This window comes from Desarmillaria tabescens, assembly GCF_030435595.1.
Source record: "Desarmillaria tabescens strain CCBAS 213 chromosome Unknown EV420scaffold_111, whole genome shotgun sequence".
Taxonomy (NCBI): domain Eukaryota; kingdom Fungi; phylum Basidiomycota; class Agaricomycetes; order Agaricales; family Physalacriaceae; genus Desarmillaria; species Desarmillaria tabescens.
The window spans coordinates 5,422-77,510 of record NW_026848410.1 but is presented as its reverse complement, the minus strand read 5'-3'; the positions used below and the strand labels follow the sequence as shown (position 1 = coordinate 77,510).

Here is a 72,089-nt window from a genome sequence, read left to right as displayed (position 1 = left end):
CCTTCTGGTTTAATCACATAGTGGATGTTGTTGGTCATTCAATCGATAGGGAGTGTAAACTTCACAGTAGAGCCAGGGTTGGAGAAATATATTTCGGAATCCTACGACACTGAAAGACGAAGAGTTCATGATCTAGGGCAAGAATGAAGATATCTTTCATTCATGGGAAGTGGGTTACATACCAAGGAACACAGTTGTTATGCATGTAGTTTGGTTCTTTTCCATTGAAGACAGTGAAGACTGTTGGGATTTGGCATTCCGGCATCATGCTGAGGATGCTTATTAAGGTAGAAGTCATAGGAAAAGCATGGAACATCCTAGTAAAAGTACATTTAGTATAAAAGTAGGTACTGTAGAGTAGATCCTCATGTGTTTGCAGAGCTCAGCCAAGCACAATACTATTGGCTTGCTACTGCACATGTGATACTGGGAATGAACTGATCTCCTGTTTTCCAACAAAGACACTAAGTATCAACATGAGTCATAGAAGAACAAACAGGAACAGTGATGTACTCAGTTAAGAAACATCCAGATGAGTTATTTTTGGCCAGGATTATTGATGTCCAACTTTGCCATCCTTCTGGTGGAGGGTTGTACCCTCCAACAATCACAGCCAATATTATTGTGAATGCCAATAATCTCAAAACTAGTCAGCTGTGGTCCAGATCATATGGAGAAAGAGAGCTGTCATGGAAACAGCATGTTAGCTAGGAGCAGAGAGAAGAAAGAAAATTTTATACCAGGAATGAGGAAGTACATCATCTAGTCTTGTGAGGCATATCCTGGCCCAACTTCACTGAATCGGAACAACTGCAGTGTCAGAACGCTACAACAGGAAATATAAACAATTCACCCTTAAAGCATCCTGCAGAATACAACCCATCTCCGGTCCATTGCTTACTGTCCCAAACCTGAATCTTTTGCGACCTCAACAACACTAATCTTCCATTGTCTTTTGATGCTCTGTCACTGATTTCAGAACAAAGACTTGTTTCAGATGTAGACTTTCTGTTGAAAGAATTCCAGAAAGGGGGCAATGGAGATGGGAGATGGATCACAATTAAGGTTACGACAAGGTGCTTGATTGAATGCATGTACCCTAGACACTAGGTATGCATAGACCCATTGCACGCTATGATTGTTTGGCACCCAGAGAAGCAAAGAAAGTGTGCTTCTTTTTCTCCATGCTACTGTGACATCTATATCCTCTTGATGACTGCAGGCCAGTTTATGGACTGGAAAAACCTCAGTATCCAGCCCTTGCAGAGAGTGAGGAGGCTAATCAACCATAATCAAGTTCATGCACTCACCCTTCAACTGGATTTCCTTGAACATGAATACAATGGCCTTCTGGGCTGGCTATGTCAGAAATGTCCAAAATACTGTACCATTTCAATCAATTCAAATATGATCCAAGAATTTTCAACCAAAAAAAAAGGGTTTAAAGCTTGCTTTATGCAAGTCTAATTGTGGTGAGGGCAGAATGGATATTGGCACTAGGATGCCAGATCAACTTATCCAGGGGACTGGGATCCTCACAGTGCCATTTGAAGGACTGAGATCCTCATGGAGATTTTAACCTGACATTTGCTCAAAGACCAGGTTCTCACAATTGTCTCTTGATCAGTTCCTGGTAAGACAGTGCAGCATGGAGAGGAGCCACATCACTCTCTCAGTCACCCTCTCACTGTCCTACCAGGTAAGCTTGCAGGGTCACTCTCTCAGTCACCTTCTCACAGTCCTGTTATCAGACTCGTTGTAGTTTTTTCAGTTACTATTGAATATTATCATATTCCATCCTCTCCTCCATATCATCATTCCTTGGCAATGTCTGACACCGGTGACACACCTCAGTTCAGTGATGAGATTGTTGCATCCCTCAAGTCCATAGTCCAAGATTTCCATGATGCCAAGAGAACCAAATCCCAGACCCTTACACTGCTCTATGGGATCGTTGGGGAAGTGGCAGTGAAATTAGACCTAGGTCCTAAAATGACTGAACCTCTTTCATGGCCCTATGTGCAACAAGTTCTTGCTCACATCATGCAGCATCATGGGCATATAGAATTTTGCAAGCACACTTGCAAGCATACATTTGTGCATGCAAGCATGACAAAGAACTTCTTGAGATTTCTTGTATGAAAATAACACCAGAATTTAGTCAATGCTGTTAGATGCAGAGAGATATAATACCTTTTGACAAAGACCAGAAAGTTGAATGTTATTTTGAGGTGATGCTCTCTCAAAGTTCAGAACCAAAACTCAAGAGCCGAAAAATCAAGCTATGAAGCGATTCTTTGACCCAATATATCCAGTAAATTAATAATCTATCTTAAAAGTGGTCGATAGAGGATTCTAATCCCAAGAAAATTTGCATAAGGCATGGATGGACTTGGAGGAAGGAAGTTGAAGAAGCTAAGTTAAATGTTGGTTGCTGGTCAGAGAGTGTTGGAAAATGGGATCTCAGTTTGTTCCCAGTATCACATGTGCAGTAGCAAGCCAATAGTATTGTGCTTGGCTGAGCTCTGCAAACACATGAGGATCTACTCTACAGTACCTACTTTTATACTAAATATACTTTTACTAGAATGTTCCATGCTTTTCCTAAGACTTCTACCTTAATAAGCAACTTTGGCATGATGCTGGATTGCCAAATCCCAACAGAGAGGGTCAAATTCAATAGCAGATATATCATAGGAATATCAAACAAGCACAGATGTGATGACTAGATGCCAATTGCTCAGAAATATCAGAAGTGACAAACAGTTAAGATGGTTCAACTCTAGTCGAACACAAATGTTACATGTTGTCACAACTCCATCACACTTACAAGCCAATTGTGAGCTGCCATTGCTCGCTTGCATTTCATTTCCAACTGCATGCTTTATTTTGCAGAATGCATGCGTGCATCTACTTAAGGCTTGTGTTCGACTTTGGGATGCATGCATGACATCTTTGTGAGATGCATAAGCAAGTTTCGTTCATTTGAGAACCTGTTCATCCCACCAAGTTCAAAAAAGGGTAAGATTTCTTAGTCATTTTGAAGTGAAATGTCACTGTGATGGAGGGATCTCTTTTTGTAGCTAACACCTATACATTTATAGCATTTTCATATTATTCAATGGCTTTCCTGAGGCATAGTAAGTGACATTGACCTGGTGGGACATATCCAGGAACTCAGAACAGTAAGTAGATGATCAAGATAAGACACAGTTTACTAGCATCTTTAAGACAGCACTAAGTATTCATAGGCCACACAAACAAATGTATCCATATGTGTGCAAATGCATGCAAGTTAAGTGCAAGCAAACACAATTGAACTTGAGTTGAATGCAAATGAACCACAGTTGAATGCAACTCACAAGTGTTGCTTGCAAAATTCTCCTGGTCCATTGCACAGACTAAGAAGGCAGCCAGAGGATGAAACTGACACAGAATGAGAGCAATTCTGGAGAGCAGACCAAGAAAAGGAAGAGGAAAGTGCAGCACAAGCGCAGGAAACACCACAAGGATACTACTACATCCTCCAAGTCTTCTTCTGGATCAGGTTCAGACTCAGACAAACTCCGCTCTTCCTATGGTTGGCACTTCCCTAGATTGATGGGGGTGAAACCTACACTTTGCCCGGAAGTCACCAAAATTCGTTGACTCATCCAAGTCTACAGGAAGAACATAAAGAAGTCAAAATGAGACCTCTGAATGTCACTAGACTGCCCTAGCCTGCCTGAAAAGCTGTGGACAGCTATTCTCCAGGATGATGCAGTAGACTTTGATGAAATTTTCTCAAGCATCAACTCAGCAACCATAGACAAGGAAGTAACTGTAGAAATCAGTGAAGGGGTTTCAATTGCTCTTGATTCCATGAAATCCAATAACAAGATCACTCAGCATGGTCATTGGGACATCACATGGGAGGCATACACTGAGGTGGTGCTCTTTGCTTTCCCATTGTGGATGCGTGAACTCAATGCATACCTGTGACATATCAACAAACTTTCCAGTGTCTGCTACTCTTCCCTCCATTATCAGGTCATCAACTATGACCATGCCGCATGTATCATCATTAGCTTGAGGTGGGATGTCCTGTTCTCAGACTTCCACAAGTTTGTGCATGAAAAGACAGCATACATCGACTCAGTTGGGGTTGCTGTTGTCCAGGATGCAGCAGATATATCCAAGAAGATTGTGATGAAGCCAAAACCAATGTTGCCAAATCAGAGTGCAGGCATCTCTGATGAGGTCTGCAGAAACTACAACTGGGGGGAGTGCCATTTCAGCAACAAATGTCATCATATCCATGCATGTGGGGCATGGTGAATTTGGTGTTTATCTGATGCTTTAGTGTGTTTGCTGTGTTTGCATTAAATGCATGTGCATGTGTGTTATTGTGCATGTGTTGGAAAAAATGCGTTGATGCATTTGTGTCATGGTTTATTCACCTTTATTCATTTTCTTATATATTCCTGCTTATGAACTATTATCCGTTTTACTGAAACAGTCCCACAGTATTATTTATAGCATACAAAATGTGTATTTAAGTAGCAGCCTACGCTGGCTTAACCCCCAGCTACAGCTAAGGTTTATACTACCCAGTCATAACTCCCTGCTACATAACTATCTAAGTCATCCACCCCTCATCTTACATGTGTCTGACTCGCACTATACTATCCACTTTGCGGTAGTTTGTGCTCAATCTCGATCATGGGACTGGTGGCTAACATTTAGCTGTAGCTCACTTATCAGCTCCCCATCATTGATGATCAACGGTGGCCAGCTGCATCCCATCATACTCAGCTTTTATCTAATATCGCATAACCCCTCGACTGACTTGAAGAGTTGTCGTGTTGTTCTTTGACGTCTTTCATCAAGACAGTTGGGCATATGCCGAGCACCGATTTTCTGGTGACCATCACTGTGGCCATTGCAATCTTTACCATTGTGGTAGTACTGATCATCGCCTGACAAGCATGCAGATGCTGCCTTAGGAACCAAGAACAAAGAGCAAGACTACCAGTTCATTACATCCCACACATCCCACATTTACCAGTACCATACCCAGTAATCCCCATACCACACATACCAGCCATACACGATGGACGACCTGTCACACCCTGAGAACCCACAGAGTCAGGATCGAGTTCCAACTCCTACCGAACAGCCTCAGTCGACATCACAGATACCAGGGGCATACTTGTTGGACCCGTTGACATACCCATACCAGGCCTCCTCGACCAGTCTCCAATCGGAACAGAGCCAGGAAGCAAAGAAGAAGGGTCTATGGGGCAAGGCGAAGGAAGCCCTCTCAACATCTGGGATGAAGAAGGCATCAGGCTCCAAAGCTTCCTCGAGAACGATGGGGGCCCAGAAGAAGGACCTGACCCCAATACCTGAGATGAGTGGGCACGGGAAGAAATCTGCAATGGAATCAGAGTTAGATTCGGAGGAGAGTGGCCGGAGGTCGAAGAAGGCTCAAGTGGGTCAGGAAGCGACGATGCTGGAGATGGAGATGGAGAGCTTGGTCTTGGGGCCTCTGCCACAACTACTGCCTGACCAGATTCGGTCGAGCCCTATGGACCAGGAGTGGCTGAGTCTCGGGAGAGAGCACAGCGAGGAATTCCAGTTGCCTGGCATCCTAGAACTGGGTGGATATTCACCCCACAGGAGGACCCTGTCAACCTGGATGAACCTGTCGCAGGGCCCTCTGGGACCAAGGACAAGGTTGAGAGCACTGTCAGTCTTGACACCGAAACCAGAGAGCGTATCTGGGAGGAGATCGAGTCCTACAACCCTGAGACTGCTAGAACAACTTCTGCTGCCAAGCCAATCCCCTGTGTCACAGTTTTCACCCTGTCAGTGGCACCAAGAGCATTCTGAGTCCCTTTCCCAGTCAATCAGTGACCATGGACTTGAACCCACCACGAGATTGTTGAGTCCGACTTCGATGCTAGAGATGCCAGGCTCCCTGCAGCGAGAGCGGCCAGACTGGAGCAAGCTGGAGCATGGGAGGCACGCATTGCCGAGGCCAAAGAGTGAGTCATATGGCACAACTTCGACTTCCCCCTCGAGCCCGATGCCACCAAGGAAGAAGCAAGAGAGCAAGCAGAGCTCACCGGAAGGAGACTTTGATATGCAATCCGGAGGGCCAGAACAGAGCAGGAACAAGCTGATGCCTTCAATGACTACCGCAATGACCTCTGGGATGAGGAGTCCGACCTCAGAAGGTGGAGGGTCAGAAATGCTGAGAATGCCATCTCACGTGGCCATACAGCCAGAGATAATGAAACAGGTCCGGGAGGTTCTCATTAGGGGGGTGGACACAGTACCTATCCTATTATGGTCCCTTACATGGACCGACTTGTATGAGATTATAGCAGGGGATATGTTGGAAGATCTGATGTGGATACTTACAGAAGCGGGAGAAGATTACTTTGGTGTGAGAGCAATAGGAGATGCTATTACCATGAGGAACAAAGTGGAAGTGGAAGCGTGGCATAAGGCCACCATTGTATGGAACCTTTGCCATGCCGGAGACCAGAGGAAGGGGTGCAAACCATACAGGAGACCAGTGGTAATGCTGCATCTATGGGAATCAGAAGGGCTTCAGGCAGGCGGAGGAGGGAGTGAAGCAGGGGGACCATCAAACCCTCCCACTAACCTGGGAAAAGGAAAAGAGACTAACTCGCCAGTTCTGCTGCCGCCAAGACCGCCTCCCGTACCGTATCATAATCGACCTGGGGGATATCCTTCCCTGCATCATAACCATCACCTCAGGTCATTACCATGACCACTGAATCTGCTGCTACTGCCCATACTGCTATCGCCACCAAACATGCCACCTGCATGGTCAGGACCAGTAGACAAGAACCCATGGGACAAGGTGAAACCGAAGTTAATCACCATTTCCGAATTCTTTTACAGAGACTCCAAGGATATCTGCCAGTTCTTCAACCATTGCAAATTGTACTTTGCAGTGTTTCCATGGCAGTACACCCTGAACTCAGAAGGGATCAATCCGTTCAGGATCACCTTTGTGCAATCGTACATGAGGGGCAAAGCTCAGGATTGGTGGGTGCACCAGGACTGTAAGTTCTGAGACAAGGAACGAGGTCACTGGAGACTACCCACATGGGAAGAATTTATGCAGGCAGTAAAGGACAAATTCAGAGAGGTAGTGGAGTTAGTGATTAAACAGCAGCAGTGGAAGAAGCTGCGACAAGCGGACTTCCCGTTGGTGGTAGAGTTCTTCCGCAAGTTTGAGGAGCTAGCCCATGAGTGTGAGGAGTTTGATGACGAGAAGCAGATGTTCGCAACGGTGGAAGATGTGATATGACCCACCATCAAGAACACCATAATGCACAGAGACAACGAGTGGCCAAAGACATACGCAGAATGGAAGTGGAGGATTGAACGTATCAACACAAACTATTGGTATGGACAAGCCCAGAAGGACACGCATAAGCCCTCCCCAGAGAATTCGGGTTGAGGCAGCCAAAACAAGTCGTCCAGAAAAGCCAGCAGTTCTGGGAATTCCAGAGACAGGAAGGATGCCACAGGAATGACATACAGAGGTCAGGGGCAGCCAATGGAGATAGATAAACTCTGGAGCGAGAAGAGGTGCTTCAAGTGTGGAAATACGGGTTGGAGCCATGACCACAAATGTCCCAAAGACAAATCCAAGTGGATCCCAGTTAAGCTCCCCCCACATAAAAAGATCCCTGCACAGTGACTGCGTCAGATGCTTGTGGAGGCTGAGAAGGAAGAATTAGGGAAGGATACTAATGTTGAGGAGGTGAAGGACAATAAGTCATCAAAAGACAAGCCGGCATCAAAATAAGCAATTCGACAGCATTGGCTAAGGACTTAGTCTCTACTAGTGCGTGCTCCCCTTCTGCTGGTCGGACTCATATTACATATGTAGAAACACTGTACGAACAATATATGCATCATTTTGCCGCATTAGCAAGTAAGGAGACTAAGGAAGAATTGCACCAAAACAATGGCATAGAAGAGGATTTCTGCTGCCCTGAGCCTAAGTTGTACTCTGGTGCGGAATTGGTGCTTGGCAATGAGCCTCTAGGGGCTTACCTGCCTGGGATGGTAGAAGGGTTACCAGGCCAGGCTGTCCTGCTGATGAGCTCTCCCCCCCAGAAGAAAGGGGCTGGACATGGCCAACCTGAGGAGGCCGAAGATACGAGGAATCCCAGGGGTTCGGAAAGTAAGAAGAAGGATCCCTCAACGTTCAAGAGCGACCAACTCCTGCCCAGGGGCCACTCTCGCCCCGGTGACCAAATGCCACTGCAAGGTTTGCCACCCAAACTGGTAACGTTGGAAGAGGTGCCCAACCCTGAAGATTATCTTCAGTCTGACATACCGGTCCGCACTCCTGGCAGGTCCCATTCTGTTCACAGGGAAATGGTGAGAAATTTCAGGTCTATCCTGAATACCTATTATGAACCGTTTGGGCCACACTGGACGCAATGGGCCTTATGACTTGCCAAGACAACCTCAGAAGCCCGTGCCACCCTGAACGGATGGGTACACCCAAGACGGAGGGAGGAGGTAACGAACGAGTTACACAAAGTGTTGAAAGAGCAGGAGGAATCAGCGCCCGAAGCAAGGGACAGATGGGAATGGCTAGAGGACTTAAAAAAACCCCCCATGTATGTCCATGAGAGGAAAGGGTGTAGCGTATCAGTGAATCTACAACTTGAAACCATGGACATGCGTGACACCTTTGACATGAAGGCCCTCATAGACAGCAGGTGCACCGGAATTTCAATTGATCAGGGATGGGTACAGGCAAACCACCTTAATACTAAGAAGGTGGCCTGACCTACCCCGGTATACAATGCTGATGGGACCAGGAACAAGGGGGGGGACATAACCGAATATGTGGAAGTGAGGCTCAAAATAGGAAATCACATGGAAAAGATTGAGTTGGCTGTGGTGGACCTCAGAGGGATGCTCCCGATCTTCTTGGGGCATGATTGGTTACAATGACATAACCCGTTGATTGACTGGAATATGGGTGCCATAACCCTCGTCCGATGTACCTGCAGAAAGATACCCTTCTCACTGCCAGATGAAGACCCAACCACCAGGTGGGGAGAAGAGTATGAAGAAGGGGATACAATTCTAGTCGTGGACTTTGAAGAGGCATTGCATATATGTTGATATGCCTGGTATCAGGCTACCCATAGATTTTGCGATTTTACATCAGTTTATGCAATCTACAAGCGGTACAGAGAGCTACAGTGGAGGCTTGGCGCTGGTAGCTAAATACTACATAAAAGAATGAAAGCACAGCAGTACAGAACGGACTTAGAAATGACATCTCAAAGAGTCAATTCTACCAGCCGTCAACATGCCAAGCTAAGCCCTACCTAAACAAGACTATTACAGTCAAATCTCAGGGACTCATCTGTATGGAGTATAAAAACCAAGAAGTTGAAGAATGGAATGAACTAGATGCCTCATCGCCTCAACAAGTAGAAAGAACCTGTCAAGAAAAATTGCTAAGTCGAGAAACAGATCAGCTTTCGAGATCAACTCAGGCTAGGAAAGGAATAACCTTGGAAGAATGAATAGCTGCATTGGGTACCAAGGTGACCGACCTTGATCGCACAGTGATCAACAGAATATAATCTCGGACCTGCAGCCAATCGCAATCAGTGGTTACATCCTCAAGATCCTGTGCATACCACAGTATTCAATACATACGGCACGTGGCAAGCCTTGCAGATGGAAGAAGGAGCACCCACAGACCAGTAGGGCACTCCTCGGCAACAGAATAACCTGGCGCAGTCGCATCAAACTGAATAGAAACTATGGAATGGCACGATACTTGTAGGATAGTGACTCACCATTTGTATTAATTCCAAAGCTCATACCATAATTACTGTAGATACGGGCTTCTATACCTAGAACACGAATCGTATAAATTAGCAGCGACTAGACGCATAATGGCAGGAAAGCATTCCCCTGCGTTTGTGCTAGTAGCCTGTATAGCTACCTAATCAATCACTGGTTTTATTGCATATCCTTGACTGAAGTGAATTAAGTTACCAAAGTCAACCCATAAGGGCAACTACAGTAATCTAGAAGAGTTAAGTAGGAAGTAGAGCCGTCCTCGTGTTTGCACCTTGCTAGTTAATTGAACTGCTCCATGGACAAAGGCCTCATGCCCTCTCTCTCCGAGATTAGTGATCTAGACGTGCTGAGTCGACTTTAAGTCAAAAGACCTCATCTAGTTGAAGTAAAATAAGCCCTAGAACACTTTAAGTTCAAACAATCATCGAGTTCAAGGAACTCCAGAGTCTGTGTACTCTTTGCAAGTCTTGTACTTGAAGTCAGAACCTGAGCGTTCTTTGTAGAGTGATTTTGCACTCTTTGTAGACCTCGGAGTCTTTGGTTGTTTGATTATTTGAAGTATCCACTAGAAGCTCTTCTAGATGACGTCAAAACGAGTATAACTTGCTCGACTATACCTTACAAAACAAGTTCATAAAACCCTGCTATCACGGACTAGTGTACTTTGTGTAAAATACATCGAAAGAAGAATTGAAGTTGTTTTCAGACAAAACCCCACTAGATTATCTAAATCTAAGTACATCACGAGTGCTTCTATCGTACTCACCCTCGAACTTATATACATTGGTGATAGTGTGTGTGTGTGTGATTTAGTATCTAGATTGATGATCTAGACACTTGTTTCATTTGCGCGCTGACCATCACCGAGCACATCAATGTGCTATGGGCACCAAGGCCAATGAACTAGTGGCACAGGCTCACAATAAAAAGGAGGTGAAAATGTTTGAGGAGATTGTACCAGAAGAGTACTGCAAATACAAAGATGTGTTCAATAAAGAAAAATTTGACGAGTTACTGCCCCGAAAACCATGGGACCATGCCATCGAGTTAATCCCCAATGCTAATGCCAACCTGGACTGTAAAGTATACCCACTGAGTCCGGCAGAGCAGGAGGAACTGGATAAATTCTTGGACGAGAATTTAACCACAGGGAGGATTCAACCCTCGAAATCTCCAATGGCATCCCTGTTCTTCTTCGTCAAAAAGAAGGACAGAAAGTTGTGCCCCATACAGGACTATCGAAAGCTCAATGAGATGACCATAAAAAATTGCTATCCACTCCCTCTCATTGGAGAACTGATGGATTGACTGAAGGACACTGAAGAGGCTGGCTGTGGGCACCTGTGGAATAGTGAGTGGGCTAAAAGGTGAATCTCAAAAACCCACACACACACTCACACAACTACACAAACTACAATCACCCTTGTAAGTTCTAGGGGGAGCGATTATTTCTAATGCGATCCAACTATACTTCAATATCTCAAAGAGTTTCTCTTATTCTCAGCGCTCTTAGTGAAGCTAAGCTTTCTCTAATGAATCCCTAAGTCTAGGAACTTTTACAGGAAGGTCGTTCACTGGCACGATGCAACCTTCAAGGCAGATTTGAGTTAAAATACACAAGGGACACTGATCCTGACAGAAACAGAGGCAATACATGCCAAAACTTTAGTGAGCTCGCTAAAAGAACACCACAGGCAAGTACTGACTTAGCCTGCTCACTACACAACTGTGTGTAGGGGTTCTCCAACTAACTTCAACAGATGATCTTGACTCAAGAACACTTCAGAAGTGCTTGGAAACAGATTCAGAAAACGGAAACTCGAAACAGCACTGATGCAGAACAGACTGAACAGAACAGAACAGATCTCGCTTTTCCTCTTCAGAACATACTCTGAACGGACTTATCAACACTCAATGGAACAGAACAGCTTCACTGATTCTTATTCTCTCGGTACTAAGTGCACAAAAAGTCTTTTCTCAAGGGTATCTCATATTTCTCTGAGTGAGCTTGCTAACTCTATGCAAAGCTCAAAGTCACAAACTGATCCTTTGTTACAGTACTGCCTTCAACACATGCACGGGAACTTGGAGGCTCGAAACTTGGCTTCTACCTACTGTAACCAGCCTACTTATACTACAGGGGAATTAGAATTACAAACATCACGCAGTACCCAGACTCCTACATGTGTAGCACATTATCACTGCTGCCTTACTGAGCATCCGGGTCGGACTTCCCAGTTTTAGTCTCATTTCTATAGTGAGCTCACTAAACATGTGCCAAGAGGTGCTCTCCTGACACCCATGGGCTTGTTCTCTAGCGACTGACAGGTCTAGGTGCCCAGAACTATCAGTCCTGGCATATGTCGTTCAAGACTTCTTTCTTGGATTCACAGAGGCTTCTCATAGACATGGCAACAAGTGAGTCTTCTAACAATGGGACTCAGAATAATGGGACACAGGCTTGTGGACTTTGGCTGAAGCCCATTGCCCAAGTTTGTGCTGGTGATATCTGTCATCTTGCTTAAGGATTTCCCTGGATTTTCAGGTACGACATGTCACAGTTAGCGAGCGTGCTAAGTATTCTCAGTGTCACTGCAATCTTCAAGGTTTTATCTAACTCCCACAAGCATGCTTGCAAGTTAGAGCCTAAGGCATTGGGTATAGGGTTTGGCCTTCTCATCATGCATGCCCATCAGGTACAGTGCTGTGACTAAGTCCTGTTTAGAATCCCATTGCTTCTTATGCCATAAGTTATATTCCATATCATTGCACCATGTAGCATTAGTGTCGATGCATAGTTTTAGTCCACTCGCTCACTATATCTCAGTATGCATGTAAAACACTTTAGATTGCAAAATTACACACATAAATAGGCTGCAGTCACAACAACAGGGTCAAGTACAATGTCTCTTGCAACTCCCTGCTGGTGGACCAAGGTCCCTGAGGCTTTAGCGGGGATCAAGGTTGATCCCTCTGTGGGCTCAGGTTCTGCATTTTCCAGGGCAAATATTCACCATCCGAGGATACCAGGCAACTGGTACTGCTCGTTCCTTTCCCTTGCTAGTTTTAGCCACTCAGTGTCCAGTGGACTTGCCATAATCTGTTCCGGTGGGATTTGCGATGGAGGCCCCAAGCTCAAGCTCTCCATTGCTGTCTCCAAAGTCATCAATTCTTGTCCTGTGAGTGTCGGCTTCTGTGGCGAGCCACTCACTTCAGGAATAGGGGTCAGCTCCTTCTTCCCCACCCCTGTCATTCTCGAGGAAGCTTTGGAGCCTCCTCCCTTCCTCATCCCAGAGGTTGAGAGGGCTTCCTTCACCTTCCCCCAAAGACCCTTCTTCTTCGCTTCCTGACTTGCTTCCGATTGTAGGCTGGTTGAGGAGGTGTGGTATGGGTGTGTCACTGGGTCTGAGGAGTACGCCCCTGGTATCGGTGATGTCGATGGATGCTGCTCGGTAGGAGTCTGAGGTCGACTCTGACTCAGTTGTCTCTCAGGGTGTGATGGGTCATCCATCATGTAATGTGGGGAGGTGTGGTACTGGTATTACTGGGTATGGCACCAGTAGGTGTGGGATGTGCGGAATGTAATAAAATGGTAGTCTTGCCCTTCGTTCACGAGCCCATGCGCAACACCTGCAGACTTGTCAAATGACAATCAAAAGTATGGCGATGGTGAACAGCATGAAGGCAACAGATAGGGTTGCGAATAATTCAGGGTCTGGCATATGTATGGTGTAAGCACCGACATACATCTAGGTGCAGCCTAACAACCTTTCAGTTTAGTTAGGTGAGGTTCATCGAATTTGTTGGTCACTGTTGTGCAGCAATGATGAGGAACATTTGTGTTGAGCTTCGGCTAAATGTAAGCCACTAACTCAACTAACTCCAATCAAGTGAAGATTGCCACTCGCACTTCGGTGGAATGATACAACACAGGTTAAAGCCAGTTTGGACGAGTAGCAGACTGACTTAGATAGTCACAAAGCAAGGAGTTTGGTTAGGTAGAATAAACCTTAGCTGAAGCTGGGGTTTAGGCCAGCTGAGGCTCTACTTAAATACACGTTGGGTGTTCTAATAATAGTACTGTGAGAGTGTTATTGTATGATAGAAGCATGATAGGTAAGCCAATGAAATAAATGAATTGTGAAACCATGACAAGCAACGAGATCTCCATGGACAAAGGCCAGAGATGTTGGGCTTCCTGCCAGTTGCCATCTCAAACAGGGTTTTCCCTGATGGTATTGCTTTTGTTGGAGTGCAGTTGTAGACCCATTCAGCATGCCAGTGAGCCTCAGCCCATAGGTACTTTGGTAATCCTGAACTGATCAGGGATGCTCTCATCATGTCCATCAGGTACCTGTTGGAATGTTCAGCAATTCCATTTGACTGTGGGGAATCATGCACAGTAAGGTGATGTTCTGTTCCCTTTGATTTCAGGTGCTGAGTGAACTCTTTGCTTAGGAATTCTCCCTCTCGATCCATACCCAGGATCTTTATGACTTTGACACTCTGCTGGACCTTGATCCAGATCTCGTAGCACTTGTACAACCCAAAGGTACCTGATTTCTTTGATAGGTACTCGGATTTTGATTCATGGGTGTGTAGATCATGGTATGTGCAGGTGTAGCATGCTCCCCCAAGTGATATGACAGACATCAGGCCCATCAGGTCTCCAACAACCTTGTTGCCAGTGTTCTCAACATACTCGTATTGGCCTTGTTTGGGGAACAGTTTGTGTTTTGCTTTGGCCTTCACACAGGTCTCACAAAACTCCGGTTTGGAGTCCAGGTCAAGCTCAATTCCCTCAATATGACCATCAATATACATGCAGCAGAGAGTGGCATGGTTTCAGTGAGCACAGATATTGTGTAGCTCAGTGATGTTCATCTTGAGCTTACCTGCCGCCATAGCAACATCTGGTTTTGCTCCTATGGTCTGGCATGTACCTGAGGTTGAGATGATGTATAAGCCTCTGGCTTCAGGAATCTTGGCTATGACCTTAGCATTGGGTCATGGTGTGCAGATATACATGGTACGGTCAGTGGGTTCATTGTGGATGGGAAATCCAGCATGGCTAACATGTGATAGGGATATGAGAGTGTATGCCATCTTTGGTGCATGGTACACATTTCGAAATCTTGCAATGGTGGGCTTCTGACCTTCACCCATAGGCAATGGTAATTGAAGGTCCCCTTTACCTACTGCATAGAAGACTTCACTGTTCATGGCTTTGATAGGCTTCAGGTCAATGTTGGTGTAATTTTTGAATCTCCAACATTCAGGTGAGTATGTTTTCAAAGCTCTGCAATCAGCTATTGCTGTAACTTCTTCTCCCCTTGCTACATGATCATTGCCCTCAGCCTTGTAGTCTGACATGCACATTAAGGCCACATTTAGGTCATCGCTGTCATCAGCTACAACAGCAATAACATGTTCATCATCACTTTCATCAATGGCTGCTGATGCTGATTCCTTTGCCTTCCCTTTTCCATTAGCCTTGTTATTTTTTGAAGCTGGGCCCTGACCCACCTTTCCACCACCTTCGCTCCAACAGTCCACAATGAGATGGCCAGTTTTACCACATGCTGGGTTTGTGCATTTAAGGTGGGATCTGTCTGGCTTTTTCTTCAACTTCCCCCCAGAGCCCTGACCCTTCCCTCTGTTCTGTTATTGTGCAGACATCACCACATTCTCACCTGTGGCCTTTGATGCTACTTCTTCATCCCATTCTTCTTGCAGTGCCACAACAAGGATGTCTGATATGAGGGGCTTTTCAGTAAATTCGCTGGCAGCAGAGAGGGTGTGGCAGATGTGGTCATAGGAAGGTGGGAGCGATTTTTAGATCATTGAGGTGTACTGATTGTCTTCAATTTTCAAGCCTATGCCCTCAATACATTCATGGAGGATCTTCATCTTGCCAAGGTGTTCTCACATGTTGCCTTTGTCAGGGCAGGACATGTTGCTGAGCTGGGTAAGGAGGTGTTCATGTACAAGATCACCTTTGCCAGTCATGACAGCAATGAGCTTTTTCTAGGGCTGCACACTATCCATAACCATCCATAAACTGTATGGTCAAGGATGCTGACAGCTTCAGACCATACAATTATGGTTGTGATGGCCATATATATGGCCGTATTCATGGCTACTGGGTATGTTTCTAGAACTGACTTGATTTTAGTGCTGAATGTGATGAAAATCAATGTACCATACATTTCAACATTGTCAGAGCACATTCTGGTCATGAAATTGACCATTTTGTCCCAGTTGCCAAGACTTAAGGGATTATTGGTGATGTCATAGTGCTTTGAATGCAATATTTTGAACTTGCGAAGACACCTAACATGTTGTGTCTGACTTGGAGACCCATAAAACATATGGGGAGTAATTCTGGTCTGTTTTCAAGAGGATTTATAGACTCAAAAATGCATGCTTCCCCCTTGTAGCACTGCCACAAATATACAGCCATCGACAGCCATGTTGTATGGTATGGCTCAAGGCACTCATGGTGTTGGCATGTATACCATACATGGAAGCTGTATTTCCATACAATACAGTTACAGTGTGCAGCCCTAGCTTTTTCCAGACAAGAGCAGCTGTTGCTTCGCCCTTGATCTCATTGAAAGTGGAGTCAGATATGGATTTGTAAATGATGGTGGACATCTTTGCCTCTTTCTGCTCATACTCTTCAAGCTTGTTCTCCAGCTTCTCCAGGTCATCATCTGAGAGAGGGTGTGAAAATGCAGTGTCAGTATCCCAGTAGAATTTTCCTTTGTGCTCAACTGGGTGAGGGGGTACACAAGCAGTTCCTCGTAGGTGTCAACCAAGACCCTTGTCCAGAAACTTGTTGGTGAGTTTTTCTTCAAATGCTACCCAGTTTGATCCATTGTCTACGAGCTTTGTTGTGTTTATTAGCTTTATGGCAGTTGTCATTGACATGCTGGTAGCAGGGCCCATAACGTCTTGGAGTTACAAGGTAGGTGGCTCAGACGTGGTAATGGAAGGCAGGCTCAAGAAAAAGAGAGTGAGCAATGCTAAATAAGATAATGTAGCATCAATCTTAGCATGTTGGTAAAAAGCTGTATTAGATACCTAAACAAGATAATGTAGCATTACTGCAAGATGATAAGCATGATACTAGGACAAATATATGCAGGGGTACTCACATCTCAGTGTGTTGGTAAAAAGCTGAGATGTGAGGCTGTGCATTGTAAATGAAAAAGACAAGAAAAATCAAATATGTAGTCCATGTGCATCTTATACTACTACTATGTCTAACACTATGTTAGGTGTTTCTGAGAGTCTCTGGATAGAATGAGCAGCAGCAATCTGGAACTTGAACACTTGTTAAGCTCCTATCACACTGCTGCAGCTCTCTCATGGCACCAAAGTTTTCTTTGTCAAAAGGGGCTAGGCAACTGCATCGACAACTCTGGTCTCTCGAATGCTTAGTTCATGAGCATTCTATTGCTCTTGGGTTTGCAATTGATACCAGAACAGCCCATACCTATACATCTGCTCTCAATTCATATATCTCATTCTGCCAGCAACATAACTTCCCAATTGAACCAACAACTGACACTCTCAGTTTCTTTGTTGTCTACATGTCATTTCACATCAAGCCAAAATCAGTGGATTCCTATCTTTCAGGTATCTGCAATCATCTGGAACATTACTTTCCTGACATCTGTGCCATCTGCAAGTCCTTGATGGTGAAACGGACCCTGAAGGGATGCATGCGATTATGGGGTACAGCAGTTAAACGTAAACTGCCCCTTACCCCCCCATTTACAAGTTGTACTCAACAAGTTCAACCCCTCCACATCTCACAATGACTTGCTTTTCTTGGCCATGATTCTCACAGGGTTCTATGGCCTTCTGCATCTCACTGAATTAAGCATGCCTGATGCAAAGGAATTATGGGATTGGAGGAAATTCACTTGATGAGCGAGCATGGAAATTCAGAATGACTGTTACTCCTTTTGGTTGCTGGCTCACAAGGCTGATACATCATTTGAGGGTAACAAGATCATCATCAAGTGCTGAAACACTGTTGATCCATATGCACCCTTCATTCAGCACCTTGCTTCATGGGATGGACTTTTCCCAATCCATCCACTGCTGTGGATGCAAAAGAATGGGGACTGTTCTACATGCAGATGGTTCATTTGTAAACTCAGGACCGTTTTCCCTGATAAACATATTGCAGGACAATCCATGTGAGCTGGCAGTGCCACTGGACTAGCTGAAGATGGCACAGCCCTGCATATCATTCAAGCTACAGGCTGTTGGACCACTGATACCTTTATTATGATTTCACCACATCTTATCTTATCTGACTTATCATAATCAGCGTATGCTAATATTCTGACCATGATTGCATCAAAACATGCTGGTACTGGGTGTTTAACATGCTGCTACAGACTTTTGTACTATATTTAGAATACCCAAACTTGTATATAAGTATCTCGACTGCAGGTCTTAAACCTCAGTCTTGAACTAAAGTTTATTCACCCAATAACTTGGCTAGAACTCACTCTCAATACTAAGCATGCATGCTTCCTGAGAACAAACCTGCAAGCAACTCATACATGCCTGACCAAAGCATGAGTCACATGTTATTGTTTGATCTTGTTTGTTCACTCAGTCGCTAACAATTAGTTTGAGACTTTCTTAACTCTTCACCAATGTTGACGTTGACAAAGACGAGCGAATGAACCCTATCGAACAAACCATCACTGACTTCATTGGACTCCAGGGCTTTATTGCCTTGGCCTATCTCACATTCCTATATGGATACGAATACCGAAGACAAGGGGAAGCTATCCCCACCAAAACTGCCATCCCGGAGGGTGAGTGAGAAGACACATCCCCCCCATCTTATGATGGATCCAGTGAAGATTTCCTGATCTGATTCATCGTCCTCTCAGACAGTGAGTCCGACACTGACATGGGAGGATGGGCCACACCAGAAAGCTCAATCAATATGCTCGAAAATGAGCCAGGATGGTTTGAGCAAAGGGGAATGGGTGAACATATTCTCCCTCCCATTACCAAAGAGGAAGAAGGGCAAAGAGAGAGCCGAAGTGTCTTGCCCACCTCAACTGAGAACTCAGCTGCCAACCCTGGATATGATCCAAATGGAAACTGCCTCTATCAAAGAGGACTTAGACATCATCTGGGAGAAGGAAGACAGATTGAAGATGGAACTAGAAGCTGTAGCAATGAGGAAGGAGGAGATCAAGAGGAGGACCGTCCCAGTGAAGGCTGGTATGCAGGGCTCCCACAGGGACTACCAGGACCCCTCAGTCACTGGTCTCCCCCAAGGCTTGATTCTCGAAAAGGGACATGGCACTGGCACTACAGAACCAGGGACCAAACTCCAACCCTCTCTGAGCTCAGGTCATACTTTGTGCCCAGTAGAAGAGCAGACACCCCTGTCCTCGTCAATGACAGGGCAGAAGCCATCACCACCAAGCTGGATGGGTGTGGACCCACCTACAACACTAATGCCAGCTGCAATATATGCAGACAAGTACAAGACTTCACTGATGTCCAGGTCATGGCAGAAGGAATCGAACCTCCCTCATCCATCGTCCCATATGTCATCTACCCACTTGCAGCAGAACATCCCCTCACAGCCCCAGTCCCATTCTCTGCTCCATGGATCTGAGATAGACCCTGAAGGCCAGACTTCAAGCAAGTTCTCCAAAGGGTCGAAGAGTGGGCCAGAATCATATGAAACTGGAACAGGATCATCACAGAGAGCTCGGAACCCTTCAAACAAGTCTGACCTGTCAGACTCAGAAGGTGGAGAAATCTACGAGAAGCATGACAGAGGGCTGTCTTCAATATCGACAATCAGCACTAGCAGAGTGAGTACAACAAGGACAACACAATCCCAGAGTTCGTGGAAGGATCTAGCTTGGGAGCCTACTAGGGCTGAGCTCGAAACAATGACATATTTGGAGATGCTTCAGTGGACTGAAGAAAAGATACAAACAGGTTGGACCAAGGAAGATACTTCCATGAGAACGAACATTTGCAATTGGGAGTGGAAGTCTTATACCAGGAAACCCTGTTCTACATGAACATTCTATGGAATCAAGTACATCCAGATGACTATGTAGACCCCAGACACCGATACCAGGTACCTGCTAAAGAATCTGATGGAGAAACAGTGGATCTAAGCCATCTATCCATATTACAAAGAATGGGTTACATAGACCCAAGCAGACTATTTGTGGCTGCAGGAACCCCTGGCAGTCAGAGTGCAGCCCCTGTACAACCAACAGCCCCTGTGCCATCAGCCACTCCAATAACACCGCCAGGGCCAACTATGCCTCACCACAACCCAAACCTTCAATCCCTGCCCAGACCAGGAACCATCCCCATTCCCCCTAACCCAGTACAACCACTGACTATGCTGCCACCCTATATTATGGGCATGGCCAGTACCAATCTGTGGGCCTTGGTGAAACCCCAATTAGCCACAGTACCCAAGAAGTTCAAAGGAGAATCCATGGATGTCGACTGATTCTTTAACCAGTGCAAAGACTATTTTGTGGTCTTTCCCCAACAATTCACCATGAACATGAGTGGACAGAACCCTAATCACATCATGTTCTGTACCTTCCTGTTAGTGGAAAAGGCCCTACATTGGTGGAATTATGTGCGGGATGATTATTACGATATGATGTGCAGGCATTTAAGATACCCATCATACCCGACATTCAAACAGCTCATGGCAGAACAGTTCTGAATGGACGCAGAGGTAGAACTCAAGTTACAGGAGTTCAAATGCCTTAAACAGTCCAACTATAAGTCAGCCAAGGACTTTTTCAGAGACTTCGAACACTTGGCAAAAGAGTCTGGGAAGTGACACAACAAGGAATATATGATCAAAATCCTCAAGCCCACCATTCACAAAAACATGAAAACAGCCATTCACACCACAGGCACCATGCTACCTAGGATGTACACTGAATGGAAATTCCAGGTAGAACAGATGGACTATAACTATCAAGTAGGGTTAGCCAAAGATGCAGGAAGGGTACCCAGGAATCAGGGACAGTCCAACAAAGGAACAGAAAAAGCTGGAAGCTCTGGTAATTCCCAAGGGGATAAGAAGACAGGAACTGGCATGACATACAGAGGGCAGGGACAGCCAATGGAGATAGACTGACTTCGAAAGGAAGGGCGTTGCTTCCACTGTGGACATAAGGGACACCGCAAGCAGGACAACAAGTGCCCCAAAGATGAAGGCACTTGGCTCATCAAGCACCAGCCCAAGTTCTCCCAGGCAGAAGTCCATGCTATATATCAGCAAGTGCTCAAAGAGGAACAGGAAGAGAGCACATCAAAGGTCAAGGAAGTAAAAGATGAGCCGATGGCATAAGTGACAAACGCACATTGGCTAAGGACTTAATTTCATCTAGCAGTGTGTCTGATGTTCCCACAGGTCAGACTGATTCTATTTCTGTAGTAAATATGCCCAATATCACAACTTTCATGCAGTCTTGAGATGAAATTAAAAAGTCGCAACATATAAAAGGTGTACAGGGGATTGCCACTGCCCCTGAGGGCACTGAACCCCATTCAAGATCCTTGGCCACTGATGATACTCTAGCAGTAACATCAGGCAGCAGGACACTCAGGATTAACATCACTCCATTGGGGGCAGATGATGGTATGGGGAACATAGGAGGAGCAGCTGAGTCAGTGAATGGTGGGGACCCCTCCCACTGCTCAGGTATGAGAACGCAGAATGTGCCAGATGGCAGTGCAGAGCTCCACCCAGAGGCAACATGTATGCACTGGCAATGAGCAACCAGCTGCCCTCATCATGGAACGGAGCCACAAGAGGGAGTGCAACTCCCCAGCAAGCCATTAGCTGACCCTCAAGCAGCAGTCAAGACAAATGGGCCAGAACCACGAATCCAGGTATGCTTACCCCCTTCTACACATAATGGCACCAGGGGCTCATGTTCCCCAGTGGGTGGGTTGGAGGGACCATTATGTGTACCAAAAAATAAAAATGTTGTAACCCTCAAAGAAGTACTGGATGAGGAAGATGACTATAGCTACTGACAAAACTGGAGCAAGGGGGAAGACCCTGTGGGACACACAGCAAAGTACCCCAAAGACTATGAAGTAACAGAGTTAGAGGAAGAATACTACAATGACAAATGGGACCAAGGATGGCTAAAACCTCACAGCACGGAGTGGGTACAAAGGAAGATATGTCAAGAGAAGACAATGGAAGGAAAGTTGGCAACCCTCTGCATGTGGGTGCATCCTTGATGACTCATCGAAGTAGATGAAGACTTGATCTTAGATCTACAAGGGTCCTCCCGAGAATCCTACAGGCAGTGAGAACAGTGCCTACAAAATATGCAGGACCTATGAGTACCCCCCCAATACATCAGAGGAGGCAGAGGAAGGAGCGTTAACATTCACATACAGCTTGAAACCTTGGACACCAGTGAAGTAAGGGCCATGGATGCCCCTGTAGACAGCAGGTGTACTAGGAGCTGCATCAACCAGACCTTTGTCCAACAAAACTGCCTTAACACCATCAAACTACTGAAAGCCCAGGCAGTATACAATGCAGATGGAAGCAGAAACAAAGGAGGGGATAGTAGACCTAGGAACTGTACCCTTGTTCCTAGGACATGATTGGCTCAAAAGACATAACCCCATCATAGACTGGAAAACTGGGGCTGTGTCATTAGCTCAATGCTCCTGCAGAAAGATACCCTTCACACTTCCGGATGAAGACCCTGAACAACAGTGGGGGACTGAGGTGGAAGAAGGAGACACAATCTTAGTGATTGGCTTCCAAGAAGCCTTTCATGCATGAGCCATGGGGAGCAAGGCCAACAAACTAGCCACCGAGGTGAACAAATGTAAAGAAGCCAAGACTTTTGAGGAAATTGTACCAGAGACCTATCACAATTACAAAGACATGTTCGCTAAAGAGAACTTTGTACCACCTCGCAAACCCTGGGACCATGCAATCGAATTAATTCCCAATGCCAAAGCCAGCTTCGATTGCAAAGTGTACCCTCTCAATCCAGCAGAACAAGAGCTGGATTGCTTCCTGGATGAAAACCTGGAATCCAGCCATATATGACCTTCAAAATCACCAATGGCCTCACCCTTCTTCTTTGTCAAAAAGAAGGATGGGAAGCTATGCCCTGTCCAAGATTATAGGAAGCTCAATGAGATGACCATAAAAAACTGATATCCACTTCCCCTTATCAGAGAACTAATGGATCAACTCAAGGAAGCAAAATACTTCACCAAACTCGACGTATGCTGGGGGTACAACAATGTACAGATCAAACGCAGAGACAAGTGGAAGGCAGCCTTCAGAACTAACCGGGGACTGTTTGAACCCATGGTCATGTTCTTTGGTCTCACTAATTCCCCGGCCACCTTCCAATGGATGATGAATGATTTGTTCAAGGAGCAGATATCTTGGGGGGACATCACAGTATATCTGGATGATATCCTGGTCTGCACCAAGGACAAGGAGAGACATTGCCAGGTAGTTTGAGAAGTATTGGCCATCCTATGAGCCAATAATCTATTCCTAAAAGCGGAAAAATGCGAGTTCGAAGTACTAGAGACGGAGTACCTTGGGGTGATCATCAGCCAAGGATCGATTTGCATGGATCCCATAAAAGTGAAAGGGATCACTGAATGGCCATGCCCAGCCAAGAAGTGGGAGTTACAGTCTTTCCTCAGATTCACCAACTTTTACTGAAGGTTTATTAGGGACTACAGCAAACACGTTCAACCCCTTACCAAACTCACAGGAAAAACAGAATGGCAGTGGAAGGCGGAACAAGAACAAGCCATTAATGAAATCAAGCAGAAGCTAGCTGAAGAAGTGGTACTAGCAATCCCTAACCAAACAGGGAAATTCAGGGTAGAAGCAGATGCGAGTGAAGGAGCAATAGGAGCGGTATTGTCCCAGGAGCAGGATGGGAAATGGCATCCAGTGGCATTCTTGTCCAAAGCCCTCATGGTTACCAAATGAAACTACAAGATTTACAACAAGAAGTTACTCGCCATCATGCTGGCCTTAGAAGATTGGCAACATTATCTCATGGGAGCACACCAAGATTTTGAGATCTGGACTGATTATCAGAACCTGCAGAATTTCTGCAAACCACAGATGCTCAACCACTGACAAGCACAGTGGGTATCCAAGCTAGTGGAATACCATTTCACCCTTCACCATAAACTGGGTATGGCCAACAAGAAGGCAGACTTATTAAGTTGACAAGCAGATCATGATCAAGGAAAAGAGGACAATGAGGAGGTTACCATCCTCAAACCCAAAATGTTCTGAGCCCTAATCATGCCAGGGGAAGAGGAGATTCATCGCAAAATCAAAGCCGCTGTAAAAGATGTAACCAAGTGGGACAAAGGCATTGCCACCTCTCTTTATCATCCACATGGAGTAACCCAATCGGAAGGGCTTATGTATTATGATGGAAGGTTATACGTACCTTGGGATGCAGTACTTCAGGGGGAACTCATTGTGATCCACCATGACCACATTACCATGGGGGCACCCAGGCATCAAGAAGACAAAGGAACTTGTTCAGCAAGAGTACTGGTGGCCCAAGCTTAAGAACAACATAGAGTGCTATGTAAAAGGGTGCAAAGCACCCCAGCACACGAAAACGAGCACTCAACAATGCAGGGCTCCTTTGCATCCTAATGCAGTACCCTCTTGACCATGAGAACACATAACAGTGGACATGATAGGAGAGTTACCAGACTCCAATGGATACAATGCTATCCTCATGATAGTAGACTGGTTCTCCAAAGAGATCATCCCAATCCCCTGTTCCATGGAACTAACATGGCTCGGATGGACTCGTATTCTCCAAGACCATGTATGGGCCAAACATGGCATGCCCCAGAAAGTCATCTCAGACTGAGGGCCTGTCATGAATTCACCCCTATTTTTTGCTTATCTTATCTTATCATGGTATCTTATCGCGGCAAGTCGGCAACTCATCATTCGACTCTCATCATCATTCCTCGTACCTGATCCGCATCATTCATGACCCACTCGGTCACATTGCCCACACGGCATTACCTCGCGCCATGGGACCACATCACTGGGACTCTGTCATGGGCTCTGCAGCCATACACGGTGGGAGGCGGCACCATACGGACAATGCCCTTCTTACTTGCAGGAGTGCTTCTAGTGTTATCACACTCACACCGCATCACCGGGGCATTGCCACAACACAACCATCAGTCTTCCCTAATAGGTCCCTGGATCCACCGCTCACATGCATGATCCGTTTGATGGCCCATAGACCGATCACACTCTATGGGCCGGATCCTTCTTCACCCAGTCACACTTCTTTAGGTCGTCTGTGGTCACATCCTAGGATGGACAAGCCGCCACATACGCTCCTCAGAAGACAGCACCCTATGGACGCTAGTCTTCTTCCTCGCAGGAGGGCTTCTCCTATACCAAGCATCATACGATACAGAGGACATAGAAGACAGTGCTGCATTGGGGCAGCACGCACCGAGATACAGGAGCGGTACATACTAGTAAATACCACAATGTATTTAAACGAGCCTTGCTGTGGTCTTACACCCCAGCTTCGGCTAAAGTTATACACTCCTAACTTTTCACGCAGAAACTCCCTGTTTTGTGCTTAAGGACTATTGTACCTTACCTAGCAATTGCAACGCCCTCTTCACAACTGAATCACCGAACGCGAGTGACAGTTTAGAGGCAACCATTGTTCAATCCAAGTTAGTGCGTTACAGGGCCTCAATTTGTCTCACAATTCATGAAAGAACTCTATGACATGCTACAAATCCAGGGGAACCCCTCCACTGCATATCATCTCCAGACCGACAGTCAAACGGAATGTGCTAACCAAAAAATTGAGAACTACCTCCAAATCTTCATCAATCATCACCAGAATGACTGGAGTGAATGGCTACCCATTGCAGCTTTCCAGCATAATAACCAAAGACACTCTGTGACAGGATATTCTCCCTTCAAAATCAATCATGGACAGCGACCACACTTAGTCTCCATGACAGTTAAAGAAGGAACCAACCCAGCAGCCAAAGAGTTCATTGCAAATATCCAAAAGATACATGAACAGATGACCAAGGCCCTGGAGAAGGCAGCAGAAAGCATGAAGTGACAATACAATAAACACCAACAACCAGTGGTGGAGTATCAACCAGGAGATAAGGTCTGGTTAGACTCCACCAACCTACATCTCCTATGCCCAATGAAGAAACTAGGAGACAAATGAGTAGGACCATTCAAAGTGCTATCCAAACATGGAGCCTCTGCCTACAAAGTAAAGTTACCACCCTTGTGAAAAATCCACGACTGCTTTAATGAAGTACTGTTAACTCCATACCATCCACTGGAGTTCCCAATCCAAATACAGCCCACAGCTCCACCACCTGATCTCATTGACAGACAAGAAGAATATGAGGTCGAAGAAATCATAGACTGGAGAGAATGAACAGTTGGACGAGGGAGAAAGCAACACATGAAAATGGAGTACCTCATAAAGTGGAAAGGATATCCAAGGGAAGAGAATTCCTGGGTCGACGAGTTGGAGCTGGATAATGCCAGGGATGTGATTGAAGATTTCAAACAAGTCTTGTTCATCACTTGCCCACCTGCCAATTGGTGGGAGAATGAAGATGAAACCGACAGTTGGTCCAAAACCGAGTCAGTCACCAAATCCGAAATAGACCACCCACTGGTACAAGCCCTGGAGGAATACCTCATAAAGACTGGAAACATGTTGAAGGGAGCAAAACTTTTCCCAAACACAATCGCAGTCGGGATGACTGCCTTAATGGGGGAGTAATATTACAATTTCACTGCATCTTATCTTATCCGACTTATCATAATCAGCGTATGCTAATATTCTGACCATGATTGCATCAAAACATGCTGGTACTGGGTGTTTAACATGCTGCTACAGGACTTTTGTACTATATTTAGAATACCCAAACTTGTATATAAGTATCTCGACTGCAGGTCTTAAACCTCAGTCTTGAACTAAAGTTTATTCACCCAATAACTTGGCTAGAACTCACTCTCAATACTAAGTGTGCATGCTCCCTGAGAACGAACCTGCAAGCAACTCATACATGCCTGACCGAAGTGCGAGTCACGCATTGTTGTTTGATCTTGTTTGTTCAATTGGTCACTAACAACCTTTCAGATCTACATATAGAAGAACCCCATACTCCTGCAAGCCATTCTGTTCTCCAGAAGAGAAGCTGCTAGGTTGATGCAGTCCTTCTGAGTGTTCAATATTCATTATTCATGTCACTGTCCTTCCCACCTTCAATCTTATCTTCCTACTTAACATCTTTTCTCACTCTTTCATCGCAATTTCTTCTCTCCATTATCACATTACTGGCTCAGACACATGATGCACTGAAATTTGATGTTTTAAGGCCTCCTGGAGATGTTTCCAGGGGGTGCTTTTGACTACTATCCCAGTCCCAAGTGAGCGATGCAATTAGATCAAAAGAAATCAGAATAATCAAGAAAAAATCATTTCCATTGCCAGATTTTGTCACTGTGATGCATGACATTTGAATTCAACAAAATGGTACAGTAGGTTATAATGACATATAAGAAACAAGTTCTGGCCATAAGACTCCATAAGGTACTTATCGGGAATCATTGCCATGGTAACCTCCATATCATGTAATTATTTCAACTTATTTTGCTGAACTTGTTTCTTATATGGTCATTATTTGGCCATATTTCTTATCAGGCCTTTCAAAGATTTCCAGCATATGAGTTGAGTTTTCACTGAGATGATGTATTACTTTCCAGCAAGCAGGACAATGGTTCTATACAGTTCAATTCCTTTGCCCACTGTTCTAAATGAAGTGCTTTTTCATCTGGCTCATCATGTAGACAGGATATTTGTATTTTCTTCCCATGTCAGATTACTTTTCCTGGGTTACACAAATTCTCACACTTGGTGTCAATCTTCTATATCCCTGATGGTTAACTGCTGGGACCAAATGGAAGAATGAGGGAATGGTGCATGTGTATAGTGACAATGATGGTATGTGGCTTTACTGCACTGTTATATTTATACCTCACAAAAATATCTCGCAGACCTTTGCAATCAAGTCTAGTGCATACATAAATATTTCCTCTTGGTGCTGATATGATATATCTCAAGATATCTTTCAGCCAAAAACCTTCCTGTGGAAAGAATGGAAGGTGTCAGTTTTTCTAGGTCCAAGATGCACCATGGTACTGCGAGTTCAAAATCAGATGTTTTGGCAGATTTCATGTTTGTTAATGACAGCCCTCCGCATTTTCCACGTCTTTCTTTGCCTTCTTATCTGAATTTCATGATTTTATACAACTGTGGCACAATAGCAGGATGCCATTTTCACTCCGGTCAATCCATGTGATATGTCTTGGGCAAAACGAAGTACTCATCTCAGACTCTTCATTTACTAATACTAGATCCAGGGGTTGGGTCGGAACTATTTGTGTTGAATTATTTTGCACACCTTTCTCCAGCATCATGTAAAGTGTGAATGGTGAGTCAAATTTAAATTTTATCTTTGTCTTTTGATCACTGTTATAAGATTTTGTGAATGCCTGGGATCTCAATTTCGGTCCAATAATGGTTCCTGGTGGTTAATCGAATGGTGGTGCCACAGAAAAATGCAAACAAAAATACTGATGATGCTAATCATAGAGGTGGGCAACACCCTCTTTGAAGCACGTTGTCCTACTCTTGTTCTGTACTGACCTCTGGATAATTAACAACTTATTTCAGTGCATACATAGACCGGTGAACTCGCTGTTTCATCTTCTGTTTATTATGGCGTTAACTCTTCAACCGTAAAGGTCATGTATGAGTACTGTCTGCTGACCCAGTCAATCTTTCTAACTCACCTCCGGACTCCTAAAACACCCAAATACAAAACAAAGCAGAGGATATGAATGTGAAGGCGAGTATTTGATGGAATACACCTTGATACTTATGGTGCTTCTCATGCCGACCATGGAAAGTTTCTACCGCCATGAACAGATCTCCAACCCAAGGTAGACTTTGTTCAATGAGAAAAGTACCTAAACCGACTTCCATTCTCTATTGACAGATTCTTGAGTCGTATTGAGCATGCGCACGTTCATTAGTCCTGCTACTATTTCAGTTAGTTGTGTGGCACTCTAAAAAAAAACAAAATCAATGCCATTGTATTTCATTGTATTGCTCATACTTTTTGGCAGCTCTAATTCCGATTCTGATGGTTCATCGAACTCAAGTTTCACCGGGGAGATATATAGCCCACGGTACATACCCAAGAAGTGTAATGCCAACGAAGACAATCCGGACCTACAAAGCTCTCATTTTGGGCTGCACCTCTCTAGTGTTATCCTTAGCACAAAACTGAGACGTTACTTTCATGTAATGTTTGATTGCATAGATCTTCCAGTTCAAGCGCAACTACGAGCGCTTAGATGGCCATTTTCACATCGGATCGGCGTCTTGTATACCTATGCAGTATCAGTGTTCCCAGAGTGGTGTAAATCGTTTCCTGTGGCCATTCCGCTTTTTCTTGTCTTTCTTTTGTCACATCCCTACTGTTTCTCCGGAATCTGGTTTCCTTTGGTTCTCTCACTACCTACATACCGGGAAACAGCGGAATGTAATGGAGAAGCGCTTGGACAGAGATCATCTTAATGTATACATGAACTTAACATCAGAGCCACTGAATAATGCTCCCCTTCCCTTGGCATTGTCCTGCGATCCTGGTGTGGTCGCCTCACCATCATCGAAGGGAGCTGGATCCGGAGCATGATGATGGTACATTGAATACAAGTTGATGGTCACTCAGGCAGCGAATAATGACCATGTCTACCAGGAGATGTTTTACCACATCTTTCTCAGAAGAAGTCCCCTTGAATGCTGGCAAGCTGTGTCGTGTACAGTGTCCTAAGGGTTACTTGAGCCTTTGAAATAATGGATATAATCACTGCTATCTATACCTGTCAGAATGCGGATTGAAAGATTAATGTTGCCAAGATGATGTCCCAACAGCCAAGTGGGCAACGTATTGCAGAATAAATGATATGCGAGACACCGCTCCGTAAATTTCTGAGTTGGCCGGCATGAAAGTATGGGTAATCATAGATGCTGACCGATTTCGCCTTGAAAGCACTACACTATTTTATTCCTGAGTTTACACTAAGTGCTGTGTTGTTTATCCGGAAATTATGGACTGGTTCCAGTGAGATTCCACACCCATAAGTAGTGTCATGACATCTTCATTTTGCTTCCTTCTTCTGTTTTTCAAGGCACTGGCTCTTCGTCTGTCTGGTGACCTAGTCTATCTTTTTGATATTCTCCTGTATTTCCGGGCTCCGAAAACGCCTGAATTCAAAATATGTGCCTGGGTGTGACAATGCAGATGTGTTCATTCCCTGGGTTACAGCTCGCAGTGCTTTGATGTGGGAATAGATAACCACAGATGAAATTCTACTATTCTGACTGTACATTGATTGCTGGAGCACAGGGACAATGTTGTTCGACGAAAGGTAACTTGTTCGACTTCCATTTCTCTATGGACAGATTCTTTGACATTTGAGAATGGGAAGTGAATGAAAATAGCAGCTTGTTTAACAAACAATAGAAATGAATAATACAGGACAGTAGGTGACGGGATCCCGGCTTAGCGCTGGTTAAATCCAATAGTTCATATGTCCACCAGTAACTTTAATAAAGATTTTATATTTATTGAGTCTTCCTGCTGGTCTTTTGGGAGCACTACGCCAAAAACATGACAGTGTCCATCCTACTACTTATGTTACCCATACTTTTTAAAAATCTCTAACGTTGGTGATGATTGTGCCTAAAATTCAAACTTCATGGCACGGTATTCTGACCATGTACAAATTCAAGTAAGTAATCGAAGAGTACTCAGATGCATGCAAGGATATCGGGCAGGGTTGGGCCAGGATCACATGGCATTCAGAACGGGAGTCATGCTTAGCATAGGTTCCCTATTTGGACCAGTGCAGACTTACCTATGAACAGTGTAGTGCTGTTCCCTCTCCTCTGGACTATGCGAGGTGGCTCCAACAGCTCAATTCTTTTCATTACCTTTCTATAGCTCTGTCATTGCGTTGTTGTCGACCAGGTTGAACTATCCTCTCTCTCGTAATAGCTGATGCCGCATTAATTATCCGCTGTGAGCGCAACGACCAGAACTTATGATACGAAGACGGCTATTCTCGTGGCACTTGATCAGTGTCTTAAAACTGATGAAAGTATCAGTGTTCCTGGAATGGAGGAAATGGTATACCGTGGTCTGTGTGCTTTTCTTGGTCTTTCTTTTGCCATGCATAAACCACATGCCTGGATTCTGGAATTCTCTATTTCTGTCACTTCAGGAATGTGTGCATGTGGTGACTTGAGCTTCGATGTATTCGCAATTTCATCACTTGGGGAACCAAATATCTCTATACTGTCAGGGCTAGCCTTCGTAGAAAATGACCACTAGTATATAACCTGTCTTGACTGTTTGAGTTAGCTCACAGGATATTTCCTCATCTATCTATCATCCACCTAAGCAGAACAGAATATGCGCACTTTTGGCACTAGCTTTTTCTCTACCATATTCCTTGCTATACTTCTTGTCAAGGCCTCACCCAACCCAGCCTATTCAAAGGGCTCTACTCACCAAGTCAAGACCATTGGTCGCGATTTGAAGATCGAGAGCTACCATCCCAAGGTGTCATATGAGGTAGTTTATCCGCGTTCTTTGATTCGCTTTTCACTCTGATAGTGTCTTATAGACTTATGGAGAAGGGAAAGAGGTCACCTCGTTCATTAATGGTGACTTACAGACATCTACCATTTCCTTTGTTGCTTCAGAGCTCGGCGTTGATTCTTCCGCCATTGCCTATAGCTCTGGTTGCACTGCAGAGAATGGAATGAGCTACATGTATGCAAAGCAGTATCACGTACGGCATCCTTTCTTTTCTTATGAGGTCACTTATCAACCTTTTGCAGGACGGAGTTCCTCTGGCGAACGCCATTGCAAATGTGGCTTTCAAGAATGGTAAAGCAGTTGCCTTCGGGTCTTCATTTGTGGATACCTGTAAGTTAATTTAACTGTTGTCTTTGCTTCTAATATTGACGTCGTACATAGCAAGCATTGCATCATCCGAGCCATCCATTGCTCTGGATTCTATTATTAGTAAGGTCGAGGACGTGTTTTCTGCCACCTACAGTGGCATAAACTCGCTCGAATATCTCGTCCAGTCTGACGGGTCTATTACACTCACTCATGTAGTTCAAGTCCAAAATGCCGCCACCAATACAGGCTACGAAGCATTTGTTGATGTGAATTCAGGAGATATCCTTGCCCTCACTGATTTTCTCACTGAAGCTATGGTAAATCTTCCACCATCTCTTGCTTTCAGATGTATGTCTTATACATATGCAGTACATGGTGTTACCGATAACTAAACAGAATGTGTTGGAGGGCGAAGAAACTCTGGTTGATCCTGAAGACCTTGATTCTTCTCCCCTAGGATGGGTGCAGAATGCCGAGACGGCGTTGGTCTTTTATTCCAACATTTTCAGAATAAAATCACTTACTGTTCCATAGTGGAAATAATGTCATGTCCTACAAGTGAATGCCAACTAATACAACTGTAGAATCATCCACCGACACATTTGATTACCCATATGATGTCGACTTCGACCCAACGGAGGGAAGTAACATTGATGTGGCCCATACCAACGCCTTCTATATCATTAACAAGGTCCACGACTTCACATACAAGTATGGCTGGACCGAGTTGGCATATAATTTCCAATTGGACAATTTCGGGAAAGGAGGAGCTGAAGGAGATTGCGTGCAGATGTTCATGCAGGACTCCTCTGGATTCAATAACGCCAATTTTCTAACTCTTCCCGAGTAAGTTCATCTTTAAATCCTTCAACAAGTCAGCTCATTTTAGTTATAGTGGTCAAAATGGTACCTGCCGCATGTACATCTTTACTTTGACCACCTCCCGTCATGATGCAGACCTTCAGAACAATATCATCGTTCATGAATTTACACATGGTCTTACTAATTGTATGACTGGTGGCAGAACCGCTCGATGCTTACAGGACAATGAATCCCAGGGATTGGGTGAAGGTACCATCTCTGAGCATTTAGAAAGCAAGCACCTAATTTGACTTCAATTCCTCTCAGGATGGTCTGATGCGATGGCAGAGTAGGTTTTCACATTCCCATTCCTTGTTGTCATGACACTCATGCCATACTTCAGGTGGACGGAACAAAAGAGCGGGACCATAACTGACTTTGTAATAGGAACCTGGGTTTTGAACAACACTGCTGGTATGCGCCATTTCCCATACTCCACAGATCCTGCCGTCAACCCCCTCCGCTACTCAGCCCTTTCTCAACTCTCCGAGGTTCACGGTACGTCCCATTTGTTAAGTGTGTAGAATATGTAGTAACTGAGGCATGTCCAGATATCGGGGAAGTATGGGCTAACATGCTGCACAATGTATATGCAGCTCTTGTTGGAGTGCACGGATGGTCGGCAACTGCTATGGAGGACCCTTCTGGATCAGAAGGAAATGTTGTGTACCTCCACCTTTTCATCGATGCACTTGCTCTGCAGCCTTGCAATCCGACTTGTAAGTGCTTATACACACTTCTTCAGGTCCCGTTCAATTCAATTCTTTTAATTGTAGTCGTGGATGTGCGCGATGCGTGGATCCAAGCAGATGTGAATCGCTACAACGGGGCCAATTTTTGCATCCTCTGGGACGCTTTTGCGAGTCGCAGATTGGGAATGAATGCTGTGGACTACGTTGATGACGAGACTGTTCCTGACGGTTGTTAAGTACGGAGGTTAGGAACGATTAGCATTGTCGACATATGAGTGGTCGAATGATTAATTAGAGTTAAATAGTGTCCTGAATTTCTTTGAATGCATAAGCTCTAACATCTCATGTTGTTTTGTTACAATCCAATTCCTGAGACACTACAGTCATCTGCATCAGCATTGAGCGCTTTGATAAATGCCTGTCTTGCGTTGCCGATCCGAGTTGTCTATATTGATCCTCATCAGGGTTGTAAAATGATAACTTATTGCTACAGTTGCCTCAAAGTAAATCGGGTAACTGGGTGTTCATTTTTGTCAGGTTTTCGCTGGGTACAGAACTCTGTTGAGAGCTGCAAGGGCATGAGTGAATGGAGGCAAACAACATGCAGAGAATGATGCACCTCAGTGAGGTTCTGACTGCTGCAGCTCGATATTTGATGCATTTGATAGCTCAGTGGTTGGAAACTTGTAAATTTAAATGAGATGGTAGAACATACCTTTTACGATGCTTCGAACCCAGATAATTCTCCGAAGAACCGGCTGTCTTGTGGGCTTGGGTCATCGAGTATTGTATTCTTTTACTGGGACGACGACGATCCATTGAAATGGTGTGGCTTACTATCCGGCTTGAAGAAATATACCCAGTCTTGTACCACCTCTGAGCCCAGAATCGAAACCTGAGAGTTTAACGTCTTCCTCAAGACATAATCCATTGCCTGGAACTTCACAGAATGACTCGGAGGAAATGCCAGTCACCACTATGTCTTTTAAAATGCCAACAGTCTGTCGGCATCAGCTATTTTATTTGCTGTTCCAACGTCGCATGATGAGTTTGTGATTGTGAGGACTGTGCTCGGCATAGTCACCTTCACCTGCTCATCACATTTCTCTTCTTCCAATGGCATAAACAGCAATGGAAAAATAAAGATGGAGAATCGCAGATCCTAGAACCATACTGTCAGGAATATGTCCTCTGCACCATGCCTAGTCAGGTTTTTCCTGTGGCCTGTGATTAAGAGTCATGACTACGTGGAAGTACACTGCGATAGAGAGAGAACCTGAAGTCGAAAATGACTGGCAGCGACAGTCGATGATAGTATCGGAATTGCAGCATCGGCCTCTGCAGTATTACGCATCAGCAATCCAAGTATTGTTAGATGATGACAGTATCAGCAGGAATGTGTTCCCAGAGATGGTCTTGATGTAATGGTGTCAGGGAGGGATTGTTTCATAGTGTCCTTCCCAGCATGTCTTTGAACGATTACGTTTTCGCTACAAAGTGCTGTATGGGACAAAATTTTCTTTTTTGGGAGGCGTTCGAACCCATAACACATAGCAGTGTGAATGAACGTTACATTAGATTCGAGAAAAGTCTGTATATGACGAGGTCAGCTAGAAAGAAAATGATTAGAACAACGATGGCATACCCTCCATTTTCCGACCAGTTTGTAGAATATGATAAACCAGTTCAACTAAGAAGAGAAATCATCAATGTTCCCACTTCTTGAAAAACACAAAACCTTAATACAGAGTCCACAGTGAAAATAAATCGAAAAAAATGCATTATAGTGGTGCTCTATGAATATTTTGAGGTGATACATATGAGATAACACATAGTCCCGTGGCCCACCATGATAACAGCTACTGTTTCTTCTTCGGTGCGCTCGCCTTCCCACCACTACTCAGCGGCACCTTTCTCTTACTGGAGTCACCATCTGCCTTCAGCCGCCGCCCGACAGGCGCACTGATACATTGGGGGCAGAACCATTCACCCTCAGGTACGGTCGTCAAAGGTGGGGTGAGGAACGATAGATGGTATGGTTATTGCACTAAATGAGTTGTATCAGTACTGGAAGGAAGAGAAACAAAATGTCGATGTACCTTATCACACTCTAGTCCTCTTCCTCGTCTTCCTGACGCAGATGTCGCTCACTTTGACCTCGACAGGATGTCATGGTAGCTCACTCATCTTGTCGGATGGCCAAACGAGGAACAGAGTCGTATTCTGTCCCGACATGACAGACAACATGTCGAGCCCGGAAAGTAACTGGTGCTTGATGGGTTTCGTAGCCGATTTCAGTTTAGATGGTCCCAGACCGAGTTCACTTGTCCAGAAGTTAGCATCGAAGTTTGGTCGGGAATGGAAGGGAAGACTGTACCGTTGGCAGCATTCTGCACCTACGAAATGGTCATCACGCACTTGTGCTCGTCATCTGGCATCAACACCCAATGTGTCACTCCTCCAGATGCGGTGACAGTGATTTTGCAGCCCATGATGTCAGGCATGTACCGGAAGCTGCTATATGGTGAGCCTGATGACCTGTCTCCAGAGTTTTTCCACTAGTCGGTCATCGGTACCATGGCATGAGCTTAACAAAGAGGGTACGCACTGTGCTGGTCACCCTGTACATTCCACCCTTATCCATGATGACCAAGTTATTGGGCCCAGTGGCGACGAGCATGCCTGCATTCACTCCAGCAAATTGGGGGCACCTGCTTGGGTCGGAGCACATTGGGCACATAGACTTTTGCGAGCGCACTTGCGAGCATGCGTTTGCGTTCTCTCACATGTGATTGTCATGCTTGCATATTTGCGTGTGTGAGCATGACAAAGACCTTCTTGAGATTTCTTGTATAAAAATAGCTGTATAATTTAGTTAGTGCTTCTTGACTTAGAAATATATAATACCTTTTGGTAAAGACCGGAAAGTTGATGGTTATTTTGAGTTAAAACCCTCTTAAAGCTTAAAACTAAAACTCAAGAGCCCAAACATCAACCTATGGAGTGATTAATTGACTTGGAATATCTAGTAAATCAATGATTTATTTCAACAGTCATGAATGGGGGGGTCTAATACCAAGAAAATTGGTGTAAGGCATGAACAGACTTGGAGGAAGGAAGGTAAGTCAAACATTGGCTGCTGGTCAGAGAGGGTCAAGTTCAATAGAAGATATATCATAGGAATATTAAATGGGTATGGAGGGGATGACTAGGTGCCAGTAACTCCAAAATATCAGAAGTGACCAAGAGTTAAGACGGTTCAACTCGAGTCGAACGCAAATGTTACATGCTGTCACACTTCTGTCACACTTGCAAGCCAATTGCGAGCCACAGTTGCTCACATGCATGCATCTTCTTAATGCTTGCATTCGACCTTGGAATACATGTGTGACGTCTTTGTGGGATATACAAGCAAGTTTTGGTCTTTGGAGAACCTGTCCATCGCACCAAGTTCAAAAAAAGTGAGATTTCTTAGTCATTTCGAAGTAAAATGTCGCTGTGATGGAGAGATATTTTTTGTAGCCAACACCTATACCTTTCTACCATTTTTGTATTATTCAATGGCCTTCCTGAGTCATAGTAAGCAACATTAGCCTGGTGGGACATATCCAGAAACTCGGAAACAGTAAGTAAATGTTTGAAATAAGACACACTTTACTGGTGTCTTTAAAACAGAACTAAGTATTTGTATGTAACACAAATAAAGGTATTCATATGTGCGCAAGCGAATGCAATTCAACTTGAGTTGAATGCAAATTAACCGCAGTTGAACGCAACTCGCAAGTGTCACTCGCAAAATTCTCCTGGCCTGAGCACGTCGACCTACTTGCCTAGAGCCGTTGTATCCCCAGACATGAACGGTACTGTAAAGAGCAGTTAGCAACAGAGAACAAGGTTGAACGGTCTCGAATAAGAAGAGTAAGGATGAGCTCTAAGCAGAGGCAAAGGTGCGTGAAGAGGGCACAGGTGACGCAGTGAAGAAGGAAAGGGTGAGAAGGTGAGAAGGAATCATGTACCCCTTCTCATCCAGCACAATCGAATGCTACTGACCTGACGACAACTGCATAATCTTCTCAGGTCCCAGATCTTTCACCAACACGAGTTTGTACACGATATCGAACCCCGTCTTGTTGACCGTCATGATACGCTTGCCAGCTGTGCTGTTACCGAGCTGGCCTTTCTCTCCAGAACCAAAGGCACAGACTGCAAGACACTTCGTTAAAGGGAGGGAGATAAGAACAACGGAGGTGTACCCTTCCCACTCTCAGTCAGCATGCAAGAGCATGTTCCCCCTGCTGACGCTTTGACAGCTTTTTCTCGACCTTACTCAGTACCAAGGAATGGTGCTGGTGTTGGTGTTGGTACCGGCACAAGGTCCCAATAAGGAATGGCCAGGCACACAGCCCAAACATGGTATGCGCTTGTAGGAAGGTACTCTGGACTCGGCGAGTGTCTGAAGCCACCTTTTAAGGACAGAATATCAACATACAGTCAAGTACAGAAAGCCCAGCTATCACTGTCGGCAATAAACGAGTTCTGCGTTGTACAGTATACATGCTGCATCCTAGAAAGGTATGCGGATCGCATGAAATAGAAGGAAAGCCTCCATGGAAGAGCGCGACTGCACACGGCTAGCTGATGCCTAAACCAAATGCTTGCTATGCGGAATCTGGGTCTATTTTGAGTGGGAACCAGCCTTTCAGCGGTGAGGGACACGTGTACATTCCATATATCTACGCGAAGATTCAGTGAATGAATTCCTGTAAAAGAGAAGGGTGCGCACTCATGATTTTCGATATAACCCCACTACCAATCGGACTAATGTAATGCAGACCGTTGTGATTTTCTGGCTTAACCACGTTGCAGATGCTGGTAGCCTTTCATTTGACGTGCACTGCAATTTTCAGAGGATTGCATGGTGGAGCCAATGTTGGCAGATTTGGGGCCATGAGGAATAGGTCACTTTGAGGAAGTGCATCGTATAAGTCTTGTGAGGCATATGAATATCCTTCCCCAGATTCATCGAATAGGAACAATAACCCTTCTCCACTGAAGTGGGACGGAACGGTGAAGTGAGGAGCGCCAGAGAAGAGGTTACAAGAAAACCCTTGATCGAAGCCGTTGAAGGTACCCCGGACACCAAATGCGCATGGGCCTGCTATGCAATTGTTTGGCACCCTAGAGAGACAAACAAATCGCGCTTCTTTCCTTTTCGTCTCCATACTTCTGTGACTTCTGCTCTCTCTTGAAGACTGTCGACCAGTTTATGAAGTGATTCAACAACAGTAACCAGTTTTTGAAGGGAGAATCTTAGGGCAGCGAGGCTCATTTGCCATACTTGATCAGGTTCCTGTGCTCCACCTGTTGACTGGTTTCCCTTGGACACGGGTATGGGGACCTCCATGTCGCTATGAGCTGACTGGGAGTCGAATTCCTTACTGAGATGATGTATTCATTTCGGGTCAGAATGAGTCATGCAAGGTGGAAGACGAGGAAGGCAGATACACCGGCGAGGGCAGAAGTGTAGCGTTTTCCTATGCCTGACTAGACGAGGATCCACGTATCACATGCAAGGGCAGGGCATGTCTATTCGAGGTATGCTTGGTGAACCGTTGAGCGAATGTTTAGAGGTACGTGGTCATTTGTTGAATCGTTGGTTTTATGGCTGAAGCAGTGACTCTATTCTTGCAGGATGGATGACAAGCGTCCGTGTCATGCAGTGAGACCCGCTAAATTCAATCTGGCATCTCTCCAAGTAAGTTTCATTCTTATGATGCATTTTCATCACTTTGACGACGACCTATAGTCAGTCATTCCCGTTGTATGTAATTAAGGCATGAATCGATAACGACGACTAGGGAGGCACCTACCAGAAACCCTTGTTCACTCCCTTTATCGTCCATTCATCTCTCCTACTGAAAATGTTGTACACTGTAAGCGATCACCGCGAAGCGCTAGGAATGAGCACTGCTATCCTTGTTTTCAAACATTACTTGTCGCCTGTTGTCAATCGTATGCGTAAGAAGCTAGCTAAATCGCTCCAGGATATATGAAGCCTTCTATGCCCCTGAATCTGCTATCCCCTCCTTGTTTGCATATTCGCTCCCCCAGCTCCTTCAACGAAAAGACAAATGGCAGACATGTCTGCGACATCGGGAGCGTCATCCGTTAGCTCAAATCAGACATACACGCACAAATCGACGCTTCCAGTCACACTCGAACAAGTTCACTCTTTGTGCATGTCCATCCACCATCTCCCACCGAAACTGCTTATGTCAACATTTCATCAATTGGAACACGGTCCCAGGTCCGAGTTGTTCAAAGAGCCTGTTGTCTGGTGGTGTGCTTGTCATGGCACGATGCTGGGGTCTGCAATGCGCACCAACTTTTCGTACGTTGTGCTTCCATCGGAGTATGACCAGGAGCCTGGATGTCTCACGCACGTCATCGTCACTGGCTCTGCCATCCCAGAAGTCGAAGACCGATTCAAACAAACCTTGTGCTTGAGAGGTTCGATTTATGGCTTTTCTTAACCCTGCTAGCATCTCTACAGGCACCCCACCTACATATGCTCAGCATCGGCTGACTCTACAACACGCCTTTTTGCGTGTTCCCCCATTCCGCCATGATCATAGATGCTATGAGGCCATGCTCCTTGAAGATACCAATTATGAGCTCCCCTTTTTTCAGTTGACCATCAGTGCTTTGTTTAAACACTTTCTCCTCACCAATGGTGTGCATATCCTTCCCGTGCTAAATGCCTCTCACTCTGCCTCACCCATAGCTATCCCGGTTATGGACGTTATGTTAATATCCTGGAAAACCATCACTGTCCATTTTGGCGGGTGCTCATCTTCAACGACTACATCATTATTCACTTTCTCCTACTGACAGCTTGGATCCCGTCATCAAAAGGGGGAGCGATTGCAGTGGGCAGATCATTCATTCCACCTGGTCATAAGCAATGAGAGCATGTATGCTACTCTCAATTCCGACCTTCTTTTCCCATCTCGAGGTCATGAAGATTACGTGCAAGATGATGGGGATTCTAGGGATGGTCAAGATGAGGAAAGGCTTGGGATTTCAGATGTCAGGAAGTGGCAGGCCATTTTCTCTACCTCCACGGTCTTATCTTTTTGCCGAATGTAGAGTGATCATTCATGTTCTGACATGAGGCTCGTGTTGTGCTGTGGGGATGGTCGTGTTGGCGATATATAGCTGGTAAATGATGGATGGGAGGGAAGATGTATGTGCTCGTTCCTCGAGTCGTTGGTTTCACGCCACTGACACTATTCTTGCAGGATGTCAAGTGTTCATGACAAGTTGAATCAGGTGGTATTTGACCAGGCATCCTTCCGGGTACGTTTTTCTCCTACAATGCATCTCCATCGCTTTGATGACTACGTGTAGTCATTACATTCGTAGTCAAGGCACGAATCAAAGACAACGGCCAGGGAGTGAACCAACAGATGTGTTTGTTCACCCCTGTATACCAGTCGTTCGCCTCTCCCATGCACAGTGTAAGATAGCTGATTCTTTCTGCTGTTCAATCACTGATGCATTCATAGACCACCGGGAAGCACTAGGGATGTACACTTCTGAACTTATCCAAAGATTTAGTTATCACTGGTTGTCAATTGTACGTATGTCACCAGGATTCCATTAGAAACTCGCTAAATCGTTCTCAGCTCGATTCAGAAGTGCCCTGCCTCCACACACAACTCGGCAATTCCAGTCACATGCCAACAAGATCACTCTTTATACCCGCCTATCTGCCACCTCCAGTCAATGTTCCGTCAATTTGAACACGGTCCCATCTGATTCAACCATCAGAAACTGCTTGTTCCTGGTGGGGTGTTCGTAATGGCATATTCGTAATGGCTTGTCCTTGTTACACATACACCAACAAATGCACATGGGTTGTTCCTATGTTGGGTTTTCATCCAAGTATATCCGGGAGGCACACCATCGCCCCTAGTTCTGCCACCCGCCATTCGAAGACTCTATTTCAACAAACCTTGCGCTTGAGAAGCTCGATTTACTGGTCTTCTCGATACCGCTCACCTTTCTGTGCGCCGAGCCTGCATACCTCTGCCACCTCAAATGCGTGATCATCGACTCTCCATGGCTTGTTACCCTTCTCGACGATGCCAATCAGCTTCCCTCGATTGATGAAACAGTCCTGCCCCAGACTGGTGACCCAATCCAAGCATAACCTGCAACATGCTCACCTTCCATCCACAATACCATTGCACAGACTTGCTTCCCCATCCTTCACATCCTCAAATTGGTTTGCCGACGCTGTGATCATTACTCCAGCTACGCGCAAGATGAAGGGAACGCTATGGATGGCCAAGACGAGGAAATGTGGTGGGAATTTGGATGTTGGGTTCCGATATGGGGAGAAGATAAGACGCAGTTTTGGAAGGAGTGTTTCTGTGGGTTGATGATGAGGTTTCGGGTGATGTAGTGTGGTGACTATTGAGGGTTGTTCAGCGTTCTTTTGCAGTTTCTTTTGTGAAATTTTTGTAATAGCTTGTTTCACTTCGAGAGCATACTATTAGTAAGGAATATGACTGATGTAGCATCACAATTGTCCATTTACAAGTTACTCTGTCGTGCTTGCAGTTATCACGTCCGATGAGCAAAAGAAGCATAAACGTCTGGTAACTGACTGTTTCTCCCTGCATTGATATGCTCAATGAGTGAATGAACTAGCTCAACTGCAACTGGATGAGGGGTCCGGCAGATGAGAGTGCCATCGGGAAAGACAGGCACTTTCTTCTCCCTACAAGTTGATTACTCAGTTATGTCCAGTACAGCGAGGAGGAATGCGCGGAGATCCATATGCATGAAACGAAGATATTCGATCCTTCCTTTGTCATGAGTGTTTCACAAAACCCTACCCTGCCGACATTGATTTCAGTCCAGTCATTTCTGGGCCAAACCACCATCGAGAATGTAAATCAATGGTGGGTGATTGGTCATGATGCTTTATCTACAGAATTAAGTCTACTGGATCTTCAGCAGTGTGGCTGATGGGGAGTTGTGGCACACCTTTGATGGTCCAGGCGCTAGTCTGGATAGCTTGCTTCTTACCATGAGGACAGCATGAGTAACACCTTTGGTGAAACCAGAGCTTGGTATTAACACGAGTACATTGTCTCTGGACATTGGTATGTGTGGTTGTCTGCCTTCAATCCATTGTATCCTTATTCCACTACCACCAGGAAGAAAACAAAGGATGCATCAGGAGAAATGGTCGGACGAGAATCCCTTAGAACGGAATTGGCCAAAAGTGGTAAGCACTTCAATGTATGTGTAGAAAGGCAAGGAATAACACATTTCAGAGAGTTATACCACTTTTCAAGTTTATGAATCTCCCCAAGGTCACACTCTCTGCCCTCACTGAGACCGGTCAAGCAGAATCAACCATTCCAGTGCTGAAGCAACAGTCCTACACTGATAGCATGCCTGTCATACAATCCACTCTTGCTGACACTCCCTGCTCTGACCTTGTTGGGATTTGGCAATCCGGCATCATGCCAAAGTTGCTTATTAAGGTAGAAGTCTTAGGAAAAGCATGGAAGATTCTAGTAAAATAGTATTTAGTATAAAAGTAGGTACTATGTAGTAGATTCTCATGCATTTGCAGAGCTCAGCCAAGCACAATACTATTGGCTTGCTACTGCACATGTGATACTGGGAACAAACCGATACCCCGTTTTCCAACAGACCTCAGTATGAACGGGGTCTTGGAGAAGCTCAATGTGACACTCAGCACATTATATACTCTTGATAACCCTATCTTGTCCTCCATTCTCAAATCCTTCATAAGACAAAATTATGACTTTGGCACTCTCTATGCTAATTTGCATCCATATTGGTATAACTTGACTAGTGTCAAATGTATCCACTGATTATGGGACAAGGATCAGGAAATGCGACAGAGTATAGTCACCAATAACAGGATCTCTGATGGAAATATTCCACCCTGGCATGTTTGGGATCTGTATGCAAATCGAGTGGTGCCATATTGGGTTCCATATATGACTGCCTCTTTTCCATATGCAATATCCCATGCATGGATGTCTGACCAGGAGCACAAAGATGTGTGGACACCCATCAATGGCTATGAATGGCCTGTGCCAATTCCCAAAGATGCAGACCTCAATCACATCCAGATTGAGATGTTGAACTTTGGAGCTCAGTATGTGTGGCTAGATGTTCTGTGTTTGAGGCAAGCAGGTGGGAAGAGGGAGGATTTGTGCAGAGAAGAGTGGAAGGTTGATGTTCCTACCATTGGAGCTATCTATCATGAGGCAAAGGTGGTGTATTACCTCAGTGGGCTGGGTCATCCATTTTGTTTGAAGTTGGGGGACTTGGAAAGTGATCAGTGCTGGTTCAGGTGTGCATGGACACTACAGGAGGTCAGCTGTGATTATATCATTGGTGGGGTGACTGGAAATCACTGGATGGATGAAGACATGCAAACCAGGTGTGATGGACAACTACAATCATTGCAGAACATGAGAGATCAGAGCATGTGGTACATCCTGTCACAGATGCAGAATCGCATGTCAACAAAGCCTCTCGATAAAGTAGCTGGCCTGGCATACTTTCTCTCCAAGAAATCTATCCCAATATACAATGAGGCACAATCTGAAGAGGATGTCTGGGTAGCACTTACAGAGGTGATGTTTGAGATGTATTGTGTGGAATTGCTCTTCTCATACCCTGAACCTGGGAATGGACAGACGTTGGCAACCATCATGGAATCAGATAATGGCAATGCCATTTATATCACATACTAGGATTCTTCCATGGACAGTGCAAATTCAGACTGAGGAGATAGGTGCTGACTTATGTCATGGTTCCTGTGTCAAGTCAGGTACTTTGCAGGGACTGGGCAAGGTATCAGAGAAAGGGATACCTCGACAGGGCGAGTGGGTGCTTAAAGATTGCACTGGGACAACTCATATATTCAAGATCCTTGCTGATCATATATACCCAATACCTGATGGCTCATATACACTCATAGGCAGCTGTTCCTCTGGACTCTCAAAACATTGGGCAGTTGGGTGGCAACAAAAGGATGGGAAGTTTGAAAAAGTGTCAGTGATCCAAATCGCAGATGCCTCCCAACTTGGACACCTTTCACTGATTGATAATGCACAAGTCTATGATAAAATATTCCTTTGCTGAAAATAGGATAATAGTTTGTTTTGCACAAGTTGAATGACAGAGAGGCAGGATGAAGAGCAGGGATAAGGCATCATTTATACTTAGAAGAGGTCTCAATAGTCTCAATTTTGTTTCTATCACTCTCAACATACTTTCTTATACTTCCAGGATTTCTACATTCACTGAGATGTGTAAGGACTCATGCTTCACAGGTAAGCACAAAGGAACTAATGTTCACAGCAATCATGCTAGCAATGCCCTACTAACTACATTGCTTTTATACTACTAGACTACATGGAATGTACTAGAATAAATGAGTAATATACCACTAATAAAATGAGTAAGCATCCCAGGGAATATGGGGAGAACAAGCAAGAATATTCATGCAAGCTCGATCATCTAAAATAGCAATCCATATTCTAACAAGATGTGCTTCAGTCCTAATCCTCCACTAAGCAATTTCAGAAGAAGTAGAGAAAAAGTCAATAAGGACCAGGTGATTTTCCCCTTTGATTCACTCTTATTTCAACCTGATTCATGTTCTGGAATGCAACAGGTACTTATGATGGATTTATCCCTCATTTCACGCTAACCATTTCTCTTAAAGAATAGGTGATGGCCATCAAATCTTCCCAGAGGGCAGCAGAAAGGAACAAGGCTGGCCTTGTAGATGAAATGTATTGAAGATTAGCAATATAGCCATAAAGTTATTTTTATCATATTGCGTTGTCGATGATTAATGAGTGAAACTGAGCCCAAGTGCAGAAAAACTTACTGTAGATTAGTGGAAGAAATAACACAGAGCAGCCTGTGTCAGATTGTATGAGGATACTTCAGCGCTGCACCATCTTGATCCTTAATTCTTTGCATCATAAGCATATACAGGGCATGCAGAAATTGAAGACATCGCAGTTTTTAATTCCAGTATATGGGCCTACCATCTAAACCATTGCGTGGTGAATGAGAAAAGATGCTATTAAGTGAAGGACAGCCACACACATGCCAGAATGCAGAATTCTATGAATGAAAGGATATCTGACACATCGGATATTTGCCTATCAAACACGTCGGGAAGAGCAGATCATCAGGATCAGTGCGAGTGAGATCAATGGATTCTGCAATATGAAAGATATAGTGGAAGTACATCCTTGAGACCTGGTGAGGAGTACTCTAGCTTATTCTGTTCTATTGTAGGTGTTACAATGATAGAAATAGTCGAACAACAGCACTGGAAGATGTCGGCAGGAGAAACAGATACATCCTTCTTTTTCTTTTCCTTGTTTAATTAACTGTGCCGAATCTGAATCCGTATCTGCATAAGCGGGTATAATGATCATTGTTCAAAGGTGTTAATGCCGAGTAACTCACCCTTTACTTGTATGGTACATATACCAGTTCTAATCCCACATCCCACGAGTAAATGGCTTTGAGAAGAGAAAGAAATGTGCCCATTGTTACGGTTATTCTTTTCTTTTCTTTTCTTTAGTCAGCCAGATTACGCGATGCGTGATCACCACAGACTGACTCCCACAGTACTATTTTTAGCGTACTTACGTGTATTTAAGTAGAGCCTCAGCTGGTCTGAACCCCAGCTTCGGCTAAGGTTTAATCTACCTAACATCGAACTCCGTTCTTCGTGACTATCTGTCCCATTGACTTACATCGCCTTTGACTTGCTAAAGTGTCGTCTACCGAAGTGCGAGTAGCGACCTTAGTACGATCTAAGTCGATTTGAGTTAGTGGCTAACATTTAGCCGAAGCTCGTCTTCAGTTGCCCAACGACGAACCGTTGCCCAACATTTTTCCTATCATTCTCTTCATCGTTGTGGCACTCTCCGTGCTACAATTCCTCTTGAACGACCCTCTAGGATTGGTTGTAGCAACCATCCTTCGAGTGTTTCTCGCCTGCGTATACATCCCATCCCCGGTGTTTGCAGGATTCCTCCTGCTCCTCTGGGTCGGATTCTTACGCCATTATTAAAAACATGAAACCTTTCATCCTCACCCTCCAGCTCGCATCCATATTAACAGTTCTGCTGTTAGTATTGACGAGCACCTCCGATTCCGAAAACTGCGAAATTGTGTTAATGAACGGTTCCAACTACGAGACCGACCTTAGCTTGATTATCGCACTCCTCATCGTCCTCACCATACTCGCTGTTTACCAGCTTGCATGGTCTGTCGTCGACTTACGCCAAGGATAGATCCAATTACGGATGCCCTGGTCTGACTCCACTCTCGCCGTCTTCGCGACTTTCATACTCTTTTTCTTGTCCATTACTTTGTACCGACTACACCACTGTTTCAGACAACAGAGGCGAGTCCGCACACAACTCCCATTCCACTACGTTCCCAGCACCCCGGCATATCCACTGCCGGTAATTCACATTCCCGCAGCATCTCAGCAAACGATAGGAGATGTCGAATCCAACGCCTCCGGGGAATCTGGAGGATCCCTTTACACATCGTCGTGACCCAGCTCGCGATCCTCAGAGTCGAGCACCGACTCCTACAGAAGCGCTTCCAGCGCAGCAGTCGACTCAATCGACATCACCGATACCCGGGGGGTACTCCTCGACCGAGGAGACTCGCCCTTACCAGGTCTCTTCGACCAGTCTCCAGTCCAAGGCGAGTCTGGCGGCAACAGAGCCGGAGGACCCGTCACCAGGCCTGTGGACGAGGGCGAAGAAGAGGCTGATACCGAGTTCGAAGGGGACGAGCTCACCGAGTGGGAAAGAACCCGCCTCAACGACCTCCTCGACGACCTCTACCCGAATGAGGAGGAAGATGCAACCGATACCAGAGATAACTACAGCGGAGGGTCGGGAACAAAGTGGACAGACGCAGTCTGGCGAGGTGAGAGTAGAAGATACCGGGTCGCCCAGGAGGACGACTTCGACAGTGATTCCGGAGAGCTTGGCCTCGGAGCCTCCACGGCTACCACCAGTTCAACTGAGTCACAGTCTGTTTCAAGGTCCTGGCCGACCGATAGGGGAGAGCCAGTCGCCTGGCACCCCGCGACCAGTTGGGTCTACGCCGACAGGCGGGAAGAGGCTCCTGTGGCCGGAGTTGCGCCTGGAAGAGAGTCCGACCAGATCTCTGAGGGGGCCACGACCTCTGAGGTCCCTTCCCCCGTCGCCCCGAACGAGCCGACGAGTAGGGAGCTTTGGAGCGAGTTCCCAGACCTCGACAACGAGGAACTTGGAACAATTACCGCTGCCGAGCGCCTCGCCGGAGTCTCCAACTGGGAACCGTCCGTATCAGGGAGAGCCTTTGCCACCCCCGTCCCGGCCTCCCAGCGTCCATGGCCCCTCCTCTATCACACGTACGTCGAGTCCCTCGGACTCCCAGGAGATGCCCGGCTCTCCCCAGAAGTGGAGGCCCGAATGGACAGAGGCCGAGCGCACGATGCACGAATACGACGTGCAGAGCAAGACGCCCTCCAAGGGCCAGGAGGCTGGTGGGACCTTCCCCTCGAGCCCGACGCCACCCCGGATGAGGTTGATAACCGAATCTGCGCCGCTGCCGTTCGATACACCGGAGCCGCTCGCAGAGCGGGCCTCGACCTCGAGGCAAGGAGAAGGGCCTGGAATGCCTATCAGGCAGAAATCAGTGACCCCGACTCCGACATCGGGAGGTGGCGGAGGAACAGGGAGATCGACAGAATCGCCTGAGAGAGGGAGGAGGCCGCGAATGCCGAGTCGGCCGCCAAACAGTTCCCTCGAGACAGAGGTGATGAGGGCGGTCTGAACGGTTCTGGTCGACCCTGCGGCTCCGGTCCCCACAATATTTAATATCCTACCATGGCATGGGTTATACGAGATAATGATGGAGGATATGGAAAAAGATTCGCAGTGGCTCCTCTCCGAAGCAGGGGAGGACTACCTGTATGCCAAATCCATGGGGGATGTCTACCTCATGAAGAACATCTTGGAAGTGGAAACCTGGCACAAGGCCGCCATGGTCTGGAACCTAGTGTTCCCAGATGCTAAACAGCCGGGCTGCGAGCCCTATCGTCGACCCCAACCAATGCCGAACCCGCTCGAGACCGAGCAGTTCTGGGCTGGTGCAGGACCCGACGATGACGACATGGACGACCCAGGCGCTGGGCCCTCGGACAAGGGGAAACAGTCCACTGTCCCGCCTCGGCCTCCCGCTCAGCTTCCCCGACAACCCGCCTACCCAGGGGATTACCCACCGCCTGGGGAAAACTATCGACTACGGTCACTACCGTGACCGCCTAATCCTCCGGTGCCGCCCTCTATGCCGTCCCCCCCGGATCCGATTCCCCCCTGGACGCTAGCCACGGGCAAGGATAATAACCCGTGGAATGACGTCAAACCCAAGCTTATCACGCAACCGGAGTACTTCACAGGGGAATCTGAGGATATCAATCGATTCCTCCACCACTGTGAAATGTACTTCCAGGTATTCCCCCTGCACTTCACAATGAACGATCAAGGTCAGAATCCTTATCGGATCACCTTCGCGCAGGGCTATCTACGGGAGAAGGCGAAGCAGTGGTGGGGCGACCAATACTATCGATATCGGGACGAGCAGGGACACTGGAGATTCCCCACTTGGGCGGAATTCTCCTGTGACATTACGCAGGAATTCCGAGAAGTGGCAGAAGTCGCCATCTGGAAGGCGGAATGGAAGAAGGTTCGACAATCGGAGTTCAAATCCGCAGTCGAATTCTTCGCGAAGTTCGAACGATTGGCCCACAAGTGCGGGGAGTTCGGAGATGAGAAGCAGATGTTCGAAGCAGTCGAAGCGGCAATTAGGCCGACAGTGTGCAAGACGGTTATGCATGGGGACAACGAGCGCCCCACAACCTACACGCAATGGAAGGCGCGAGTCTTGAGGATCGACGCCAATTATCGATACGACGTGGCCCAGGGCCTCGCCAGTAAGACCTCCCCGAACCAAGGCGGTTCGGGTCGAGGCAACCAATCGAAGGGATCAGGTTCGAGTGGCGACAAGAAGGACGCCACGGGAACCACGTACGGTGGAGCAGGGCAGCCAATGGAAATCGACAAACTACGGTCCGACAAGCGCTGCTTCAAGTGTGGGAATACCGGGTGGAGCCCCAAACATAAATGTCCCGATGACAAATCGAAGTGGCTCCCCGTGAAACTCCCACCTCGCAAGAAACCCAACGTCGCCCGCCTCCGCCAGTTGCTTGCTGAAGCCGAAAAGGAAGAGCTAGGAAAGGATACGAAGATTGAGGAGGTCAAGGAAGAGAAGTCGAAGGACGAAAAGTCGTCAAAAGACCAGCCGGCGTCAAAATAAGCGATTCGACGGCGTCGGCTAAGGACTTAGTTTCCCCTGGTGCGCGCTCATGTACTTCTAGTCGGACTTATACTACGTATGTAGGTACCCCGTATGAACAATATACCACTATTCTCGCTGCGTTACCAATTGAGGAAACTAAGAATGAGGAATCGCAAACCGCCAACGGCGTAGGAGGGGATTTCCGCCACTCCGCGCAGCCTGCGCTCAGTACTGAACCCCTAGGGGCCGTCCGAGCTCAGGAACCCCCGGCTCACCGCACAGGGAAAGCCCCTCGAGGGCAGAGCCCCCTAGGTCGAGTCCCGACTGCACCCCAGACGTGGGGAGGTCACCCCGGAGAGGGAGAAAGGTCGACAACCCAGCCGGCTGGGCCTGCGTCCCCGTCTGTGGAGGCGTCTGTTCCAGTGGGAAGCGACGGAAAAGCAGCTGAGGCCGGGAACTCGAGGGACCACCTGCCCCTAGTAGCCGAGGGCATTCCGGTGGCCAACAGTGCAGACCCCTCGAGGGAGCCGACATGTGTGCATCCGCGAAGGGTTACCCGAAGTACCGCCGGGTCTAGGAAGAGCAGTAAGTACGGATCTACAGTGGAGGTTACAATGCCGTGCACAAGCGCCCGTGGCCAGGGCCGAACAAAGGGCAGAGAGCCCTCCTCCACCACCTCGACTACCAAGGGCGCCCAAGTGCTGCCTCGGGACCTTTCTTGTCCCGGTGACCAAATGCCACTTCGAGGGAAGACCCCTTCTGTCTTGTTAGAAGAGGTTGAAGATGAAGAAGCCTACCTACGGTCCGACATCCCGACCACTGTGCCGAAGGGGAAGTCGCGTGTAAACCCCGTCACTACCTCAAAGGACGAGGTTCGCAAACCCGTCTTGGACACATACTATACTCCCTTCGGCCCGCACTGGACCCGGAGGGCATTGCGACTAGCCAATAACGAGTCCGCCGCATTCGCTGTCCTACACCGTTGGGTACACCCTCGACGGACGGGGGAGATCACCACGGAGTTGTGGGGGGCACTCAAGGAGCAACCCGAGACTGCCGCGGAAGCGAGAGACAAGTGGGAGTGGCTGGAAGATCTCACAAAGCCGCCTATGTACATATGAGGAAGGAAAGGGCGCAATGTATCCATTACCGTGCAGCTGGAAACGTTAGACACCCGAGAGACGCACTCCATAAAAGCGCTGGTGGACAGCAGAGCCACCGGCAGCTCTATAGACCGCGCCTGGGCCCAGAGTCATGCCCTTAATCTCAAAAAAGCGGCCCGACCCGTCCCGGTTTATAACGCCGATGGCACCCGCAACAAAGGAGGTGACATCACCGAATATGCCGAAGTACGGCTTCGCATTGGGGACCACGTGGAGCGGATCGAACTAGCTGTAGTGGACCTAGGCTCAACTCCTCTATTCCTCGGATATGATTGGCTGCAGAGGCACAACCCATTAATTGATTGGGACACTGGAGCGGTCACTCTAGCTCGTTGTACCTGCCGAAAAATCCCTTTTTCCCTCCCAGATACAGATCCTACATCCAGGTGGGACGAGTACGAAGAAGGAGACACCATTTTGGTGATCGACTTCGAAGAGGCGTTCTATGTACGGGCCATGGGTACTAAAGCTAATGAACTGGCTGCTTGAGCCAATGCGCACAAACCTACAAAATCGTTTGAGGACATCGTACCGAGAGAATACCGGGAGTTCGAAGACGTGTTCGCCAAGGAGAATTTTGACGAACTCCCACCACGGAAACCCTGGGACCATGCCATCGAGCTGGTCCCGAATGCCAACGCCAACCTAGACTGTAAAGTATACCCGCTCAATCCGGCGGAGCAAGAGGAGTTGGATAAGTTCCTCGATGAGAACTTATCCACAGGTCGTATCCAACCATCAAAGTCCCCCATGGCTTCTCCATTCTTCTTTGTCAAGAAAAAGGATGGAAAGCTTCGCCCGGTGCAGGACTACCGCAAACTCAATGAGATGACAATTAAGAATCGTTACCCACTACCCCTCATCGGAGAACTCATGGACCGCCTCAAGAAGGCCAAGTACTTCACCAAACTGGATGTGCGCTGGGGCTACAACAACGTTCGGATAAAACATGGAGACGAGTGGAAGGCCGCGTTCAGAACTAACCGCGGTCTCTATGAACCTCTAGTAATGTTTTTCGGCCTCACGAACTCCCCAGCCACTTTTCAGTGGATGATGAATGACATCTTCAAGGACCTGATAACGGCCGGGGAAGTGTCAGTGTACCTCGATGACATTCTCATCGCCTCCAAGACCAAGGAAGAACATCGACGGATTGTCCGAAAAGTACTCCAAATACTTCGCGACAACAAGCTGTTCCTAAAGGCAGAGAAGTGCGAGTTCAAAGTGGAGGAGACCGAGTATTTAGGCGTCCTCATTAGCGAAGGAAGAGTTCGCATGGACCCCATCAAGATCGCCGGCCTCTTGGACTGGCCTACCCCACGAAAGAAGCAGGAGCTACAGTCGTTTTTAGGTTTCTGCAACTTCTACAGGAGGTTCATTCGTGACTATAGCAAACACGTCAAGCCTCTCACCTCATTGACCGGGAAAGCAGAGTGGAAATGGGGAGAGATTCAGGAGAAAGCATTCAACAAGTTGAAAGAATTATTCAAGGAAGATGTCGTGCTGGCCATACCACTCGACGAGGGAAAGTTTCAAGTGGAGGCAGACTCCAGTGAAGGGGCAATAGGAGCGGTATTGTCCCAATGGCAGGAGGGGAAGTGGAGACCGGTGGCGTTTCTCTCGAAAGCCCTGTCCGTAACGGAGCGCAATTACGAGATCTACGACAAGGAGCTGCTTGCCATTATGATCGCGCTCGAAGACTGGCGTCAATACCTCATGGGCGCTAGGGAAGACTTTGAGATTTGGACGGATCACTCCAATCTCCAATACTTCCGAAAGCCCCAAAAACTCAATCGACGACAGGCTCGTTGGGTGACCGAACTCGCGGAATACCAATTCACGCTTCACCACAAGCCGGGGGCCCAAAATCGCAAGGCAGACCTATTATCTAGGCGGGCGGACCATGACCAAGGGAAAGAGGATAACAAGGATGTTCTCGTCCTAAAGCCGGCACATTTCAGGGCCCTGATCATGCCCACAGTGGAGGAGCTCCAGGAAAGAATCAAACTGGCCGTTCACGACCCTCGCAAGTGGGATCGGGAATCTCAGATTCCCTCAACCATGAGAAGGGGGTCTCCCAAGAGCAGGGACTACTGTGGTACGATGGGCGCATCTATGTACCTTGAGACAGACAACTACGGGGCGAAGTCATCGCCCTACGCCATGATCACGCAACTGCTGGACACCCGGGGATAGAAAAGACGAAAGAACTTATCCTGCGAGATTATTGGTGGCCGAGAATGCGCTCCGAGGTAGAGGCGTACGTGAGGGGATGTGAAGTCTGTCAACGAACAAAGGCAGATCATCGCCCCAAGAAAGCCCCCCTTCATCCGAACGAAGTTCCGGACCGACCCTGGATGCATATTTCAGTCGACATGATCACCAAGCTCCCGGACTCCAAAGGAAACAATTCCATTCTAGTTCTAGTCAATAGGTTTTCCAAAACCATCATCCCCATAGCATGTACCGAGGAGTTATCGTCCCTTGGATTCGCAAAAATCCTACATGACTATATCTATGTGCTGTACGGGGTAATGCCCGAAAAGATTATCTCTGACAGAGGAGCCGTCTTTGTATCCAAGTTCATGAAGGAGTTCTATGCCCTTCTTCACGTAACAGGGAACCCCTCGACAGCGTACCACCCTCAGACGGACGGACAAACTGAGAGGGTTAATCAAGAGATTGAGAAATACCTCAAGATGTTTGTCAGCTACCGCCAAGACGATTGGAGCGACTGGTTACCCCTCGCCGTGTTCACTCACAATAACCAAAAACATTCAGCCACAGGCTTTTCCCCGTACAAAGTTGTTTTTGGACGCGATGGACAGGTAATCAAAGCGGCTCAACGCCCGGACACGGTACCGGCTGCATCTAAACTCGTCCAAGGAATTCAGGAAGTGCAGGAAAAGGCAAAGGAATCGCTGGAACGAGCAGCCGAATCGATGAAAAGGGCTTATGATAAGCATAAAGGGAAGGCGCGGGACTACCAAGTCGGCGATAAGGTGTGGTTGGATTCTACCAACCTAAACCTCCCTCGTCCAACGAAGAAGCTCGGAGACAGGCGAGTAGGGCCTTTCATAATCGTTGCCAAGAAAGGGGTGTCAGCATACGAGCTGAAGCTTCCCACGAAGTGGCGCATCCACAACCGATTCAACGAGTCCCTGCTCACCCCGTACCAGGCTCCAGAGTTCCCCAATCAGCCACGGCCTGAGCGACCGCCCCCGGAACTGATTGACGACGAAGAGGAATACGAAATTGAAGAGATTGCAGGAGAACGGGACCGGGTTATTGGCCGCGGACGAACCCGTCGCACCATCACAGAATACCTTGTCAAATGGAAAGGATATCCAGCGGAGGAAAACTCTTGGGTAAAGCGTGCCGACATGGCCAATGCCGAGGAACTCGTCAATGACTATGAAACACGCATCCAAAAAATGATTTGGATGGTAAACGAAAAGGGGAAAACGATCGGATTCGACGACAAAATACCACGAAACCTGCCTGTCGAATACCATGATCCCGACACCCCTTGTGTCACCGACATCGAAACAGTATATTCCTCCGAGTGCACGAACCCTAAACACTCCGATACCCAACAAGACTCTTATCCCTCTTCCGAAATCATTGACAATATTGATCTTCCCGACGACTGTCCGGACGATGAAGAAGAAGTGAATCTCCAAAACCTCGAACGTATACGGGAAAATTGGGACACAGAGGCCGATGACGAGGAAGACACAGACGATGACACCTGGTCCTTCTATTCACAGTCACGGCAGTCAACTTCAAGCAGCGGAGAAAGTTCAAACAACTCCTTCCAGACAAATGAGGCCTAGAGATGGCATATTCACGGTGTAGAAGGGGATTTCCACCGCTCAATCATGAGCATTGAACCCTTAGGGATCGCGGATCCCGACAGACAGTTGAGGCCTAACCGGCGCATGGTGGCTTAGGAAGTTTAGGGACCTAAGTCCAGGGGGAGAACGGGTCAGAGGCCGAACACACGAAGTGACTTTTTTGCGGTGTAGCGGAGGTCCGTTCGATCCTGTTTTAAAGCAGAAGGGAGACCCTCATACTCGCTCTTGCAGAGGGAAGGGGAAACGGAGGTTCAGTGTCTCATCGGGACGAATGAGCCTTAAGGAGGGGGTAATGTTACGGTTATTCTTTTCTTTTTCCTTTTCATTTCCTTTTCTTTTCTTTTCTTTAGTCAGCCAGATTATGCGATGCGCGATCACCACGGACTGACTCCCACAGTACTATTTTTAGCGTACTTACGTGTATTTAAGTAGAGCCTCAGCTGGTCTGAACCCCAGCTTCAGCTAAGGTTTAATCTACCTAACATCGAACTCCGTTCTTCGTGACTATCTGTCCCATTGACTTACGTCGCCTTTGACTTGCTAAAGCGTCGTCTACCGAAGTGCGAGTAGCGACCTTAGTACGATCTAAGTCGATTTGAGTTAGTGGCTAACACCCATGAGTATCCCACCCCTCTACATGCTTCCAGCACTCTAAAGATGCGCTGGATACTGCGGCACCTCAATCATTTCTAATATGACTGCATACTAAACGTAATGGATGTTGTCACCCCCATTTCCTCACGAGGATAATTATCCCGGCAGATGTTTACCCATGAAGTGGAGTTCACAAAGAAACAGCTAGTGAAGCCTAGGAATAGTATGACAGAGGGTTAATCTCAATAATATTCATACCGAAGGAACAAAAACTTTACCTGAGTGCTACCACTGGTGCAAGGAAGGGCAAGAAGAATTCGATGTGGTCGCCTGCATGGTTGTGTGGTTGCGTGGTGCATGGCTGCATGGTTGACAAATTACAGGACTTTGATCAAAAGTTGATCAAGTCCATCAAACGCGACTTGAGTCGACACATTCCGTTCTTTTCTGTTAGTACTTGCATAGAATCAGCTGGATTGTGAATTCCTGAATGTTTAAATATGACAGCTTTAATGTGATATTGAAATGCTTCAAAATATGGTCAATATCATGAAAATATCATTCAAACTGGATTGCTAAGTTTAAGAACATCAAAAGTATTGTAGCTGAAGTAAATAATTTTATGAGTATCCTAACAGTATAAAAAGGCCTTTGAGGTGATCTGCCAAGCTAGAAGCAATAAGGTACACAATGTGGGCTTCCCAGTTGAGCAGACATGATGAGAAGAATATGGAGTTCTACACTTGATATGAACAACACCAAAGAAACAAGCGAATTAAGAGGCAATTATACAAATGATACACTTTCTGAGGGCAAACTTATATGGGTTAGCATGGTGCCTGCGAGGTGCCTGCATGGTCTGCATGGTTGCATGGTTTGTCAGCATGGTTTGTCAGCATGGCAGTGCATGGTCAGCCTGCATGGTGTGCCTGCATGGCTGCATGGTTGCGTGGCTGCGTGGTATGCCAGCATGGTTACTTGCATGGTCAAGGTATATTAGTACATAAGGAACAAAAATTCTAGGGAGAATTAAATGACCAATTTGGTTAGTATTAGAGCATTCAAGGAGTAATTGATGTGATGTCAACGTTGAATTAATGTTCATAGTGTTATAACATCTTTGGATTAACGACTTGATGCAGGAAAAATGAGAGAGTAGCTAATTTTTGATATTTATCCTTCTCATAATCATAGATACATGCATTGAAGATGCAATGGCACCTACAAATCCGAGATTTGAAGGTTTAAAACCTTTAATGGGCAACAATTGAGCATTGAAACATTTTCGAACAAAGGTCTGTTTCTTGCAGACAATTTACCAATGAATAAGAAATACATACAAGTATATGTTTAATGAAGCATTCTTATCATTGCACAGTATATATGTACAGTCAAGGCAAGTTCAACTCAAGTTCAACTACAGACTTTGCGTGGCCCACATGGCCACGCACCATGCACGCGTGGTACCATGCAGGTGACCACGCTGAATTTCTAGTGTCCTGCAAGGAAGACTGCTCTTGACTGGATACACGTACAAGGCAGTCAAAGCGGTAGCCATCTTAGCTTTAGTCTGGCAACCGTAGGCAGTGAGCACCCATATAAGCATTCTTAGAAGCGTATACCCTCTTCATGGCCTGATCAGGCTGTGCTGGAGGCGAAGGAATGAGTGGAAACCCAGGACCATTGATGTACGTTAGTTGAAACACCCTATCAATGATGATAACTGAGAAAACAAGTGAAATGACATCGTACTTACATGTCAACACATTGTTCTGCAAGGCCTCGATCTCTTGAGAGAAAGAAAGACTGCCTAAGGAAATCAGAAATGCAAGACAAAAGTGAAAGGTACCTGCTCGACTTATGAAGCCTAAGCCGAACTCGAAGCTGGACATTGCTACATTTTGATTTTAGCTTTCAAAGATATAGGTATGACAAAAACGTACCTGCTTCTGGGAAACACTTAACGAGTCAAGAAATTTTAGTAGACATGCCTAGATCCAGGTACACAGGGATAGTTCCGTGACCATACGCCAACTTCATACCCATGTCGGCTGAGATGGGAAAGGAAATCAAACCCAGCAGTGTGGAAGTCTAATACTCGAAGAGGTGAACAGGAATTCCGTGCCTGTTTTTCAAATGTCGTGGAACGTAGGAAAAAATGGCATGGTCCATTGCGGGATACCAGGAAAGAGAGGCAGCGAGTCTGAGCATGAGAGTTTATACTGCTGATTAGAAGAAAAGGCGATTTGGACTATAAGTAGCGCTGTGCAATTTCAACCTTTGGTTTTCCGTTCATATGCACACAGAAAATTGAAAACGCGGTGGTTTAGAACTCTGGAATACAGGAAATACAATCTGAATGGTCAGTCAGACAAGTGGTTGTCAAGCAAAAAGATAGAAACGAAACAGTTATGTACCAAAGACGAGACTGATGTCGTACTCAATTAATTCATTGTGGCACACTACCGAAAAGCAAGGTGAGATTTGTATCATTGTATCAACTAAACAGGTGGTTTGCCGTTCATATGCACACAGAAAAATGAAAACACGGTAGTTTTGAACTCCGGAATACAGGAAATGCAATCTTAATGGTAAGTCAGACAAATGGTCGTCAAGAGAAAAGATAGAAACGAAACAGTTATGTACCAAATACCAAAAATGAGACTGACATTGTACTCAATTACTTCTTGTGGCACACTACCAAGAAGCGAGGTGAGAATCCTATTATCGTATTAATTAAATGGGATGAACTTGACAAACTGGCTGTTCTTCTCCGAAGTCCTTTGAGAAGAATGGCCTTCAAGGTTGGTGCGCAGTGACTTTCGTGGTTCTAGGGGAGAGGACTGGAAAGATTTATCATCCGGGTGGACACTTACTGGGCTGATCTTGCTCATGGATTCAAAATAATAAACCTTCTACAGTATCAGAACCTCACAACGGAGAATAAAGATAACTAACCCCTCAAAAGAGTCCAGCCTTTTCCTATCTCATTGTTGATTGATCCCTGGCATGATTTACTACCTCGGCAACGCCAGGCTTCCTGTTATGGATCTCGTGTCTTTTCCAGTCTGCACATGAGTCAACACATGCCTACTCTTGGCCTTCTCGGCCTTGACCTCGGCTTACTGGTATTTTCTATCATTTTCTCTTACTTTCTCTTACTTTCTCCTTCCTTCTTGTGAATACTAGAATAATAATGACTCGATTCCTTACTAGTGGTATATAAGTATTGTACTTGCTATTGTATTGGAATCTTAGTCTAATTTTACTCATCTTCGAAGTCCACTTAATTGTATGAACTAAGCATCTCTGATCGGTTATGCTAAGCGCTTGCCAATCAATTGCTTCCCGACTACGCCTAGCACTTTTCGGAAACCCAGTCAGTTACGCCTAGCGCTTGCTGACGCACCTGTTAATTACGCCCAGCGCTTGTTAACACCCTTACGGATCCCTCTTGGTGGTTGGAACTCGGCTTATGGACATCCTTGCTCACAACTTGGGTTTTACTCGAGTATTCATTACTTCGTGTACTAGCTCAAATACCCTGATTCTTAACACTTCCGCTCATGAACCATCTTCTGATAGCTAGGCTGCTGAATTCAGGACGAAGACTTGTGGAAGATCCGTGATGTAGGATACATATTGAATAAACCACAGGAATGGAGGTTTGAGGAAGCGAGATGGACCAGTGAAGCATTGCAATGGAGGTTACGAGAGAGCCTTTGATCGAAGTGATTGCTGGTACCCCGGATACCACCTGCGCATGAACCCGTCATGCGCCGAGATTGTTTAGCACCAGAGAAGTAAACAAAGCGTGCTTCTTGCCTTTTCGCCCTCATGCTGCCGTGACGTCTGTGCTCTCTCGAAGACTGCCGACCTGGACGAACTGCGGTATCCAGTGTGAAGACAGCAATGAGGGCCAATCTTCCATAATCGTGTTCCTGGGCTCCAATCTTCTACTGGTTTTACTTAAATACAAATACGGAGACCTCCACGTCATTCTCAGATGATTGGGAGTCGAATTTTTGTCGAGATGATGTATTTATTTCCCGCCAGCATGGAGCACGGAAGGAGGAAAACAAGGAGGGACTATAAGCGCCCCTCCCAGTAAGTTTTTCTCACATGAATACCTTCATCGATTTGACGATTACGTGTAGCCCCCGCCCCCACAATTATGGCATGAATCAAGGGCCACGACTACGGAGTCTGCAGCTGGGCGTCTTTCTCCACCTGCGTTTATCAGCCGCTCTTCTCTCCTATGCAAGGGGAATTCTCAAGTAAGATTCTTGATGTTTTTGTATTATATGCTGCCATTCAATCGCTGACACATTCATAGATCACTGATAAGCGCTATGAATGTGGACTGCTGTCATTGTTCAAAATTAGATATCACTGGTTCTCCAATCGTACGTTCCTCAAGAATCTGTAACGAGCTAGCTGATAGTAACTCTGGCTCAGGTATTCACGACGGCACCAAAATAGCGTTCTACACACCTAATATTGATATCTTCTCCCTCTCCTAACTCATTCACCTACCTTCTCTGACAACATAACGATCGGTAGCCTCGTCCAACGCCGGCTCGACGGTATCCATCCACTCGAATCATAAATAGCCTGCCTCCGCACACAAGTCGACATTCTGGCCGCACACTCGAACAAGATCATACTTTGTATATGCCCATCTTCCACGTCCCACCGAAGCTGCTTCCGTTATTATTAATGTTCCGTCAATTGCAACATGGTCCCACGTGGATCAGAAACCGCTCGTTCTCTGGTGTGCTTGTCGTGGCATGCATGGCCTTGTTGTACATACGCCGATGCCGTGTTCCATGATGAGCACAGGTGGTTCATATGTCGGGCTTGCATCAGAATAGATCCAGGAGCCTTAACATGACATGCACGCCATCCCCTCTGGTTCTGCCGCTCCGGCATTCGCTGCGCTCGAGAAACTCGATATACGGGTCCTCTCACCCCTACTCGCCTTTCTCCGGGCGCCTCGCCCACATTCCCTCAGCATATATTATACCTTTTAGGATGTCCCACTCCTTACACCACCTCGAATGGGCGATCGTCAGCTCTGCTCAGTCCATCGCCATCCCCGAGGCCAATCAGCTTACTGTTTCGAGTTGACTGTCAGGGTTTTGTGCACCCGCCCTCCCAGTTTCAGAAGTACCAAACTAACTCCTGGAATGCTGTCTTCTCAGCGAAGTTTCCGTGCCTGCGCGTACTCATCTTTCTCTGTGCTCCACTCCTTGCTGTCGGTCTCACACCCTGCCATCACCCCAGCTACGGATGTTGATATAACTGACATCACAAACAACATTCACTGCCCGCATAGGCGCACATTCGTTTTCGATGCAGTCATTGAAGAACGACTACTGACCAGACCTCTCTCGTGTTCCGTCAACCACTTTGATCCCATCGTCAGAACAGGGAGCGTGTATGGTGTTGCTCGATTGGACACCCCTTCCCCGGCTTCAGCCTTCAGAATGTGTGTATTACCTGCAAGACAAGGTGGTTGGAGTGTGCGCTGAGGACGGTGAAAACGAGAAATGCCTTGGAGGAATTTGAACTTCAGATTACGGTACTGGGAGAAGATAATGCGCAATTTCGGAATGAGAGTTTTCGTGGACCGAGTTAATGATGAGGTTTCGTGTTATGTCGTGAGGGGACTATGTGGCGATCTTTCAGACTGTTTTTTTGCTACGATGATTGTACTAATGAATAAAGGAATGATATACCGCAAAAAAAAATAGAGAAAAGCACGACCATCCCCGTTGTGGACAGTCGGACCGGCCCGTGGAAACAAAGACGATCCTTTCTCTCTGACTGCCATTACCATCTCTTGCTCTCTCTCCGTGTTCTGTCTTCGCAGGTCAGCATATATTTGAACTGCTTGATATCTACAGATAAACTGTGTGAGGTGCTGTGCAGACGCCCACTTCCTTTGAAGCTGTATGTGTTTATTCTACTGCAGATTCGGGTACGTTGTGTGCTCTCAGTATCTTTTGATTTTCATATAAGTCGCTATATTTCTTGTTCAGGTTTGTCTTTATTCCGGTTCAAACTTCGGACCTCTATACAAGGGGGTACCGGAATTCCGGCCTGGCACACCGGGTAGGTAGGTAGGTCCAGCCGGATGTCATGAAAAAAAAAAGTTGACCACCATTTTGGGGGTCTAAAAATGGACTTCAAGGGTAAATTTTAGAGCATACATGATACAATATATGCTACTGAATGTGCTACTTACCTTAGGGCATCATACCTAGCCATACCAACACTCAGTCAAAGCCATTGCAAAGCGGCCCTGCTGACTGGACATGATGACATTACAACATCCCATTAGAGCGCAGCCATGATTTAGACTTGATAGCATACAGATTATGTTCAAAACACTTTCAATATTAATATCATGGCTATTTCAAGTGAAATATTCACTGAATTGAGTTGAAAGATACCCAAATTTAGCATAATGACATCATAAATGTCATGTGAAGGTAGGTAGGTCCATCGCTGGTGCACGAAATTATTTAATCGACCCACTGTCTTTTAATTCATTATTAGGACCCCCTTGCCTCTATAGGCATTATTTCTTACTCTCCAAAATCCAGGCATTTAGTGACACGACGGTTCGTACATCTTTTTCTTCCCGTTTTGTTTGTAATGCTGCGGATAGTATACTTCCCGCATTTCGATCAAAGGACTTCAATAGTCCTAAGTTACCATCCATGAATTCCTCCGCATCGCATGTGTTTATTGTTACGAGAGTCAACTTTAAAATCATCCTTTTCCTCACTCATTCTAGCCCCAGATGCTCGAATTATGCTCGTTTCACTGAAAGAGGGTTCACCAGGCCATATATATCAAACACTGCATCTGTTCTTTGGCAACGCAGCTGATGCTGAGCTGTTTCTTACCCGCTTTGATGATCCGGGCGCTAGTCCGCACAGCTTACTTCTTACCACGATGACAGCACGAGTCACATGTTTCGTGCGACCACAGCCTCATACGAAACTATGTCGTCTCTGTACATTGGTACGTGCCGTTGTCTGTCCTCCGATCCTTGGTATCCTCACCGCGCTACCGACAGGACTAAAACCCCTGGATGTAGGAGGGTTGATCAAGGAGTCACTGTCTGAATTCGACTGGATGACGCTGGTATGCACTCGCAAGGAATAGAAAGGCAAGGATTAATGTATTGCAGAAAGTACAGACCCGTTTCCTCTGACGGAAATATTCCACCACGATCTGTATGTTAATTGATTCTGGGTTGCCAGGAAACGCCATAGGCAATTCGTCAGATATCCATGCATGTGATATTCCCAATATCACATGCGTGGATATCTTATGAAGAGCGCATGGATCTCTGGACGCCGTGAATGGATGTGAATGGTTCGTGCTGAGCGCTAGGACTGATCCCTAAAGATACGAACCTGGTCTCATGTAGGTCGGTATGTCGAACCTGGGAGAGGAGTACAAATGGCGAGCTGCTCTGTGTCTGAATGAAGCAGGTGGGGTTAGGGAGGATCTATGCACAGAAGAGTGTAAGGTCGACGTGCTCACTACTGGATCCATCTATTACAGCGAAAAGGTGGAAAATTACCTCAACAGGCTGGCTCCTCCTTCCTTAATGAAGCCAGGTGATTTAGGGTGGTAATTAGTGTTGGTTCAAGCAGGCATGAGCACTGCAGGAAGTCAACGATAACTCGCTCATGACCGGTACTTACTTCGACTGTAGTATGAAATACTTTCACCGGATATACATGCAACTGTGGTATAAAATAGAGCCATCCATGATTGCAAACGATGGAGGGGTTCGATGAGGCGAGGGCGCATTGAAGGCAACGATGATAGACATCAGGAAAGAAGATGGAAGGCCTGGCCACGGCGGACTCTCAACCACGACGTTAAGACCGAGCCGGATACTGGGTGCGTACAGGCGGCCCGTAGCACGTTTCCATGGTTGGGAACGACACCTACCAAGCTCTCGAATGAACGCCGCCATGTTCCTTACGGGATAATATTGTTGGACTCCCAGCAGATTGCCAGCACCCGACCCGCTGTGATGATGCAATCCTTGGACGACGAAAATTAAATGAAAATGGTACGACTGGCGATCGTGTTACGGCGAGAAACAAGACTGTGTTCGACATTGTCTACAATCCGTGTTGGTTTAGGATTTAATGCCTTAGAAGATAATGTAGCTGTCGTCGGGTCAGCAGTATTAAATTGCGCTGGATGAGAAGGGGTACTTGATCTGCGTTGTCAAAGTTTTCCCCTCTTCGCTATGTTGACTGCATACGATGAACTCTTCGCACGCAGGATCTCCCCTTCATCTCGATTCAGGGTCTTCTTTGAAACTCCGAGCCTTCTTCTCTCTCACTGACTGCCCTTTGTAGTACCGTTCATATCGGAGGTTACATTAGATACTGTAGCCTCTATCTAGACAATGAAATCGACAGACTATATCTGAAAGCAGGCCCCTCAGCGCACCAGTGCCAGTACATGCGTTTTCACTGCGGCATAACCCAGAAATTAAACCAGGACATACACACATGCTAATACATCGTTCTAACTAATGCCACCAATCTCTTCAAAAGAAAAGATGCCCTCCAAGGAAATAGTATACGAGAGCGAAACTGATACCAATGAGAAAGGTGTCTGTTTGACTAACGAATCTGAATCCAGACCCAAACTTGAAAGCCAGACGTCACTACAGATTTGATTTTAACTCTCAAGAATATAAACACGTACCAGCTTCTGGGCAATCATTGTAATAATATGCTCACAAAATCTTAGCGGACAGGACTGGATTGAAATTTCAAGAGTAGAATTCCGTAATCACCCCCAACTTCCCCGTGAGATTAGCGTTGGCTATATCAGAAGGAGACGAGTCAAGGGAAGGAAACACTCAATCTTATCTACCTATGAGTCAAAAATGCGTCCACGAGTAGCCAACCTCGCAGACGGAAATGGTGATATACTCTCCTCCTTGATAGATGAATGCTCGGTTCGGTGACGGCCCTAGACTTGAAGTGCTACAGTTTAAGCACCTCGATGTCTTGTTCTTCGCTCGTGCTGTGAATCACTAGGAATTCGCTCGATGGTCACATTTTTGACATGGATTGGTCTGTAGAGAAAGGGTGTGGATGAGAGAGAAGGTCAGGATAGTCAGAGGGTACGACGCGTCTTTTTTGGTCTACTTTGGCTGCCGGGACGGGTCAAGCTGAGCCGACTTGAAAAAGACAGATATGTGAACTTGCTTTGGACGGCAGGGCATTTCGCAGGTCTTTTGCCTCACAGACTGATCATATTTGGGGAGAGGGCGGTACTGAGCCTAGGACATGATTTATGCCATGGAGCGGCAAAATAGACAGGTATACCAGTAGCATCGTATTCACTGATTTCAATTTACACGAATACAATCTGAAACGTTGCACGTGAGTCGAAAGCTGCCATTTCACCACAGGATATCAACATACAGTCAAGTACAGAAATCCCAGCTATCGCTGTCTGCAATAAATGAGTTCTGAGTCGTCCACTATTCATTCTGCATCCCAGAAAGGTATGCGGATCGCAGAAAATAGAAGGAACGCCTCCATGAAAGAAGCGTGGCTGCCCGCCGAGAAAGAATTAGTTAAAGCGGGAACCAATCTTGAGCGGCGGCAGACACGGGTATATTTTATACACCTGAGCTCCGGTGAAAAGAGACCGGAATGTATTCACGAGTTTCGATGTAACCTGCACTATCAATGTCACTCTCCCTTGGAACACCCGAAGGTCCAAGAGACGACATGATCCTTCGTTGCCTTCTGGATTAATCATGTAGTTGATATCATTGGTCCTTCAATCGATAGGGAGTGTAAACTTCACCGCAGTCTGCACGGTAGAGGCAAGCTTGGAGGAATAGTTTTCTGATCCTACATCACTGAAAGATGAAGAGTTCATAATCTAGAGACGGAATGAGGATATATGTCATTTTGGGAAATGGTTTACGTACCAAGGAACGCAGTTGTTATGTATATAGTTTGGTTCTTTTCCTTTGAAGACGGCGATGCTAATATAAAGAGGCTGAGTATCAACGTGAGTCATAGAACGGCAAATAGGAACAGTCATGTACTCGGTGAAGACATATCCAGACGAGTTCTTCTTGGCAAGGATTATTGATGTCGAACATAGCTTTCCTTCGGGTCGAGCGTCGTACTTTCCAACAATCACGGGCAATGTAATTGCGAACACCAATAATCTCAAAACCAGTCAGCTGCAGTCCTGACCATACGGAGAAAAAAAGCTGTCGTGGAAACAGTACGTTAGCTAGAAGCAGAGAGAACGAAGGTATTTATACCCGGAATGAAGAAGTACATCGTCTAGTCTCGTGAGGCGTATCTTGGTCCGACTTCATTGAATCGGAACAATAATCCTTCTGCAGTGTCATGCTACAACAGGGAATATAAATGATTCACCCTCAAAGCATCCTGCAGAATATAACCCGTCTCTACTCCCTTTCTTATTGTGCTAGACCTGAATTGCGACCTCGAGAAACCCTAATCTTCCATTTACAAATCGTCCTCTGATACCTCGCTCGCCAGTTGGTGTAGACTTTCAATTGAAAAATTTCCGGGAACGGGGCAAAGCAGAAGGGAGATGGACCAGTCAAGTGGGAAGTACAATCAAGGTTACGAGAAGGCCCTTGATCGAAGCAAGATACCCCGGACACTAAGTGCGCACGGGCCCGTTGCGCGCCGGGATTGTTTGGTACCCAGAGAACCAAACAAAGCGCACTTCTTCCCTCCATGCTACTATGACATCTACGCTCTCTAAAGACTGCCGACCGGTTCATGACCTGGATGACTCACGGTAACCAGCTTTTGAAGGGAGGAGATCGTAACCAGGTTCCCGTGCTCTATATTTCGACGGGTTTTTCTTGCACACGAATTCGAGGGACGTGCGCGGCCAGCATGGAGCATGCAAGGCGGACGACTTAGAGGACAGAAGTGCAGTACCTTCCCATGCCTGACGGGACTATGATACGCGTATCGCATGCAATACCAAACCTTTCCACGTGTTAGCATGTTAAACTTTAAGGTTTGCGCGCGTGCGCATCTCTGGTCCTTACTGCCGCTACCGACACACTCTCCCCACCTCCAGATTCTCATCGCTTCGCCCGAATGTAGAGTGGCCGTTTAGGTTCTGATGTGACGCTCGATTTGTGTTGTAGGATTGGACTTAGCGGTATCTAGACGGTAAATGAAGGGCGGGAGGGAAGAGGTATGTGCTCATTTTTCGTGTCGTTAATGTTTCAGCTCACACTATTTTTGCAGGAAGTCATGCATCCATGTCGAGTCGAATCCGGTAGGACCGATCGGGGATCCCTCCAAGCAAATTCTGTTCCTACGATACACCTTCGTCGCGTTGACGACCATGTGAAGTCTTTGCCTTTGTAATCAAGGCACAAATCGAGGACCACGGCTAGGGAGTCAACCAACGGATACCGCTCTTCACCCTCGTTTACCGGTCGTTCATCGCTCCTGCGCAATGGAACTTAGACACTATGCCAACCATACCTCGCCAGGCTTACACCGTGCGATTCTTGATTTTTTTCTGTCATTCAATCGCTGATGCATTATAGAAGGAACGTACGCTTCTGTCTTCGTTCAAAATTTAGTTGTCCCTGGGTTGTGAATCGTACGTCACCAGGATACTGTAAGAACCTAGCTAACGTATTCATGGCGCTATAGCTTCCTACACTTCTAAGTCCGATGTCGCCCCCCCTCCCCATCTCCCAGCTCCTTCGACGAAATCACGATGGCAGATCTAGGGCTTGATATCAGCAGCATCGGGAATGACGTCCGTCAGCTCAAATCAGAAACCATCCGACTCTCTTCACAAATCGACATTTCCAGTCTTATACTCGAAAAACATCACTCTTTGCACGCGCCGAACCGCCGCCTCCTACTAGAGTAGCTTGTATGAATATTCCGCCAATTGGACCTAGGTTCCATGTCGTTAAAAAATCGGGCACCGCTCGTTCCCATGGATGTGTCCGTGCGCGCCATGGTGTGACCTCGCTTTTCATATGCTAATGCTGTGGTCTGCAATGAGCATTGGCTCTTCGTTCGGTGGGAATTTGCATCGGAGCATACTCGGGAGTGTGGACATGCCACGCATGTCACCCTTACTCGCTCTGTTGTTCCGGCGTTCGAACGTTGTATTCCAACAAACCTTGCCCTCGAGAAGCTCGATTCTACGGGTCTTCTCAACTGTGCTCACGTCTCTCCGTACCCTCAGCTATACAGCACACCTGTTAGTTCCCCTCACATTACCAGATCACCGGTTCTACACCGTTTCTTACCCTCCTCGATGAAGCGGTCAGCTCGCCTCTTCTTCAAGTCGACTGCCAGGATTTTGTCCATAAGAACCCGACATGCCAAGCAAACTCCTGGAACGTTGTCTTCGCACTGAAGTACCTGAACCCTCATATACATGTCCTTCGCCATGCTTCACTCGCTCACTCAGTCTCACCTGTCATCCGTCATTATCCGGCTACGGACATTGATATCTTGAACAACCACCAGTCTGTCTGCGCGCGCTTAGAATCCGTTCTCTGACCAGACTCATCTGCTGCCCCATCGAATGCTTGGACCCCGTTGTCGGAACAGGAGAACGCGTAGGATGCTCCCTATTCGACACTTCTTCCTCATATTAAGAACTTGTGCACTACATGCAAGACGAGGGTACATAGGACGATGAAGAGAAGGAATGCCTTGTGGAACCTGGATACCAGGTTGTCGTAGTGGGTGAAGGTGAAAGCATAGTTTTGAAAGCAGAATAGCCGTGGATTAAAGATGAGGTTTTGTGTCATGTCGAGTTGGGATTGATAAAGCATTGTTCGATGTTATTGCAAGTGCTTTTGTGGGCTTTTTGTAGTAGCTTGTTCTACTCGAAGAGGACGACCGACGTAATATCATAATTGCCATCTTCGTCCCCTTTGGTCGGATATTGAGTACTAGTAGACGTTGGCGCTCAGATGGGGATACGCCTTTCGTTGTCATGCACGGATCATCAAGGTCGCATGGTCGGGCCGCCCAACCCCAGAATGATGATATCAGAAAGGTGTTGCGAAGAACTCCATGGTAGGCAACGCAGATCCGTATGCCAGAAACCAAGATACTCTATGGTTCCATCGCCATGAGATATTGACTTTCATTTCAGAGCTTAGATTTTCGAGTCGATCGTTGGTGAAGAAAATACACTTGAGTTGGATAATACTTCTGCGAGTTTTGGTGCAGCGTATTCGCAGGCACCAAGTTAATCATTTACCAACAAGGCAACATCAAGGACCCGAGGTAGTAGCTAGTTCCGGATGATACTAACTATCATACTGTATCATAGAGGAATAAATGCCAGACCATCATAACAGGACAACAGCATGGTTTAGCCTTGCGAATGTATACAGCCGGAACGTCCGTAAAGCTTCAGCAAGGGGATACTCAAACCCATATACGGGACTTGCAGAGCATAATACAGACAAATCAGACGTCGAGGTGTGCTGTGGACAACTATCACTGCTTTCAACACAACTTCTCAAAAAATTGTTCCCGGCATGCACGTCGACTAAGAGTTCCTCCTAACATATTCCGTCCTTTCTGAGCCAAACCCTCGTCGAGAACAAAAATCACGGACATGATTGGTCCTCATGCTTTATCTACTGTATGAAGTTTACGGCATCTTCAGCAGTGCGGCTGATGGAGAGCTGTGGCAGCCGTTGATGGTCCGGGCGCTAGTCTGTGTGACTTTCTTCTTACCACTAGGACAGTACGAGTAACGTCTCCTGTGCGACCACAGCTTCGTGGCAACCGCATCATCTCTGGTATGTGGTTGTCTATTCTTCGATCCGTGGTATCCTCATCCCACTACAGCTAGGAAGAGAGCCCCAGAAGCACAAGGAGAAAGAAACAGCGCAGGATATGTCACTGCCAGAGTCCTACCCGTAAGCACTTCAATACATGCACAGAAAGGCAAAAAATAACACGTTTCCGGGATTTTTTACACTTAGAAATTATGAGACACTCCCCGAAGTCACACTCTCCGCCCTCACAGAGACTGGTCAAGCAGAATTAACCATCCCAGTACCAAAGCAACGATCCTACACTGGTACCATGGTCATACAATCCGCTCTCGCTGACATTCCCTGCGCCAACCTTGGTATGAGTGGGGTCTTGAAGGAGCTGAATGCGACACTCGGCACATCATATACTCTCGACAACCCCATCTTGCCCTCCATTTTCGAATCCTTCATCAGACAAGATTATGACTTTGGCACCCTGTATGCTAATTTGCATCCGTTTCGGTATGACTTAACCACTGTCGAATGCATCCGCCAATCATGGAATCGGGATCAGGAAATGCGACAAAATCAAGTCAATAATAACAGAATCTCTGATGGAAATATTCCACCCCGGCGCATCTGGGATCTGTATGCTAATCGAGTGGTGCCATACTGGATCACCTGGCCTTCCCGTACAAGAGGGCAGTGGAAGATATCTGTCATATCACATGCTTGGATGTCTGAAGAGGAGCGCATGGATGTGTGGACACCTATCAATGGCTTTGAATGGCCTGTGCCAATACCCAAAGATGCGAACCTTAATCTCATCCGGATCGAAATGTTGAACCTTGGAGTGCACTATGTGTGGCTAGATGTTCTGTGTTTGAGGCAAGAAGGTGGGAAGAGGGAGGATTTGCGCAGAGAAGAGTGGAAGGTCGATGTTCCCACCATTGGATCTATCTATCGCAATTGCAGCCGGGATGTGGTGTATTACCTCAGCGGGCTAGGTCGACCTTTTTGTTTGAAGCCGGAGGACTTGAGAAGCGATTGGTGTTGGTTCAGGCGTGCGTGGATGCTTCAGGAGGTCAAGTCTATTATGCCTGCATATGTTATTGGTGGGGAGGCTGGTAATCGCTGGATATGTGAAGATGTACGAGCAAGGGTTGACAAACACCTTCAATCATTGAGGTTGTTGGGTGGTAACTTGTTTGATATTTTGCAGGAAATGCAGAATCAGGTATCAACAAAACCTCTTGATAAAGTCGCAGGCCTGGGATATCTTCTCTTCCGAGAGTCTATCCCGATATATGATGAGTCACAATCCGAAGAGGATGCCTGGGTAGCACTGACAGAAGTGATGGATGGGAAGTATCATTTGGAGTTGCTCCTCTTGTACCCTGAGCCTGGGAATGGATACAAATGTTGGCAACCTTCATGGAACGAGGTAATGGCTATGGTAACTATACCAAAGACTAGGATGTGTTTGCAGTCAGTGGACCTTCAGACTGATGAGACAGGTGTTGACTGGTATTGGGGTCCCTGTATCAAGTTGGGTAATCTGCGGGGATTGGGCAAGGTATCAAGCAAAATCATACCTCGACAGGGAGAGTTGTTGGTTAAAGATCACACTGGGCTATCCCATGTATTCAAGATCATTGCTGATCATACATACCTGATACCTGATAGCCCATATACCCTCATCGGCATGAGTTATTCTCCCTGTTATTATGATGAAACATCATTACATTGGGCAGTCGGGCATCAGTGATGGGATGGGAAGTTTGAAAAAGTGTCTGTGATCCAACTCACAGATTATAATCTAGATTTTTTGGAACTTTGGCCAATTCATAATGGAAAATTCTATCCTAAAATATTTCTTTGCTGAAAATAGGATAATGTTTTGCTTTGTACAAGTGTCCTGATAGAGAGGCAGGATAAAGAGCAGGGCTAGGATGTTGTTTACACTTGGAAGAGGTCTCAGTAGTCTCAAAATAGACATATACAGTGCACGCAGAAGATTGAAGATATCGTAGTTATTAATCCCAACATATGCAAATATCATCTAAGCATATGTATGGCGATTCGGAAAGTCGTTATTAAGCCAAGGATAGTGACATACACAAAGCAGGGCTATTGGTGGCACTGGGATCCAGAATCCTATAGACAGAAGGGGATACGATCACGGATATTAATCTGTTAAACGCGTTGGGAGGAATGAGGCATTGATATCAGCGCGAGCGAGATCAATGCATTCTATGGGACGAGATTTACAGTGGTTGTGGAAGTACATCTTTGATGAATACTGACACATACTCTGGCCCTGAGTCGTTTTGTTTAGCAAATGAGAAGAATAAACCTTCGGCGGGATCAAGGAAGGGATAGAGGGGGAATGACAGTGACATCTGACTCGAAATGATAGTGGAAGGACTTAGAGGTCGAGATCCACTTCAGTGAAGAGCGATAATAGGTCATCCAAAGTTGTGGCTCATGGTCATGTACCGTGCATCCAGGAGGATTGAGAACATCATAATCTTTGATTTCAATTCACATGAATACAGACCTGAAACGTTCCATATGAGTCGAAAGCCATCATAAAATGAAAAGATACAAATGTACAGTC

The 72,089-nt window shown here is 46.3% G+C and overlaps 8 protein-coding genes across 8 annotated transcripts; 5 read left to right on the top strand and 3 right to left on the bottom strand.

Annotated features, from left to right (window-relative positions):
• Window positions 1-3,420: 3,420 nt before the first annotated feature.
• EV420DRAFT_1487109 (uncharacterized protein) lies at window positions 3,421-4,317 on the top strand (the record flags this gene model as incomplete). Its single annotated transcript, XM_060470487.1, has 3 exons — window positions 3,421-3,580; window positions 3,710-3,927; window positions 4,030-4,317. The coding sequence occupies 3 exons, from the start codon at window positions 3,421-3,423 to the stop codon at window positions 4,315-4,317; spliced, it is 666 nt and encodes a 221-aa protein (XP_060322589.1).
• Window positions 4,318-12,880: 8,563 nt separating this feature from the next.
• Window positions 12,881-13,381, bottom strand: EV420DRAFT_1487108 (uncharacterized protein; the record flags this gene model as incomplete). Its single annotated transcript, XM_060470486.1, has 1 exon — window positions 12,881-13,381. The coding sequence occupies one exon, from the start codon at window positions 13,379-13,381 to the stop codon at window positions 12,881-12,883; it is 501 nt and encodes a 166-aa protein (XP_060322588.1).
• An 18,137-nt stretch (window positions 13,382-31,518) lies between these two features.
• Window positions 31,519-33,805, top strand: EV420DRAFT_1652008 (Fungalysin metallopeptidase-domain-containing protein; the record flags this gene model as incomplete). The annotated part of the gene is made up of 12 exons (XM_060478604.1): window positions 31,519-31,680; window positions 31,733-31,900; window positions 31,950-32,037; window positions 32,089-32,333; window positions 32,386-32,478; window positions 32,526-32,574; window positions 32,601-32,862; window positions 32,912-33,087; window positions 33,145-33,166; window positions 33,221-33,375; window positions 33,429-33,596; window positions 33,654-33,805. 12 exons carry the CDS (start codon window positions 31,519-31,521, stop codon window positions 33,803-33,805), a joined length of 1,740 nt encoding a protein of 579 aa, XP_060322587.1.
• Window positions 33,806-35,679: 1,874 nt separating this feature from the next.
• Window positions 35,680-36,368, bottom strand: EV420DRAFT_1487106 (uncharacterized protein; the record flags this gene model as incomplete). Its single annotated transcript, XM_060470485.1, has 5 exons — window positions 35,680-35,726; window positions 35,753-35,940; window positions 35,988-36,127; window positions 36,178-36,280; window positions 36,328-36,368. The coding sequence occupies 5 exons, from the start codon at window positions 36,366-36,368 to the stop codon at window positions 35,680-35,682; spliced, it is 519 nt and encodes a 172-aa protein (XP_060322586.1).
• A 1,023-nt stretch (window positions 36,369-37,391) lies between these two features.
• EV420DRAFT_1487105 (uncharacterized protein) lies at window positions 37,392-37,981 on the bottom strand (the record flags this gene model as incomplete). The annotated part of the gene is made up of 3 exons (XM_060470484.1): window positions 37,392-37,432; window positions 37,620-37,772; window positions 37,870-37,981. 3 exons carry the CDS (start codon window positions 37,979-37,981, stop codon window positions 37,392-37,394), a joined length of 306 nt encoding a protein of 101 aa, XP_060322585.1.
• A 1,728-nt stretch (window positions 37,982-39,709) lies between these two features.
• Window positions 39,710-43,174, top strand: EV420DRAFT_1487104 (uncharacterized protein; the record flags this gene model as incomplete). Its single annotated transcript, XM_060470483.1, has 13 exons — window positions 39,710-40,079; window positions 40,123-40,302; window positions 40,354-40,400; window positions 40,464-40,714; window positions 40,871-40,928; window positions 41,000-41,087; window positions 41,138-41,208; window positions 41,548-41,639; window positions 41,889-42,007; window positions 42,198-42,235; window positions 42,387-42,541; window positions 42,800-42,884; window positions 42,920-43,174. The coding sequence occupies 13 exons, from the start codon at window positions 39,710-39,712 to the stop codon at window positions 43,172-43,174; spliced, it is 1,809 nt and encodes a 602-aa protein (XP_060322584.1).
• Window positions 43,175-43,636: 462 nt separating this feature from the next.
• Window positions 43,637-44,383, top strand: EV420DRAFT_1669811 (uncharacterized protein; the record flags this gene model as incomplete). Its single annotated transcript, XM_060479036.1, has 1 exon — window positions 43,637-44,383. The coding sequence occupies exon 1, from the start codon at window positions 43,658-43,660 to the stop codon at window positions 44,381-44,383; it is 726 nt and encodes a 241-aa protein (XP_060322583.1). The 5' UTR covers window positions 43,637-43,657.
• A 25,417-nt stretch (window positions 44,384-69,800) lies between these two features.
• EV420DRAFT_1280684 (uncharacterized protein) lies at window positions 69,801-71,237 on the top strand (the record flags this gene model as incomplete). The annotated part of the gene is made up of 1 exon (XM_060468215.1): window positions 69,801-71,237. One exon carries the CDS (start codon window positions 69,801-69,803, stop codon window positions 71,235-71,237), a length of 1,437 nt encoding a protein of 478 aa, XP_060322582.1.
• Between the last annotated feature and the right edge of the window lie 852 nt (window positions 71,238-72,089).